At 41.7% G+C, this 72,089-nt stretch overlaps 1 protein-coding gene and 1 pseudogene across 1 annotated transcript; one reads left to right on the top strand and one right to left on the bottom strand.

Annotated features, from left to right (window-relative positions):
- Positions 1 to 28,747: 28,747 nt before the first annotated feature.
- On the bottom strand, positions 28,748 to 63,740 carry LOC122699352 (adhesion G protein-coupled receptor E2-like). Its single transcript, XM_043911183.1, has 18 exons — positions 63,637 to 63,740; positions 60,490 to 60,543; positions 59,837 to 59,956; positions 56,790 to 56,927; positions 55,321 to 55,374; positions 54,897 to 55,031; positions 52,448 to 52,494; positions 52,280 to 52,357; positions 51,686 to 51,863; positions 46,238 to 46,345; positions 45,830 to 46,050; positions 45,465 to 45,644; positions 39,653 to 39,850; positions 39,149 to 39,384; positions 30,607 to 30,673; positions 30,153 to 30,244; positions 28,983 to 29,151; positions 28,748 to 28,897 (listed from the first exon to the last, which is right to left on the bottom strand). Exons 1-18 carry the CDS (start codon positions 63,701 to 63,703, stop codon positions 28,748 to 28,750), a joined length of 2,292 nt encoding a protein of 763 aa, XP_043767118.1. The 5' UTR covers positions 63,704 to 63,740.
- LOC122699356 lies at positions 47,721 to 48,734 on the top strand (annotated as a pseudogene).
- Positions 63,741 to 72,089: the final 8,349 nt, after the last annotated feature.

Raw genomic sequence — 72,089 nt, 5'->3', positions numbered from 1 at the left:
TGTCACAGGGCTAAGTCTTCAGGTGACAGGCTTTGCTCCAAAGCCACAGGTTGCTCTCTCAGTCAACCAGCTTGAGGTCCGCTAGGGGCCCGTCCCACCTCAGTCTTGTTCATCCATGTCTCAGTAGGGGTTGACAACAGTGGGTGGGGGACACTCACAGTCCAGAAACATGGAGTAGAATCCATGACCACCATGCGCAATTATGCAGGTTGTTCACTGCACAAGGGTGTCCAGCCAAGGCGTCAAATGAGGAAAACCAGCTCAATCTCCATTTCCCAAACACGCAGTGTTTATCTGGAGATGAGGGACCTTTATCTAATTCACATGAAGGCTTTGAATTCTGCCCAGGTCACATGTTTAGCACAACATCCACCCACAGGGGACCCTGTGAACCAGCAGAGCCTTCACACAGATGCAGGTCCCCTCATTTTTCCCACCAGGGAGGCTATGCCAGCCTCCATCTGCAGGGAGGTTGGGAAGGGGCTGAGACCAAGGTTGTGGGCTCTTCTCTCTGCAGCAGGTGGTGTCAAGGGACCCTTTTCAGAGTCCTCTGGACCCTGGGCTTAGCCACTTCCTCATCTCCCACCTTCACTCTCCTCCCCTCCCTATCCTCAGTGTTCAAGTCTAACCCTCTTCATGGACAGCTCTTGGAGTCCTGTTTGCCCCATTGCTGGCCTCCTCTTCCCCTTCCCTGCCTGTTCCCCATGGAAAGGGGGAAAAGCATGCTGTTATGTGGAGGCTAGGCTCCTCCTGTGTCTGTGGTGAGGGGCTGGGCAAACACAGCTGCTCTTGAACACCCACACTGGACACAACCCCCAAGGGCGACCATCCAGGAGAGGGTGTGTTAGATCATCATTGCCATAATTTAAAAATCCCAGTAGCCATCACTGTTTTTTGCTTTGTGATCTCATATACCTTCACAGCAATTCTATGCAGTAAGCACCATGGTTATGCATCCCCATTTTATAGCTAGGTAAGCTGGGGCACAGAGAGGTGAAGTAATTTGTCCAAGATCACACAGTTAACCAAAGGAAAAGTTACATTTGTTTTTATCTGTAATAGATAGGGACTTTTAAAAAAGAAAACATTAAGTCACAATAATATTATCACATCTCAAAAGTTAAGAAAGATGTCTGAATCAGTATCCTGGCCAGTGTCAAACTCACAGCTATCAGGTAGCAAAGCCAAGATTTGGGTCCCTGGCTCATTATGCCACCCTGCCTCTCTGTGCAGGTGAGAAAGGAACAGTAGTTACACTTGTCCCAACTCAGATCTGAGTGCTGTACCTGTAACCAGGCCCTGCCCGCTGGATGCTGCAGGAATGACTCAGCATTTGGTTGATCCCAACCCTCATGGATGGAGAGGTGGAGGACACAGGGTCATTCTTACCTCGACATGTGTTCCCACTCTCATTCCTGAACGTTGTTGCCCCAGAAATAAGCTCATATCCTAGGATGAACATGTAGTAGAAGCCCCTGCCATGTTCCAGCAGTCCGTTAATTTCCCTCAGGACACTGTGAAGGGTCCACATTCATTGTGTTATGCCCGATGTCCGAATCCCCGAGCGGGAAGAGAGAAGGCTTCCAAGACAATGCAACTCGCAGGAAGGGAAGTTTATTACTGACTCGAGCCAGGACTCTCCGCCCCCAACCAACGCAGTGGTGCGGGTCAGAGAGCCCCAAGCCCAAGCTGTTACACAAATTTATAGGGTGAGAAGCGGATTGGTTACACGTTTGCAAAGCAATTTCATTGGTCAATACTTTCGCGCGCGCAGGACTTTCCTGGGGGTTTCCGCCCTGTTCCTAATTTCCTAATTGGCAAACAGCAGTCAGTATTAAGTGAAAGCTAATTGGTCCTAATTGGCAAACAGTGGTACCAAGTAGGAAGGTCTACTCCTAATCTAAGCTGCGTTACTTCTGCTCGCCTCACAATCCCCCCTGTCTGTTGTTCAAGTAGAGGAATCTTCCTCTTTTCCATCTTGGGCCACTGACACTATAAGTGGACCCAGGAGGGTGGAAATTAAGGTAGTCAGCCAGGGGGAGTGTTGAAAACAAGACTCAAACCATCTCTGCTGGGCTTCCCGTTCTCTCTTTCTAATCAAGACCACCTCAGACAAGGAAGTCAAAGACTTCTCTAAATGACTGATTGATTCTCTTACCACTCTTGTATGGCCTGCATAGAAAGCTCGCAGACCCTACCCTGTTGGAGAAAAATCAAGTCATCTACAGCAGCTCGTAGGGAGGAAAGCCCTTGGCCTTGCAAAGATAGTAAAGCTTGGTTCACCTATATCTAAGGTACTTGGCCCTGCGGGTTGCACCACACTCGGGGCTACCAAATCCTATGTCCCATTCCTGGGGCCCATCACAAGAGGTTACACAGCTTCAGCTCCTGCCATAATCAGCAGGAGAATTAGGAGACCTCCCGGTGGACGAGTTTCAGTTTCAAAGGATTTGATGGGTGAGGACTCGCCTTCCATTCTGCTCGCGCTTTTTCCTGTTCTTCCGGTGTGGCTTGCCACAAGTGATTGCAGTGAACCCAGGGTCCAATCCCGTCGACCTTGACAGCAGTAGGAGTGGTAAGGAGAACAACATAAGGGCCTTTCCATCTAGGTTCTAATACACACAGGAGGGGGTCTTCCATACAGAATCTCAAAAGGGGTAAGAAGGGGTGTTACGTGCCCGAAAGAGTGCAAAGGGAAGGAGGGTCACCCAGTCCCCACCAGTCTCTATTGCCAACTTCGTCAAAGTTTCTTTTAGGGTCCGATTCATTCTCTCAACCTGTCCTGAGCTCTGGGGATTATATAACTTCCATTTTGTCCCCAGAGCTTGGGCCAGCCCTTCTACAATCTGGCTCACAAAGGCAGGTCCGTTATCAGAGCCCATAGTCACTGGCAGCCCATACCTAGGCACTATCTCCTCTAAGATCTTTTTAGCAACCACTATTGCTGTCTCTCCCTTAGTGGGGAAGGCTTCCACCCACCCTGAGAAGGTTTCTACCAGAACTAACAGATAGCGATACCTGTACTTGCCTGGCCTTAACTCAGTGAAATCTATCTCCCAGTGTTGCCCTGGCTTTTCCCCTCAGTACCTCGTTCCCGTGTGCTGCTTCTTCTCTGCCCTCATTAGCTGGCACGATTTGCAAGCCTGGATTATCTCTTGTCCAGTTGCATTTTCTACTGAGTGTACCCAAGCTTCTTCTTCAGAGACTCTGGCATCTCAGGGGGAGGAGGGCCAGGGAGCCTGAAGTAGACCTTCACAGAATCATAGATAAACCACTGTAGTGCAGTCAGAGTGCCGATCATGATGATACAGGCAAAGAGTCGCTTCCATACACCTCTAAATCCAAGTCTCTTGAGGACCTGAGAGGCACTGCTACCCTTCAACACAGACACCACGGAATCGGCAACAGTACATTCAAAGCAGGCAAACTTCATCATGGTGTATGGTATCTGTCTAGCAGCTTCCATAGGAGCCAGAGCAATGTCAGCAAAGAATTCAGCACTGGCAGAGGCAGCCAAATACAGTGATGTGTGCCACAGATAGGCATTCTCCTCTCCAAGCATGTACTTCATAAAAGCCAAACTTGCAGAGCTCTTGCAGGGAGTGAGGGTCGGGGCCCATCCTTTGGCCAAACCACGGAACTGAAAATCCATTAAGAATGCCCTTGTACTTCTGTGGGTCCACCTGCATATGGCATTTCACTAAATCCAGAGGAACAACAGCAGTGTGTGTCAGACCACAACTTAAGACCCCACCAAAGCCACATAGTGCATAAAACTTCGCGGAGCCATATTCACAACTGTACTCTTCTACCGCGGCAGCTCCAGCTTTCCTTTGCCCATCTTTTACATAGCTGCTCCCATTGGTGAACCATACTAGCTCACTGTTGTCTAGGGGTACATCAGTTAAGTCTTTTCATGCCGCGAGGGCCTCCGCCAGTATCTCGCTGCAATCATGGAGCTACAAACAGCTGGAATGGCTTATTTGGATTAGGCAGGCAAGGGCTGGGGCTTCTAGTAGGGCCTGTCTGAGTGTCTGGAAAGCCTGTTTCATTGGCTCAGTCCAAGTCCAGTTTGGGGTCTCTTTACTTCCCTCATACAAGGGCCGGGCCTTCTCAGCAAACCCCATGATCCACAGTCTGCAATATCCAACAGTCCCCAGAAACTCTCTCACCTGGCGGGGGGTCTTGGGCCTTCATGGCCGGGGTTAGCCACCTTTGCCCCTGCCTGATCTTATACCCCAAACAGGTGATCTCTTGCCGGGCTATTAATAAGGACCTCTGGGTGGCAAGTCCGATATTCGTAGAGGTCCTCACTCAGAGCCTCTTGAACCTCTGTGGGATTACCGGTTGGCCTTCCCCCTCGGTCCACTCAAAGGCAAATATCTCCTGGCTCTGGGCCACCAGGGGTAGGCTGAAAAAGGCATCTTTCAAGTCCAACACAGTGTACCAAGTGTACTCAGGCAGCAAACTGCTCAGGAAGGTATACGGGTTAGGGACAGTGGGATGTATATCACTCACCTGTTTGTTGACTTCTCGAATCTGTCCCCCCTGACTTCTTCACCGGCAGTAAGGGTGTATTCCAAGGGGATTGGCACCGCTTGAGAATTCGGGCATCCATGAGATGTCAAATGTGGGGAGTCATCCCCCGCCGAGCTTCCTGGCTCATGGGGTACTGTCTCACCCTCGCAGGAGTTGCCCCGGCCTTTAGCTCAATGACGACCGGATGTCTCTGTTTAGCCAGTCCCATCCCTGCCGTTTCAGCCCAGGCCAACGGCTATTTATTCATCCCTTAAGGCTAGGGATAAGACATGTATCCATGACTGTCATTCTCCAAGCTCTGTAGGAAAACCCAATGGCCTCTCCTTTCTTCCACAGAATCTTCCCACCACTTATCAGCAAGGTAAAGTGCCACAGTTTTGAGTGAGTCCTCAGGTGCAAAAAGAGCAAGAACTTTCTGGGTCTGATCTCCACCATAGAGAGGTACAAAGCCTACATTTGACAGGTTAATACGAAAACATTCCAGATTTTCAGGGTCCCAATACCTCAGATCTAACATGTAATCTTCAGCAGAATTTTCCAGTTCCTCATGACTGCAATTATCCAACATATCCACAGGGAATGCCATCAGCCACAACAAGTCTCTTCCAAGTAGAGGAGCTGGGCATTCTGGTATCACCAAAAATGAATGGGACACCTGGTGGGTCCCCAGATCTACTTTTCATTAATCAGGACTTGGGGAGGGGTGCCGAGTATTGACTCCCCTAGTCACTGTCTTCCCCCGCATATAGAACTCGAGTTCCAGGGGAGATTCTCTCTCTCTGGGTCATACCTCTCCTCAGGTCCCTCTTAGGGCACTCGTTTTTCCAGTGCCCCTGTTCTCTGCAGTAGGCGCACTGATCTTTCTTTAGGGCCTGCCTTTTTGGTTTCTGTTTTTCTCCCATCCAGGGGTCTCGAGGTTCCCTCAATTTTGTTCCGGCTTTTATCCCCACAAAAAGAATCTGGGCTAGCTCCCTCTGGTTCTTCTGGTTTTCCCTCGTTCTATATTCTCTATCTTCCTTCCTGATCTTCTCAGCTAATTCCCTTTCCTCCCATCGAATTCGTTCTTCCCTTTCTTCTGGGGTCTCCCTATTATTAAATACCTTTTCAGCTACTTTCAATAAATCCTGTGTCGTCTGTTCTCCCTATCCCTCTATCTTTTGTAATTTCTTCCTTAATATCTGGGGCTGCCTGATTTACAAACGCTAACAGGGCTGCAGCACGTGACTCCTCAGCCTGGGGGTCCATAGGTGTATATTGCCTGAAAGCTTCCATCAGCCTCTCTAGGAAGGCTGCCGGGCTCTCAGTGGGCTCTTGCCTTACTAAATTTACCTTTGCCAAATTTGTCGGCTTTCTTTCTGTGGCCCGCAGGCCAGCCATCAGAGTCTGGCGGTACACTCGGAGATGCTCCCTACCTTCTGCTCGCTTTCCACGCTTCTGCCAGAATTCGCTTCTGCAACAGCTGATGACAATCATAGTGAAAGGAGAGTTTCACCTGGTTGGGCTCCAGTTACTGAGGCTCACTTATTGTAGGGCCTTCAGAGTCTGCCAGAGTGTAGCCCTGGCCGGGACTCATCAATTGCCCCCACAACCGCTCGCCTGTTCACTGAAACTCCTGAAAAGAGTAGACCAGAGACAATGCCGGCATACACACAAATATGGACAAACACGGAGAGCCAAAGACAAACACACGGACAGACAAACGTCGGCCGACAACACAGCACTGGGTTTTCAGGCCCCCTGACCAGACTCTGGATCAGGAGAGGAACTCTCCTTCCCACAGAGCCGGCTGCCTTCCAGCGCGCTCGCTGGCCTCGGCCTTACGCCGGCTGGAGAAAGCTTTCTCCTGTGCCAGATACCTTCCTGCTTCACAGCAGGGCCCCGGAATTACTCTGGACATCCTGTGCCAGATACCTTCCTGCTTTACAGCAGGGCCCTGGAACTACTCTGGACTTCCTGTGCCAGATACCTTCCTACTTTACAGCAGGGCCCCGGAATTACTCTGGACTTCCTGTCCTGCCTGAGACAATGCCGGCACACACACAAACACAGAAAGCCAAAGACAAACACACGGACAGCTGACAACACAGCACTGGGTTTTTAGGCCCCCTGAGTTTTCCTGAGCACCAGTGCTATTATCTATCCTTCCCCTCTGTCCTGGAAGTGTTCTCCTCCCCCGGTAAAGGGATCCCGGACGAGCCCCCAAATGTTATGCCCGATGTCTGAATCCCCGAGCGGGAAGAGAGAAGACTTCCAAGACAATGCAACTCGCAGGAAGGGAAGTTTATTACTGACTCGAGCCAGGACTCTCCGCCCCCAACCAACGCAGTGGTGCGGGTCAGAGAGCCCCAAGCCCAAGCTGTTACACAAATTTATAGGGTGAGAAGCGGATTGGTTACACGTTTGCAAAGCAATTTCATTGGTCAATACTTTCGCGCGCGCGGGACTTTCCTGGGGGTTTCCGCCCTGTTCCTAATTTCCTAATTGGCAAACAGCAGTCAGTATTAAGTGAAAGCTAATTGGTCCTAATTGGCAAACAGTGGTACCAAGTAGGAAGGTCTACTCATAATCTAAGCTGCGTTACTTCTGCTTGCCTCACAATTGATGTCTGAACACAGCAAGAAAAATGGTCACTTCCCTAAAGTCTGTGATCCCTCAAGGCTGAGATCCCCACCCAGTACCTGACTCCCCAGCTCTGGGCCTGATGCTTACTTCATGTCATTTTGGAAAGAATTAGACTCTTGGGCAATACTGCTGAGTCTAGGCTGCAGCAGGAGCAAACTGTTCCTGAAGCTTGTGCAGTTCAGCTCTGCTTTTCTTGGTCCTCTGACTGGAACCTCAGATGGGACACAATGGGAAGGACTGATGTGGGGAGTGGGTGGAAGCTCTGTATCCCCCTCCTCATTCCTGAAAGGATAAACTGAGGCACAAACTCCAGACTCCTGGAGACACTCTCCTCCCCAGGAAGCCAAGTTTACTCACTTCTTATCTCCCCACCTTCACATATTTTCTTTTCTCTTTTTTCAGTCTTTGACGACAGTTCTGAGGAGGAAGGCTGGGGCCCCCAACCAACACTCATCTCCTCCACAAGCACTGGAATATAACCCACAATCTCTGCATGTCCCTCCACCACCCCAAGCCTCTGTACCATCACAACTCTCCAAGGGGTTGGTGAAGATCTCCCCAGAAGAAGAACTGAATCCTGGAGCACAGTGGCAGGCGGTGTCATTGGTGCATGAGGAGTGCGGAGGGCACCATGGAGCACAGGCTGTGCGGATGGAGATTTTTGTCAGAGATCCAAAGAATGAAGGAAACCAGGTATCAGCTAGTGGCCCAAGGGCTGAAGGAGGGAGGGAAGGATGACTGGGGGGAAGGAAGGGAGAGGGGAGGGAGGGAAGAAGGGAGAGACATGACGCCATCAAAAGAGAAAGAGCTCAGAACACTCTGGGCAGGATAAAACAACTCCTCTTATTCCCAGAGAACCATTGCTGAACTTCATTTGAAAAATATGCCTCCTTCTCTCCTTTGTTGGTGAGAGAACCCAGACCCTGGCATGTACTCTCTGTCTTCCTCATGATCACCTCTAATATTTGGAGTTGCAGGTACCATTGGCAACAACAGTAGCACCAAGAGTCCTGGGGTAGGAAGACAGAGAGGAGAAAGATAGGAAAATGGAGCTTCAACTTCAACCCCTTTCCTCATGAATTCCACAATCTCATGAAGCAGCTCCTTAAATAAAGTTCTTTCTCTCTTCTATAAATTCATCCTATTGGTTTTGTTTCTCTTGAGAACCTGGACTAACACAGGTGGTAAAATGAAAAATCTCTGTTAGGTCCCCACACTTCCCTAGGAATAAGTTTCACCAACTTTCTTCTTTGAGAACTTAATATAATTGAGTTAATACCCTTCTTAAAATTCCTTCCCTTCTCTCACTTATATAAATAGTGGGAAAGCTAGAAATAAAGCAAAAGCTGGATGCAAAGCAAAACAGAGAGGACATTTTGAAATTGGATAAATAGTCCCAGACAGCTTTAGTTGTCTATCTCCACTGTTATGGTTCTACTTGCTAGCCTTTGAGTGTCCTTCAGTCGTGTCCATCTCTTTGTGATCCTATGGACTGTAGCCAGCTAGTCTCCTCTGTCCATGGGATTCTCCAGGCAAGAATACTGGTATGGGTTGCTGTACAGTCCTTCAGGGGATCTTCCCAACCCAGGGATCAAACCCACGTCTCTTATGTCTTCTGCATTGGCAGGCAGGTTCTTTACCACCAGTGCCACCTGGAGAGCCCCTATTGCTACTTACCTGGCAGCATACTTAGATATCCATTTCTCAAGCTGTGGAGACCAGCAAGCCCAGCCACAGAGGACCTTTTATCTTGGTCTGTGTGTCTTGGAAAGACGTCTAATTTTCAGTGTGACTTGTGCTTTACATGACCTGACAGGAAACTGCAGGTCTGGATGATTTTTTCTCCTGATTACATCTCTGAAATTTCAGAGTATTTGTATTGCATTACTACTATTTGCACTGTAAGCCTCCAAAAGAGCAATTGCTATATCTTTTTGATATAGGATGATCTATGACATGAAGAATCATTATATTGGTCTTTGCTCCTATAAGGACTTTTGTTCAGAGTGAATAGAAATATCTGTTTATTACTTATTAACACATTTTTTTTTATTTTTAAATTTTATTTTGAAATGTAGATTCAGAGGAAGTTGCAAAACACTACCAAAGATCTTGTGTAATCTTCACTCATTTTCCCACAACGGTTGTGTTTTTATGTAATGATAGTCCAATATCCAGGTTTCCTAGGTGGCTCAGTGGTAAAGAATCCATCTGCAATGGAGGAGACATGGGTTTGATCCCTGGGTTGGGGATATACCCTGGAGAAGGAAATGGCAACCCACTCCAGTATTTTTGCCTGGAAAATCCCATGGATATAGGAGCCTAGCAGGCTATAGTCCATCAGGTTGCAAAGAGTTGGACACAGACTGAGTGACTCGAGAACAACAAGAGATCCAGTATCAAAATCAAGAAATTGACACTGGTACAACATGTGTATAATTCCATGTCATTTTATCATGAGTAGATTCCTGTAACTGTCACTGAAATCAAGACACAGCAATATTACATCACCAGAAAGATCTCCCTCATGTCACTGCAGCATCCCTAAACCATGGCAAGTCTAAAACTAAGGATTTTATTCTTCAACAAGACCCAACATAGTCTGAGACTCATATTTGTTGATGAAAGAAAATCTTCCTGATATGCTTTGAAAGATGAGAAAAGCATACCCCTCAAATTTTCCAGTAGTCTATGTTATGGAATTATGATAATTTTCTTTGTTTTCAGTTTTTAACTTTGTTATTTTCTATGTGGCCATGTTTATTAGGTCTGCTAGAGCTGCCACAATAAAATATAGGCTGAGTGGCTTAAACAGCAGAAATTTATTTTCTCACAGCTCTGGGGCTGGCTGGATGTCCAAGATCAAGTGCTGGTAAGGGTGGTTTCTGGTGAAAGCTCTCTCTGGGCTTGTACCTGGTCACATTCTCACTGTGTCCTCATGTGACCCTTCCCCTCTATGTGGAAAGGCAGTGATCACTGGTGTCTTCTAGTTTTAAAGCTTGAGCTCTTCACCCTACATCTCTTAGACATGACAACACCGGTGTCCTATTCCCTTCACTCTTCCCTTGGCCTCCATTCCCCTGATGAAGTGTTTCTGTGCTGCTCCTTAGTGCCTCTGACACCCCAAATCTCCATACTGTTGTCCATCGTGGCTGTACCAGTTTACATTCCCACCAACATGTAGGAGGGTCCCTTTTCTCTGCATCTTCTACAGCACTTGTTGTTTGTAGAATTTTTGGTGATGGACATCCTGACCAGTGTGAGGTGATACTTCTTTATAGTTTTGACTTGCATGTCTCTAATAATTAGTGATCTTGAGCATCATTCATGTCCTTTGTGGCCATCTCTATGTGTCCCCATAGGCTTCCCAGGTGGCCCAATGGGTAAAGAATATGCCTGCAATGCAGGAGATGCAGGACTGATACCTGGGTTGGGAAGATCCCCTGAAGGAGGGCATGGAAACCCACTCCAGTATTCTTTTTTTTAAAAAATTAATTTATTTCTTATTGAAGGATAATTGATTTACAGAATTTTGCTGTTTTCTGTGAAACCTCAACATGAATCAGGCATAGTTCTCCAGTATTCTTGCCTGGAGAATTCCATGGATAGAGGAGCCTGGTAGGCTACAGTTCATGGGGTTACAAAGAGTCAAACATGACTCACGCACCTACAAATGTCTTCTTTGGGGAAATGTCTATATAGATCTTCTGCCCACTTTTGCGTTTATTTTATTTTAATATTAAGCTGCATGAACTGTTTGAATATTTTTGAGATTAATGCCTTGTTTGTTGCTGCTTCAGAAAATATTTTCTCCCATTCTGAGTGTTGTCATTTAGAAAGAAATTTTATGTATTTGTTTATTTGGCTACGTCAGATCTTGTTAATAGTTGTGGAATGTGGGATCTTCATTGCATCATGTGGGATATTTCATTGCAGTGTGGGCTCAGTAGTTGCATGTGGGCTCAGCTGCCCAAAGCATGTGTAATCATCGTCCCCTGACCAGGGACCAGACTCACATCTCCAGCATTGCAAGGTGGATTCTTACTCACTGGGCCACAAGGGATTAAAAAGATATTGCTACGATGTCAAGGAGTGTTCTGCCTATGTTTTCCTTTAAGACTTTTAGAGTATTTGGCCTTACATTTGGGTGTTTAAACCATTTTGAGTTTATTTTTCTGTGTGGTGTTATGAAGTATTTTATTTATTTATTTTTTTGCATGTAGCTTTCCAGTTTTCTCAGCACCATTTATTGAAGAGACTATCTCTTCTCCACTGTATATTTTTGCCTTCTTTGTCAGAGTACATAACTACAGGCATGTGGGTTTATCTCTGAACTTTCTGTCCTGTTCCCTTGGTGTAGATTTCAATTTTTGTGCCAGTACCATACTGTTTTAATAGTTGCAGAGTTTTAGTACAGTCTGATTTCAGGCACCTGATTCCTCTAGTTCTATTTATCTTTCTCAAAATTGCTTTTGCTATTCCATATAAATTGAACTTTTTTTTTTAAGTTTTGTGAAAAAGGACATATAAAACCAACCCAGAGTTAGCATCATACTCAACAGTGGATAGCTGAAAGCATTTTCCTTAATCAAAAAATTTAGACAAATTCCTCAACCATTTCTGTAATAGTCACATCATTTTGTGTCTGTGTGCACTGCATATGTCAACCAGTGTTCCTGATGGTATCTCTGTGGATGATTTTTTCTTAGAGTTTAGGTTACTTTGTATATCAGCTCTCTCTGCGTCCAAAGACATATGACTTTGTAGTTTCTAGGACTATTTCTCATTACTAGTTTGGTATTACCTTTTTCCATTTTCTATTTCTTAGCCAGATGTGTGAATACCCTCTATTTTCTTCAATATTTTAAAATTTTTGCTTTATTTTTAAGTTTTACACTTTAAATCATCAACATAGTGTCAAACAAGTTCATATATTTATAGCAATTTACAAAGTTAGTTTTGTATAAAAAAAGACATATTTTGTAAACCTGAAAAGTTATGAGTATGTATGTTTTTAAGGAATTGATAACTGATTATACATTTATTTACTTTTATGATAGATTTCAGTGTAATTTTAAACATAGAATCTGGTGCAATGACATACTAAAATCTTATATAGACTACACCCTGAGACCACAATTATTAACACAGTACCACATTATAAAATCTTTCATAATGTTTATACACGTATGTTTATTTTGCTGTTAATACTTGACTTTCAGTGGAGACATTATAAAACTTTATTCTTTACAATGTCTTCATCAAATATTGAAGAATTTATAGAATAAGATCTGCATAATTATAATACTAGTATTTCAGCGAAGAAAATAATTTGAAAGTAACTTTAAATATCTGATGCATATTCAAATTACCCCAGTTGTCTCCCAGATATTTTTGTAATATATATCCAAACCAGAAGCCTACTAAAATTGACATGAAACTTGACTGTCATGTCACTTTTGTCACTTTGATCTAAGATAGCCTTATGCACCTTTTATAAGGATACTGACATTAGAAGAGTCTGCATTTGCCTAATTGTTTCCTCATGATGTCATTTAACTTGTGTGCCTTTCTCCTGTATTTCATGTGTACTGAAAGTCTGGTCATGAATAACAGGTTCCTATAAGCTTTTTCTAGAATTGGCTGGAAGGTAAGTATTTTCGGCTTTGTGATCTTGCATTCTCTCTTTTTTTTGGATTTTAATTAATTAATTAATTTCATTTATTCTTATTAGTTGGAGGCTAATTACTTTACAATATTGTAGTGGTTTTTGCCATACATTGACAAGAATCAGCCATGGATTTACATGTGTTCCCCATCCTGATCCCCTCTCCCACATCCCTCCCCATCCCTCTTTTTCACAAGCACTCAACTTGAAATTGTAGCTTGAAAGCAGCTATGGCATCAGTCCTTCCAGTCGATATTCAGGACTGATTTCCTTTACAATTGGCTGGTTTGATCTCCTTGCTGTCCAAGGGACCCTCAAGAGTCTTCTCCAACACCTAAAGCCTGGATTGGATTTAGGTTAGACTGATTTGTCACAATCCTTTATTTCATAAGTGAGATGTTGTAGAGTCATGTTTTATCAGGAAATATAAAATGTCAGACATACTTTTGATGTTGAGATTGGTTATTAATTCATCTGGTGGTTGTCTAATCTAACAGTGTAAAATAACACTTTGTTCCTCATAATTAATCAGTTATCTCTTAGGAAATTCTGTGGGATAGACTTGTCTTTCAACAAGATTTTCCCTTGTACTTTTAGTGGTGATTTACTAAATACTGTAGAGTTATCATGATCTATTTCTGTCATATCTTCCATATTTATTGGCTGATACTTTTCTTATCACTATCCTCAAGTGAGGCTTCAGCATTACATGAACCGGCAACTTCCAGATGTTCAAGCTGGGTGTAGAAAATGCAGAGTAAACGAGATAAAATTATCAACATTCACTGGATCATAGAGAAAGCAAGGTAATTCCCCCCAAAACTTTTGCCTCTGTTTCATTGACTATTCTAAAGTCTTTGACTGTGTGAATCATAACAAATTGGGAAAACTTAAAGAGTTGTGGATATCAGACCATCTTAACTGTCTCCTGAGAATCCTGTAAGAAGGTCAAGAGGAGAGGGAAAATGCCAGCTTAAAACTCAATATTAAAAAACTAAGATCGTGGCATCTGGTCCCATTCAGTTCAGTTCAGTAGCTCAGTCGTGTCTGACTCTTTGTGACCCCATGAATCACAGCATGCTAGGACTCCTTGTCCATCACCAACTCCGAGAGTTTACTCAAACTCATGTCCATCGAGTCGGTGATGCCATCCAGGAATCTCATCCTCTGTCATCCCCTTCTCCTCCTGCCCCCAATCTCTCCCAGCATCAGGGTCTTTTCCGATGAGTCAACTCTTCACATGAGGTGGCCAGGCCAAAGTATTGGAGTTTCAGCTTCAGCATTAGTCCTTCCAATGAACACCCAGGACTGATCTCCTTTAGGATGGACTGGTTGGATCTCCTTGTGGTCCAAGGGACTCTCAAGAGTCTTTTCCAACACCACAGTTCAAAAGCATCAATTTTTCGGTGCTCAGCTTTCTGGTCCCATTACATCAAGTCAAATAAAAGGGGAAAAGGTGGAAGCAGGGACATATTTCCTCTTCCTGGGCTCTAAAATCATTGCAGATAGTGACTACAGCCATGAAACTAGAAGACAATTGTTTCTTGGCAAGAAAGCTATGACAAACCTAGACAGTGTATTAAAAAGCAAAGACATCACTTTGCTGACAAAGGTCTGTATAGTCAAGGTTATGGTCTTTTCAGTAGTCATCTAAGGATGTGAGCCTGGACAATAAAGAAGTCAGAGCATTGAAGAATTGATGCTTTTGAACTGTGGTGCTGGAGAAGACTCTTGGGAGTCCCTTGGAAAGCAAGGTGATGAAACCAGTCAATCTTAAATGAAATCAACCCTGAATACTCTTTGGAAGGACAGATGCTGAAGATGAAACTCCAATACTTGGCCACCTGATACAAATAGCTGACTCATTGGAAAAGACCCTGATGTTGTGAAAAACTGAAGGCAGAAGCAGAAGAGGAAGACAGGATGAGATGGTTGGATGGCATCATTGACTCAGTGGACAAGAAGTTGGGCTAACTCTGGGAGATGATGAGGGACAGGGAAGCCTGGTCTGCTGCAGTCCATGGGGTTGCAGAGTCGGACATGGCTTACTGATTGAAGAACAGCAGTACCCAGGTGGCTCAGTGGAAAAGAATCCACCTGCCAATGCAGGAGATGTGGGTTTGACCCCTGGGATGGGAAGATCCCCTGGAGAAGGAAATGGCAATCCACTCCGGTATTCTTGCCTGGGAAATCCCATGGACAGAGGAACCTGGTGGGCTACATTCCATAGGGTTTCAAAAGGGTCAGACATAACTCAGTGACTAAACAACAACAACTCATGGACATTTTAAATTTTATATATTATGATAACTTACAGTCATTTTCCATTTTGTTTAAAGTGATACAAAGAGATTATTGGGTTTTGCAGGACATTTATTGTAGATGTAATCCTCTGGTTTAGCTCTTGCATAGGTCACATTCTGAGAAAGAAATAATTTGTTATATATGTAAACAAAACAAAACTGTGCAGTAACAATATACATCTTTTTTTCGCCCAACTCAGTTTACTAGATACACAAATTAAGAGATTTTATTCACAGGGTTCTGATTTTACTCTGATCAAGCACTTTATTTATCATGTAAGTGAAATTAGAAACTGAAAATCTCTTAATTTAGTGGAGCATATGGTGAGTACAAATATATATTTTTCTAATGAACAAGTTAGCAATTTTAGAAGTGGAGCGTGAAGAAGTTGAAGCATGTATGTATGGAGACCATCTGTCCTAGGTTGCCTGTAACTCAAATGCTTTTTTAGGACATAATCCAGAAAAATCTTGGGAAACCATATTAGTTGTTTACCCTCTATGTAGGGTTTGACCTTATTCCCTCTCTTACTGTATTTTAAGTTTGACTTCTGAAGCTCATTTCCCTTGCCATATATCTTCAATTAGAGGAACTTTGTAGAAAAAAAGGTTGAAGCAGGTGATTTAATCCAAGGCAACTGGGGAATTGGGTCATAGCTCCTTGATTATGCTGTGAGTGAAGTAAGCATCCCATATGGAACAGAAAACCCAAATTCTCCAGCAATCTGAATATAAGACGTTCCCTCTATGCTTTCTTTCACAATGGTTCCATGAAGAATTACTGGTAACAAACACGAAAAAGTGTGTTTTTTTCTTTTCCCCTCACAGAGATGACAGTTCAGAATTTTCCTCATTGTCCAGGATACCAGATCATCTGATTTACTGACTGATTCATTTATCCTGAGAAGAAAAGGGTGAAAAATAATACTTTGTTAGAAAGTGCTAGACTTTTACATCAAAAACTATAAAACATAGTCAAAAGAAGTCAAAGAAGACTCAAAGAAATAAATAAACTTTCCATGATCATGGATCAGAAGGCAATATAGTTAACATGGCAGCATTCCCCCAAATTGATCTATAGACTCAACACAATCCTTCTCAACATCTCAGCTGTCTTTTCTCAGAAACTGACAAGCATCTCTTACAATTTACATGGGACTATGGGGTTACAAATAGTTAAAAAAAATCTTGAGAAAAACTTACTGATAGAGCCAATTCTCCAAAGTGAAATTTACTACAAAATACTGGAATCAAGATATATGAATGAAAGAACCTAGAGTACAGACATGAGCACTTATATTTAGGGTAACTTATTTTGACAAGGTTTTTAGTACAGTTCACTGGGAGAAAGAATACCGTTTTAAGAAATGATGCTGGGACAACTGCATATCTACATGCTAAAGAATGTGGACCTCACAAAAAAATATAAAACTCATACCATTAAAATGTTAATTACAAATTCATATACCTATGAAAGTGAGAGTGTTAGTTGCTCAATCATGTCCAATTCTTTGTGATTCCATTGTCTGTAGGTCGTCAGGCTCCACTGTCCATGGTATTCCACAGGCAAGAATTCTGGAGTTGGTTGCCATTTCCTCCTCTGGGGGATCGTCTTGACCCAGGGATTGAACCTGGGTCTCCTGCATTGCAGGTAGATTGTTTACCACTAGCGCCACCTGGGAAACAGTTACTATATGTAAAACTATATTACTATAAGCAATGCTTACATACAATTACTATAGACAATACCTATACGCATATTTCTAAAAGTACTGAAGTCTTGGAAAAAACATGCATCAAAATTTTTGTGACCTTGTGGTAGGCCATTGTTTTAAGATCAGACTTTCAAAGGACAAGTGAACAAAAAATAGAGAAATTGGATTTCTTCAAAAATAAAAACTTCTGGGGGATGGTCCCAAGATGGTGGAGGAATAGGACGGGGAGACCACTTTCTCCTCCACAAATTCATCTAAAGATCATTTGAATGCTGAGCAACTTCCACAAAACAACTTCTGAATGCTGGTGGAGGACATCAGGCACCCAGAAATGCAGTCCATTCTCTTCGAAAGGAGGTAGGACAAAATATAAAAGACAAAAAGAGAGACAAAAGAGTTAGGGGCAGAGACCCATCATGGGGGGTGGGGAGAGTCGTTAAGGAGAAGTTTCTAAACAGTAGGAAGCCCTCTCACAGGCAGGTCTGTGGGGAGATTTGGAATCTCAGAGGGCAACATAACTGGGTGGAAAAAAAAAAAAAAAAAAGAAAACCCATAGAGTAGGCACTTAACCACAACTGCCAGTGGAGAAGTAGCCCAGAAGCTCAGATCCACCAATCTGGTTGTGCACAGGCCACCGTGCTGGAGGCAGAGAGGTAGGCATATGACAGGCAGAGGTGGAAGGCAAGGGGTCGCTGCAATCTCAGCATCCTTCACCAAACTGTGAGCAGGCTCCCGGTTGCTAACCACATCTTCCTGGGATCCTGGATGGTTGACATCTGCCAGGAAGCTTGCAGCCTGACATCAGCTCCCCAGAGGAGACACACAGCACACATGAGGCTGTGCTCTCATGCTGCACCTGGGAAACCAAGCTGGGACTGGGAGGTGATTAAGACGCATGGAACATCTGGGGCAGTGCGCTTGCAAAGCACCTGGTTGCCTGAGCTGCTTGGACCTGGGAAGGGCACAAAATGCATGCCCAATCGAGTCTGTGCCCTTGTGGAGTACCTGAGAACCTGAACCTGAGCAGTTTAGACCTGGGAAGTACACGAAACGCAGGGCCCACTTTGGACAGTGCCCTGCAGAGCACCCGGGAGCCTGAGCAGTGTAGACCGGGAAAGCACATGCTGCTGTGACCTGGGACAAACCCAGTGTGGTCCATACACTGTGAGCACTCCCCACACATATTTGTTTGTGGTGTTTCTCCCTCCCCACAACACAACTGAACAAGTGAGCCTAAATAAGTGACCACCTTCACCCCCTTGTGTCAGGGCAGAAATTAGACACCAAAGAGACTTGCAAACAGAGGAAGCCAAAATGAACAAAGAAGAGGGAACCACTCCGGAAGTGACAGGTGCAACAGATTAAAACCCTGTAGTTAACACTGACTAAGCATTGGAGGGGGCCTTTAGAACTTGAGAACAAGTACAAGCTGGAACAATGAACTATCTGAAACTGAACTGACTCCACACTACTCACAACAGCTCCAGAGAAATTCCTAGATATACTTTTGCTATCATCACTTTTTAGTTTTTTTAAAATTTATGCTCTTTATTACTCCTTTAGTTTTCATTTTTACAACCTACTGTTACCTTGCAACAAAAGACCCTCACTTAGGGTTGTTGATTACTGGCTTGATTGCTCTCTCCCCTTTGAACTCTCCCTTTCATCTCCAGGTCACCTCTATCTCCTCCCTCTCCCTTCTCTTCTCTACTTAACTTTGTGAATCTCTCTGGATGTTCTGGGCTGTGGAGAACACTTAGGAAACTGATAACTTGCTAGATTTGTCTCTCCTCTTTTGACTCCTCCCTCTTCTCCTGGTCACCTCTATCTTCCTCATCTCTCTTATCTTCTCTATATAACTCTGAATCTCTCTGGGTGTTCCAGACTGTGGAGAGCACATATGGATTTGATTACTGGCTAGATTGCTGTCTCCCATTTTGACTCTCCCTGTTCTCCTCCTGGTCACTTCTATCTCCCTCCTCCCTCTTCTCTTCTCCGTGTAACTCTGTGAACTTCTCTGGGTGTCCCTCACTGGGGAGAATTGTTTCACCATTAACCTAGAAGTTTTATCACTTGTGCTGTGGATGGAGAAGTCTTGAGGTTACTGTTAGAATAAGACTGAAAGCCAGAGGTAGGAGACTTAACTCCCAAACTTGAGAACATCAGAGAACTCCTGATTCCAGGGAACATTAATACACAAGAGCTCATCCAAAAGCCTCCATACCTACACTGAAACCAAGCTCCACCCAAGAGCCAACAAGTTCCAGAACAAGACATACCATGCTAACTCTCCGGCAAAGCAGGGACACAGACCTGTGAATTAAAAGACAGGCTGTTCAAAGCCATACCAAGCCCTCAGACACCCCCAAAACTCACCACTGGACACTTCATTGCACTCCAGAGAGAAGAGATCCAGCTCCACCCACCAAACACAGATGCAAGCTCCCCTAACCAGGAAACCTTGACAAGCCACTAGTCCACAGGGAGCAGGATCCACAATAGAGAGGAACCACAAACTTCCAGCATACAGAAAGGCCACCCCAAACAGAGCAAGCTAAACAAAATGGAAAGGCAGAGAAATATTCAGCAGGTAAAGGAACATGATACATGCCCACCAGACCAAACAAAAGAGGAGGAGATAGGGAGTCTACCTGAAAAAGAATTCGGAATAATGATAGTAAAGATGATCCAAAATCTTGAAAAAAAAAATGGAGTTACAGATAAATAAATTTTAGACAAGGATTGAGAAGATGGAAGAAATGTTTAACAAGGATCTAGAAGAAATAAAGAAGAGACAATAAATTATGAATAATGCAATAGCTGAGATCAAAAGCACTCTGGAGGGAACCAACAGTAGAATAACTGAGGCAGAAGATAGCATAAGTGAGGTGGAAGATAGAACGGTGGAAATAAATGAAACAGAGAAGAAAAAAAGAAAAAAATAATTAGAAGAAATAAGGACAACTTCAGAGACCTCCAGGATGATGTTAAATACCCCAACATTCGAATCATAGGAGTTCCAGAAGAAGAAGACAAAAAGAAAAGGCATGAGAAAATACCTGAGGAGAGAATAGTTGAAAACTTCCCCAAAACGGGGAAGGAGATATCCATCCAAGCCCGAGAAATCCAGAGAGTACCAAACAGGATAAACCCAAGGCAAGACACCCCAAGACACATGCTAATCAAACTAATGAAGATCAAACACAAAAAGCAAATATTGAAAGCAGCAAGAGAAAAGCAACAAATAACACACAGGGGAATCCCATAAGGATAACAGCTGATCTTTCAATAGAAAGTCTTCAGGCCAGAAGAGAATGGCAGGACATACTTAAAGTGATGAAACAGAAAAATCCTACAACCCAGATTACTATACCCTACAAGGATCTCATTCAAATATGAAGGAGAAATCAAAAGCTTTACAGACAAGCAAAAGCTGAGATAACTCAGTACCACCAAACCAGCTCTTCAATAAGTGCTAAATGATCTTCTCTAGACAGAAAACACAGAAAAGTTGTATAAACCCGAACCCCAAACAACAAAGTAAATGGTAGGAGGATCATACTTATCAATAATTACTTTAAATATAAATAGGTTGAATGCTGAAACCAAAAGGCAAAGACTGGATACAAAAACAAGCCCCCTATATATGCTGTCTCCACCAGACCCACCTCAAACCAAGGGACACATACAGACTGAAAGTGAAGGGCTGGAAAAAAATATTTCACACAAATGGAGACCAAAAGAAAGCAGGAGTAGTAATACTCATATCAGATAAAATTGACTTTGAAATAAAGGCCATGAAAAGAGGCAAAGAAGGACTCTACATAATGATCAAAGGATCAATCCAAGAAGAAGATATTACAATTATAAATATATATACACTCAACATAGGAGCACCTCAATATGTAAAGCAAATGCTAAGAAGTATGAAAGGGGAAATTAACAGTAACACAATAATAATGGGAGATTTTAATACCCCACTCACATGTATGGATAGATAAACCAAGCAGAAAATTAGCAAGGAAATACAAACTTTAAATGATACAATGGACCAGTTAGACCTAATTGATATCTATAGGACATTTCACCCCAAAACAATGAATTTCACCTTTTTCTCAAGTGCACACGGAACATTCTCCAGGATTTATCACATTCTGGGCCATAGGTCTAGCATTAGGAAATTCAAAAAATTAAAATCATTTCAAGCCTCTTTCTGATTCTAATGCGGTAAGATTAGATATCAACTACAGGAAAAAACTATTAAAAATAGAAGCATATGGAGACTAAACAACATGATTTGACTAACCAACAAATCATGGAAGATATAAAAAGGGAAATAAAAATATGCAGAGAAACAAAGGAAAATGAAAACATGACAACCCAAAACCTATGGGATTCAGTAAAAGCAATGCTGAGAGGAAGGTCCATAACATTCCAAGCTTACTTCAAGAAACAAGAGAAAAATGAAATAAATAACCTAACTTTACACCTAAAGCAATTAGAAAAAGAAGAAATGAAGAACCCCAGAGTTAGTAGAAGGAAAGAAATCATAAAAATTAAGGCAGAAATAAATGAAAAAGAAACAAAGGTGACTATAGCAAAAATCAACAAAACTAAAAGCTGTTTTTTTTTTTTTGTTGTTGTTGTTCTATTCAGTTTTATTTTTTTCCCAATTATTTTTATTAGTTGGAGGCTACTTACTTTACAATATTGTAGTGGTTTTTGCCATACATTGACATGAATCAGCCATGGATTTACATGTCTTCCCCACCCTGAACTCCCCTCCCACCTCCCTCCCCATCCCATCCCTCTGGGTCATCCCAGTGCAACAGCCCCAAGCACTTGTCTCATGCATCCAACCTGGACTAGCGATCTGTTTCACACTTGATAATATACCTGTTTCAGTGCTGTTCTCTCAGATCATCCCACACTCGCCTTCTCCCACAGAGTCCAAAAGTCTGTTCTATACATCTGTGTCTCTTTTTCTGTTTTGCATATAGGGTTATCATTACCATCTTTCTAAATTCCATATATATGCATTAGTATACTGTATTGGTCTTTATCTTTCTGGCATACTTCACTCTATAATGGGCTCCAGTTTTGTCCATCTCATTAGAACTGATTCAAATGATTTCTTTTTAATGGCTGAGTAATATTCCATAGTGCATATGTACCACAGCTTCCTTATCCATTTGTCTGCTGATGGGCATCTAGGTTGCTTCCATGTCCTGGCTATTATAAACAGTGCTGCAATGAACATTGGCGTACATGTGTCTCTTTCAGATCTGGTTTCCTCGGTGTGTATGCCCAGGAGTGGGATTGCTGGGTCATATGGCAGTTCTATTTCCAGTTTTTTTTTTTTTTTTTGATGGAGCAAAGGTGTTTTGATCAACATGGCATGGGCATATATACTGTAACACGATCCCTATCAAAGAGAGAGTTGCAAACAATCACCTTTTACCGTATGGTTCATAAGAAGGAAGAGGAACAATCACCTTTTACCGTATGGTTCATAAGAAGGAAGAGGGTACTTATTACTGTAATGAGAAATGCCTGGATTCCTCAGGGAAAGGCGTGCCTCTCCTCTTTTTTTTTTTTTTTTTTAAATTTTTTTATTAGTTGGAGGCTAATTACTTCACAACATTTCAGTGGGTTTTGTCATACATTGATATGAATCAGCCATAGATTTACACTTATTCCCCATCCCGATCCCCCCTCCCACCTCCCTCTCCACCCGATTCCTCTGGGTCTTCCCAGTGCACCAGGCCGGAGCACTTGTCTCATGCATCCCACCTGGGCTGGTGATCTGTTTCACCATAAATAGTATACATGCTGTTCTTTTGAAACATCCCACCCTCACCTTCTCCCACAGAGTTCAAAAGTCTGTTCTGTATTTCTGTGTCTCTTTTTCTGTTTTGCATATAGGGTTATCGTTACCATCTTTCTAAATTCCATATATATGTGTTAGTATGCTGTAATGTTCTTTATCTTTCTGGCTTACTTCACTCTGTATAAGGGGCTCCAGTTTCATCCATCTCATTAGGACTGGTTCAAATGAATTCCTTTTGACGGCTGAGTAAAATTCCATGGTGTATATGTACCACAGCTTCCTTATCCATTCATCTGCTGATGGGCATCTAGGTTGCTTCCATGTCCAGTGCTGCGATGAACATTGGGGTGCATGTGTCTCTTTCAGATCTGGTTTCCTCAGTGTGTATGCCCAGAAGTGGTATTGCTGGGTCATATGGCAGTTCTATTTCCAGTTTTTTAAGGAATCTCCACACTGTTCTCCATAGTGGCTGTACTAGTTTGCATTCCCACCAACAGTGTAAGAGAGTTCCCTTTTCTCCACACTGAAAGCTAGTTCTTGAGAAGATAAATAAGACAGACAAACCATTAGCCAGCCTCATCAAGAAAAAAAGGGAGAAGAATGAAATCAACAAAATTAGAAATGAAAATGGAGAAATCACAACAGACAACACAGAAATACAAAGGATCATAAGAGACTACTATCAGCAGCTATATGCCAATAAAATGGAGCTTGGAAGAAATGGATGAATTCTTAGAAAAGTATAACCTTCCAAACCTGAACCAGGAAGAAATAGAAAGCCTTAACAGACCTATCAAAGGATGGAAATCGAAACTGTAATAAAAAATCTTCCAACAAATAAAAGCCCAGGACCACATGGCTTCACAGGTGAATTCTATGAAAAATTTAGAGAAGAGCTAAAACCCATCCTACTCAAAATCTTCCAGGAAATGACAGAGGAAGGTAAACTCCCAAACTCATTCTATTATGCCACCATCACCCTAATAACAAAACCAGACAAAGATGCCATAAAAAGAAAACGACAGGCCAATGTTACTGATGAACATAGATGCAAAAATCCTCAACAGAATTTTAGCAGACAGAATCCAGCAACATGCTAAAAAGATCATACATCATGAGGAAGTGGGTTTTATCCCAGGGATGCAAGGATTCTTCAATACTCACAAATCAATCAGTGTGATACACCATATGATAAAATTGAAGGAGGAAAACCATATAATTATCTCAATAAATGCAGAGAAAGCCTTTAACAAAATTCAGCATCCATTTATGATAAATGGAAAGCAGGAACAGTAGGAACATACCTCAACATAATAAAAGCCATATATGATAAAACCACAGCAAACATTATCCTCAATGGCAAAACATCAAAAGGATTTTCCCTAAAGTCAGAAACAAGACAAGGGTGACCACTCTCACCACTACTATTCAACATAGTTTTGGAATTCTTAGCCACAACAATCAGAGCAGAAAAAGAAATAAAAGGAATCCAGATTGGAAAAGAGGAAGTAAAACTCTCACTGTTTGCAGATGACATGATCCTTCATATAGAAAACCCTAAAGACACCACTAGAAAATAACTAGAGCTAATCAATGAATATAGAAAAGTTGCAGGACATAGAATTAATACACAGAAATCCCTTGCATTCTTATACACTAACAATGAGAAAACAGAAGGAGAAATTAAGGAAATAATTCCATTCACCATTGTGATGAAATGAAGGAAATACTTAGGAATAAATCTACCTAAAGAAACAAAAGGCCTATATAAAGAAAAGTATAAAACACTGATGAATGAAATCTAAAATGACACAAATAGATGGAGAAATCTACTATGTTCATGGATCAAAAGAATCAATATAGTGAAAATGAGTATACTACACAGAGCAATCTATAGATTCAATGCAATTCCTATCAAGCTATCAATGGTATTTTTCACAGAACTAGAACGAATAATTTCACAATTTGTATGGAAATACAAAATCCTCAAATAGCCAGAGCTATCTTGAGAAAGAAGAATGGAACTTAAGGAATCAACCTGCCTGACTTCAGACAAAGCTGCAGTCATCAAGACAGTATGGTACTGGCACAAAATCTGAAATATAGATTAATGGAACAAATAGAAAGCCTAGAGATAAATCCATGCACTTATGGACATCTCATCTTTGACAAATGAGGCAAAGGTATACAGTGGAGAAAAGACAATATCTTTAACAAGTGGTGCTGGGAAAACTGGTCATCCACCAGTAAAAGAATGAAACTAGAACACTTTCTAACACCATACACAAAAATAAACTCAAAATGGATTAAAGATCTGAGACCAGAAACTATAAAACTCCTAGAGGAAAACTTAAGCAAAACACTCTCTGATATAAATCACAGCAAGGCCCTCTATGACCCACTTCCCAGAGTAATGGAAATAAAAGCAAAAATAAATGGGACCTGATTAAACTTCAAAGCTTTTGCACAACGAAGGAAACTATAAGCAAGGTGAAAAGGCAGCCTTAAGAATGGGAGAAAATAATAGCTAATGAAGCAATTGACAAAGAATTAATCTCAGAAATATGCAGCTCAATTCCAAAAAATAAACAACCCAATCAAAAAATGGGCCAAAGAACTAAACAGACATTTCTCCATAAAGACATATAGATGGCTAACAAACACTTGAAAAGATGCTCAAATCACTCATTATCAGAGAAATTCAAATCAAAACCACAATGAGGTAGCATCTCACACCAGTCAGAATGGCTGCTATCAAAAAGTCTACAAACAGTAAATGCTGGAGAGGTTGCGCAGAAAAGGGACCCCTCTTACACTGTTGTTTGGAATGCAAACTAGTACCGCCACTATGGAGAACAGTGTTGAGATTCCCTAAAAAGCTGGAAGTAGAACGGCCATACAACCCAGTAATCCCACTGCTGGGCATATACAGCAAGGAAACCAGAATTCAAAGTGACACGTGTACCCCAGTGTTCATCGCACCACTGTTTACAATAGCTAGGACATGGAAGCAACCTAGATGTCCATCATCAGCTGAATTGATAAGAAAGCTGTGTACATATACACAGTGGAATATTACTCAGCTATTGAAAAGAATGCATTGAATCAGTTCTAGTGAGGTGGATGAAACTGGAGCCTGTCATTCATAGTGAAGTAGATCAGAAAGAAAAACACCAATGCAGTATATTAATGTATATATATGGAATTAAGAAAGATGGTAATGATGATCCTTTATGTTACATAGCAAAACAAACACAGATGTATTAGAATTTTTTTCCATTTATTTTTATTAGTTGGAGGCTAATTATTTTATAGTATTGTAGTGGTTTTTGTCATACATTGACATGAATTAGCCATGGATTTACATGTATTCCCCATCCCGAACCCCCCTCCCACCTCTGTCTCCACCCGATTCCTCTGGGTCTTCCCAGTGCACAAGGCCAGAGTACTTGTCTCATGCATCCAGCCTGGGCTGGTGATCTGAAAAACACAGATGTAAAAACAGACTTTTGGACTCTGTGGGAGAAGGCGAGGATGGGATGATTTGAGAGAATAGCATTGAAACATGTATATTACCATATGTGAAACAGATCACCTGTCCGAGTTTGATGCATGAAACAGGGCAGTCAAAGATGCTGCACTGGGACAACCCAGAGGGATGGGATGGGGAGGAATGTGGGAGGGGACTTGAGAGGGTGGATACATGTACACCTGTGGCTGATTCATGTCAATGTACAGCAAAAACCACCACAATATTGTAAAGTAATTAGCCCCCAATTAAAATAGATAGATCAATTAAAAATTGAAACTTCTGTGCATCAATTGACACTATGAGAGAGTGAAAACATTGAGAGAAAGGGTGGGCTGAAGTCCTTGTGCAATTCATATAGACCCCATGGGTCTCAGTGCTTTGAATGGAAACATGGTAATATGGTGATGTGAAGAATATATGAACAGAAAACATGAGAACTGTTTTTGTGAACTCAAAAATATAAATTCTTGGTAAGATTCACACTGCCAGGATCTCTCTATGACTCCTGTGATTCTCTGATGTTTTGCATTATTTGTGTGTGCTGCAAATCCCAGGAATGATTACATACTTTTAAGGAAATTCTCCAATCTAATGTAATCCTTATTTCACTTTACTTTTATGACTACACAAACCATGTATTTACTGTTTTCTATATACAGGGGTGGCCTCCCAGGTGGCACTATTGGTAAAGAACCCATCTGCCAATGCAGAAAGATTCGGGAGACAAGAATTCAACACTTGGGTTGGGAAGATCCCCTGGAGAAGGGCATAGCAACCCACACCAGTATTCTTGCCTGGAGAATCCCATGGACAGAGACGCCTGGTAGGTTATGGTCCATAGGATCACAAGAGTCAAACGTGACTGAAGCATTTTGGCACACACATGCATATAGAGGGGTCCTGGGGTTGACATGAGATAAATGATGGTCCTGTGACTCTGGTTAGCTTGTGCATCTCTGCTTCAGATCCAGAGTTTTCTTATTGAGCTTAACACAGGACTATTCTTTTCCTTAAGTGTTTGAGCATGAAAAAGTCCATGCTGCATGGACAAAGTGGGTGCTCAACCCAGGTGGAGAGTAAGAAGATAGTTACGTAGGAGAGTCAAGATGAGCATAGAAATGCAATGAGCAAACATAGGCAAAACACTCTCCGACATAAATCACAGCAAGATCCTCTATGACCCACATCCCAGAATATTAGAAACAAAAGCAAAAATAAACAAATGGGACCTAATGAAACTTAAAAGCTTTTGCACAACAAAGGAAACTATAAGCAAGGTGAAAAGACAGCCCTCAGATTGGGAGAAAATAATAGCAAACGAAGCAACAGACAAAGGATTAATCTCAAAAATATACAAGCAACTCCTGCAGCTCAACTCCAGAAAAATAAATGACCCAATCAAAAAATGGGCCAAAGAACTAAACAGACATTTCTCCAAAGAGGACAGACAGATGGCTAACAAACACATGAAAAGATGCTCAACATCACTCATTATCTAAGAAATGCAAATCAAAACCACAATGAGGTACCATTACATGCCAGTCAGGATGGCTGCTATCCAAAAGTCTGCAAGCAATAAATGCTGGAGAGGGTGTGGAGAAAAGGGAACCCTCTTACACTGTTGGTGGGAATGCAAACTAGTACAGCCGCTATGGAAAACAGTGTGGAGATTTCTTGAAAAACTGGAAATAGAACTGCCATGTGACCCAGCAATCCCACTTCTGGGCATACACACCGAGGAAACCAGATCTGAAAGAGACACGTGCACCCCAATGTTCATCGCAGCACTGTTTATAATAGCCAGGACATGGAAGCAACCTAGATGCCCATCAGCAGACGAATGGATAAGGAAACTGTGGTACATATACACCATGGAATATTACTCAGCCATTAAAAAGAATTCATTTGAATCAGTTCTAATGAGATGGATGAAACTGGAGCCCATTATACAGAGTGAAGTAAGCCAGAAAGGTAAAAACCATTACAGTATACTAACACTTATATATGGAATTTAGAAAGATGGTAATGATAACCCTATATGAAAAACAGAAAAAGAGACACAGATGTACAGAACAGACTTTTGGACTCTGTGGGAGAAGGTGAGGGTGGGATGTTTCAAGAGAACAGCATCAAAACATGTATATTATCTAGGGTGAAACAGATCACCAGCCCAGGTTGGATGCATGAGGAAGTGCTCAGGGCTGGTACACTGGGAAGACCCAGAGGAATCGGGTGGAGAGGGAGGTGGGAGGGGGGATCGGGATGGGGAATACATGTAAACCCATAGCTAATTCATGTCAATGTATGACAAAAGCAACTACAATATTGTAAAGTAATTAGCCTCCAACTAATAAAAATAAATGAAAAAAAATTAAAAAAAAAAAAGAAATGCAATGAGCAGAAGTCAAAGGAAGACATTCTTTCATGACAGAGGAATGTCCTGAGTGAGTTTAGATGTAAACCAGTGTGAGTTATCGTAAGTTATCACCTGCTTTATACCCAATTGTCCAGTATGATAGGCATGTACTGCTCAATGAATCAATCAGTGAAGTGCTCTGAGGCAATGCATGATCTTACCTCACTGTGTTTAGAGGGTTCCGACATGGCCCTGCTGGAGAGTGTGTACTCCTCAGACTCAGTTTTCTTTTTCTTGATCCCTTTGAACCATATCTTGTATTGCTCTTGCACCTATAGAGACAAAGCATGCTCTGCATCAGCTCACAGAGACAAATGAGGATGAGAAGAGTCCTGAGCAGGAGTTAGACAGTGGTACCTGCTGGCTGAGGAGGCAGTACACCAGGAAGATGAAGAAACCCTGCAGGCTGTTGATGATGGTGAAGAGGTAGGCCATGACTTGTGGAGCTGGTCCCACCTGCAGGATTCCCAGACACCATGTACATCCCAAGATAAAGAGCTGAGCTGTGGCTTTGAATGTTAGCATCCTGAGTAGGAGGACAAAAAAGGTTCACAATGCACCGTGATCAACACAGTCAAGTCCATCTCTTTTCAACTCAAAGAATGCCTGTGACTAAGTTGTGGCCGTTCTGACCTTTACTGTGAATGATTATCTAAAAGAATTTTTCTTTTTTTTTTTTTTGGTTCTGGAATGGCATATTATCTTAGACTGAAGTTGGTAGTGAAACTTTACAATGTGGCTTTCAGTAATAGGATGAATATTCCCAGTTTCAATCAACTAATATTACTGTGGATGCTCTGTGCACATGGCTTTGTGCTGGTCCTGTGCATTAAAAATAACAAAGGCAAGATTTCTGATTTCACAAACCTTACCACCTAGTGGGAAGAGAAATACAAACGGTCAATTATACTTGTGAAATTGAAGGTCCCTCTGCCCTGGTCCCTCCAATGATGCCCCTATCTTTTCCATCTCCATGAATTGACCCAGAGCAAGGTTTGTCAGATGATTCATTCTGTGTAAGTAAAAAGAAAGCAAAGGATATCCTTGGCTTCTTAGAAGATATGATATGTGGATGATCAACCTGACTTCACCAGGAAGAGCAGGGCAGATGAGGGTAGTGGGACAAACATGAGTAAAGACATGGGCATGAAAGGGCATGCTGGGGCCTGTGTCAGGTATGTAAGGGATTTATAAGGATATACATATTCTCAAGACTTTTCTCACAGGGTCATGGTGGTAATCCCTGTTTATTAGAACAAAATCAATTTCCTCAGTAGCTAAGATAGTTCCATTCTTGGGTTAAAGATGAATGGAATATTTTTGACTTGGCTATCAGCAACAAAACAGTATTCGAGCTTCCAAGAAGGGTGGCTGAACTCCTCCTCTCAAGTCCCCCTGAAATCCTGTGAACGGACATCAGGAGCTTGGAACTCTATGTCCTTGCTCCTGGACCATGCTTTTTAATGGTGCAGGGTTGAGGGGTTGTGGTCGGATAGGGTGGCGATGTGTACCTCTGATGTATCTCACCTAGTCTTCCGGAGAGTAGACACATCACTGTTGAGTGAGGAGAGCTTCTTTTTCACAATCCAGAATGTTATCAGGAAGAAAACTAAATTAATCTGCAGAAACATTACAAGTGGTATTAAGTGCATCCACATCTGCTAATCCTTCCTTGTGGCTCATCCAACATCTAAATCAGCAGGTAGGAAGGGTTTGTATTTCGTAACAGTCATAGAAAACCAGACCGAACTCCCAGTAACTCAGTTTGCATGGAGATTTACATGTTTAAACACTGAGAGTGCCATGTCTAAGGAAATGCTTCTTCCTGGTTTTAAAATGGAAATTTCTGCATCCTGGGACCCTCCCACTCCTGAGCTAACTAGAATAATCGGTCACCCTGTCCGTAGCCTTCTTTTTGCTTGTGCTTTTAATTTACCCTCAGCCAGGGAGGAAAGATCCTCTGATGTCATCCATTACTCACAGAGAAGATGGTGCAGACAGGGCCAAGAAATGTCCATACAAATCCTTTTTCTGTGCTGAGCCAGCATCTAAGAGAGGTGGTTGAGAATCAAGAGTATATTAGCCTTTGTGGATAAAGAATTGATAGATGAACATATCTCTCATTCCTCAAAGTCTTTCCTGACTCCTTTATTATTATTATTAATCATAGTTATTATTGTTTATTTTTTTGGTCAGAATATTTCACATAAGATCACCCTTGGCACATTTCAATACACAACACAATATTAGCTATAGGCACTATGCTCTATAGGAGACTTCCTGAACTTATTATTTTGCATAACTGAAAGCTTATGTATGTCCTTGCTATTAGTAAAGGCCATGGGTGTATACTTATTCCCAATTTGTCAGGTTATACATATTAATCATGTGCAGCTTTCCCCATGTAAATCACAATGTAAAAAAGTGGTTTTAAATAAATATAAATTTATTTTAAAAAGCCCTTTTAAATCTTGGCCCTCATATGCTGGCAGATAAAAAATGTACATGTTTTAAAGAAAAAATCAATAAAAATTAACTTATGGTTTATGAGACAAATATAGAGTCTCCCTTTCTCTATCAGGGTCAGTACTTGGCTCTGAAGATCGAGTTATGATTAAAAGAGTGATCTCTTTCTTCAAGGAGTTTCTAGCTCTGTAGGCTTGTTGATAGTTAGACAATAGAAACAATTAAAGTGAATGAAACTTACGATCAAATATGAGGAGTTTTAGGAACATGTAGGTGGATCTATAACCTAGTTAGACCTGTAGGAGGTTTTGATACTGGGAAGGGTTCCCTGAGAGAATTCTGTTGTGTTTATGATGAGAGGTGAAGGATGAGTAGGTGTAGATAGGATGAAAAAAGTTGGGGACAGACAAGAAGAGAGAGAGGGAGAGAGGGTGATTGACAGAGAGAGAGAACAACAGTAAACCTGACACTGCTATGGCTGGACTCATGTGCATTATACAATTTATTCCTCATGACAACATAGGTAATCAAATGATTACAGATCAGGCATCTGAGGCACAAGGATACAGAGTCAGTAACTGAAGTTCACATTGGTAGAAATGATAGAATTGGTACTTGATCCCAGTTAAGAATTGTGTGAGATTTGGGAGGTGTTAGGATCATGTTAGATGGATCCACCAGGAAGAACCAAAGAGAGAGCTACACAGACAGGGGTTGGTTTACTGCAGCCTGTGGTCCACACTGGGCTGCTGTCTGATTTTGGAAATGTGTTTTACCGGGTCAGAGTTGCAGTCATTTTCTTATGTCTTTTCTGTGGCTGCTTTTGAACTAGAAGGACAGAGATGAAAAACTGCAACTGAGACTGTTTGACCCACAAAACCAAAATATCTACTATCTTGCATTTTATAGGGAAAGTTTTCTGACTTTTTTGCTAAACTATCTAGAAAGGCCAGTGATCCAGAAACCATCTGATGCAGGTCGACATCAATTTTTACCAGCATAATTTGTTGTGAGTTGTTCAGTTGCTAAGTCATGTCGAACTATTTGTGACCCCATGAACTGCAGCGTGCCAAGGTTCCCAGTCCTTCACTATCTCCCTGAATTTGCTCAAACTCATGTCACCTAGTTGGTGATGCTATCCAACCATTTTGCCCTTGTCACCCACTTCTCCTGCCCTCAATCTTTCCCAGAAACAGTCTTTTCCAAGGAGTCAGCTCTTCGCACCAGGTGGCCAAACTATTGGAGCTTCAGCTTCAGCATCATTCTCCCAGTGAATGTTCAGGGTTGGTTTCCTTTAAGATTGACTGGTTTGATCTCCTTGCTATCCAAGGCAGTCTCAAGAGTCTTCTACAGCACCACAATTCGAAAGCGTCAATTTTTGGCATTCAGATTTCTTTATGGTCCAGCATAGGAATTTATTGCGAGTACCAGTGTGCATTTGATCACATCTCTGCCACCAACAGCCTAATTTAAAAATGGCACAGGACTAAAGAGACATTTTCTAGAGAAGTCATAGGGATGATCAGCAGGCACATGAAAAATGTTCAGTATCACTAATGTTAGGGAAATGTAAATCAAAACCACAGCGAGACATTCCAGCACACTTGTTAGAATGGCTCTTATCAAACACACATGTAATAATCACTGTCAGTGAGAATGTGGAGAAAAAGGAACTCTTATACACTGTTGCTAGGAATGTAAACTGATGCAATCACTATGGAAGACAGTATTGAGACCTTCAGAAACATTAAGAATAGAGCTACTATGTGATCCAGCTATCCCGTGCCTGGGTAATTATAAAGACTACAAAAACACTAACTCAAAATGATGTGCAGACTTTTATGTTCACTGCAGCATTATTTGCAATGGCAAAGATATGGAGGCATACTAAGTGCCTATCAAAGGATAAAGAAGATGTGATACACACACATACACACCAGCCATGCAGTACTACCTAGCCATAAAAATGAGGAAATCTTCCTATTTGTTACAACATGAATGGATGCTGGGTTTATTATGCTAAGTGAAAGAAGTCAGATGGAGAAAGACAAATACAGTCTGATTTCATTCGCATGTGGAATTTAACAAACCAATAAACAAACAAAATAAATGAACTACCTAAATCAAACAAATGCCCTCTCCCCATAGATGAAGATAATGGAGTACTGACAGAGGAGAAAAGATGAGCTTGGGGAGAGGTGAAATGGGCAAAGTGGTTCGACCGTATGGTGATGGATGGAAATCCAATTATCAGTGGTAAACAGATTGTAGAGTATAAAACATAGAAATGTGTCATACACGTAAAACATATAGAGTGTTGCAGAACAATATTGACACAATAAAAATAATATATCAATGGAGAAAAGACAATCTTTTCAGTAAGTGGTTCTGGGAAAACTAGACAGCTACTTGTAAAGGAATGATATTAAACACTCCCTAACATCATATACAAAAATAAACTCAAAATGTATTAAAGACCTAAATGTAAGGCCAGACATTATAAAACTCTTAGAGGAAAACATAAGTAGAACTCTCACATAAATTACAGCAAGATCTTTTTATCCTGTTCTTCTCCTAGAGTAATGAAAATAAAATTAAAATAAAAAGTGGGACCTAATTAAACTTAAAAGCTTTTGCATAGCAAAGGAAACCATAAACAAGATGAAAAGACAACCCTCATAATGGGAGAAAATATTTGCAAATGATGCAAATGAAACAACTGACAAAGGACTAATCTCCAAAGTGTACAGAGTTCATGTACACAGCTCTCTCTCTCTTTCTTTCTCTCTCTATATATGTAAACCAGTAACAAATGGGAGAAAGACCTAACCAGACATTTCTTTAAAAAATACATACATAGTGAAAAAACACATGAAAAGATGCTCAACGTCACTAATTATTAGAGAAATGGATATCAAAACCACAATGAGGTACCACCTCACACCAGTCAGAATGGCCATCATCAAAAAGTCTGCAGAAAATAAATGCTGGAGAGGGAGTGGAGAAAAGGTAATCCTGCCACACTAATCCTGGGAAGGTACATTGGTACAGTCACTATGGAGAACAATATGGACATTCCTTAAAAATAGAGCTACCATATAATCTAGGAATCCCACTCTGGCATATATCTGGAGAAACACATGGCTTACAAAGATAATTGCACCCCAATGTTCTTTGCAGTACTATTTGTAATAGCCAGAACATGGGAGCAATCTAAATGTCCATCAATAGAGGAATGGATAAAGAAGTGGTACATATATACAATGGAATGCTATTCAGCTATAGAAAAGAGTGAATCAGTGCCATTTGTGAAAACATGGATGGATCTAGAGATTGTCATGCTGAGTGAAGTAAGGCAGACAGAGAAAGACAGATATCATAATATATTTCATTCCAATCCCAAAGAAGGGAAATGCCAAAGAGTGTTCAAACTACTGTACAATTGTGCTCATTTCACAAGCTAGCAATGTTATGCTCAAAATCCTTCAAGCTAGGCTTCAGCAGTATGTGAACCAAGAAGTTCCAGATGTACAAACTGGGTTTCAAAGAAGCAGAGGAACCAGAGATCAAATTGCCAACACCCACTGGATCATGGGAAAGCAAGGGAATTCCAGAATAACATCTACTCCTGCTTCATTGACTACACTTAAAGTCTTTGTCTGTGTACATCACAACATATTGTGGAAAATTCTTAATGAGATGGGGGTACCAGGCCACCATACCTGTACCATACCTGTCTCCTGAGACACGTGTATGTAGGTAAGAAGCAACAGAACTGGACATGGAACAACTGAATGGTTCAAAATTGGGGAATGACTACATTAAGGCTGAGAATACATCATGCAAGATACCAGGCTGGATGAATCACAAGCTGGAATCAAGCCTGCAGGGAGAAATATTAACAACCTCAGATATGCAGATGACACCACTCTAATGGCAGAAAGTGAAGAGAAACTAAAGAGTCTCTTGATGAGAGTGAAAGAGGAGAGTGAAAAAGCTGGCTTGAAACGCAACATTAAAAAATACTAACCCCATGGCATCCTGTCCCATCACGTGGTGGCAAATAGAAGCAGAAAGAGATTTTCAGTGACAGATTTTCTTGGGCTCCCAAATCACTGTGGATGGCGACTACAACCATGAAATTAAAAGGCGCTTGCTCCTTGGAAGGAAAGCTGTGGCAAACCTAGACAGCATACTGAAAAACAGAAACAGCATTTTGCTGTCAAAGGTTCATATAGTTAAAGCTATAGTTTTTTCAGCAGTCATGTATGGGTATGAGAGTTGGATCATAAAGAAGGCTGAGTGCCAAAGAATTGATACTTTCAAACTGTGGTGCAGGAGAAGACTCTTGAGAGTCCCTTGAATTGCAAGGAGATCAAACTAGTCAATCCTAAGGGAAATCAACCCTGAATATTAACTGGAAGGACTAAGGCTGAAGCTCCATTACCTTGACTACCTGATGTGAAGAGCTGACTCATTGGAAAATATCCTGATGCTGGGAAAGATTGAAGGCAAAAGGAGGAGGGAGTGGCAGAGGATGAAATGGTTAGATAGCATCACTGATGCAACTGATATAAACTTAAGCAAACTCTGGGAGATAGAGGAATCTCAGGGGGCAACATAACAACAACAACAACAACAACAAATCACCACAGAATACATGCTGAGCCTCAGTTACTAGTGGAGAAGCAGCTCAGATGCTCAAGTCCACTGGCAGCTAGTGGGGGCTGGGTACAGAGGTTTGGGCTGCATGGCTGATTCTTAGGGTAAAGACTGGGTTTGAATGCCCTGTGGACAATCAGAGGGGACTAATGTAACACAGTAACCCAAACCATGTGAACACCAGACAGACAAAGAAGGCCAAAGGACCTTTCCTGCAGGTAGGCTCAAGGCTCCATGGTGACACCTAGTGAGCTCACAGAACAAATATTGTGCCCTAGTGAAAACCAAAGGAGACTAAGCTGCTGCCATTTATGACCCTCCTTCCCTGGAGGCAGAGAGGTAATGGTGTGACAGCCAGAGCTGGAATGCAAGGGGTTGCTGCAATCTTGGCCCCAAGACTGCATTTCCACCAAACTGTGAGCAGGCCGTCAGTCGATAACCACATCTTCCTTGGATCCTGGACAGTTCACATTGGCCAGGAGTGTCACAGCCTGAGACCAGCTCCCCAAAGGAGACACACAGCACACCTGGCATAGATGTGCAACAGATAAATTGAGCAGCTTGGACTGGAGAGGTGCATAAGATGCATGGCCCACCTAGGACAGTGCACTCGCCAAGCATCTGGTCGCCTGAGTTGCTTGGATCTGGGAAGAGTACAAAATGCACAGCACACCTGGCTCAGAACCTTATGGAGACCACCATCATCCTGATACCAAAACCAGACAAAAACCACAAAAAAGAAAACTAGAGGCCAATATCATGGATGAACATAGATGTAAAAATACTCAACAAAATTCTAACAAACAGAATCCAACAGCATATTAAAGAGATCATAGATCATGATCAAGTGGATTTTATTCTAGGGATGCAAGATATTCTCAAATCAAACAATGTGATACACCATCCTAACAAATTGAAAGATAAAAATGGTATGATTATCTCAATAGATGCAGATAATGTCTTTGACAAAATTCAACAACAATTTATGATAAAAACTCGAGAAAGTAGGTGTAGAAGGAATATACCCCAACATAACAAAAACTATATATGACAAATTCACAGCAAACATTGTTCTCAATGGCAAAAAATGGAAAACATTTCCTCTAAATCAGGAATAAGGCAAGGGTGCTCACTCTTACCACTACTATTCAACATAGTTTTGGAAGTCCTAGCCACAGCAATCAGAGAAGAAAAAGAAATAAAAGGAATCCAGATTGGAAAAGAAGTAAAACTGTCACTGTTTGCAGATGACATGATACTCTACATAGAAAACCGTAAAGATGCCACAAGAAAATTACTAGAGTTAATCAATGAATATAGAAAAGTTGCAGGATATAAAATTAATACAGAGAAATCCCTTGCATTCCTATTAACAAACAGTGAAAATTCAGAAAGAGAAATCAAGGAAACAATCCTATACACTATTGCAACATTAAGAACAAAATACTTAGGAAAAAATTTACCTAAAGAAACAGAAGACCTGTATATAGAAAACTATAAAACACTTATGAAAGAAATCAAAGATGACACAAATAGATGGAGAAATATATCATGTTCATGGATTGGAAGAATCAATATAGTGAAAATGAGTATACTACCCAAAGCAATCTATAGATTCAGTGCAATCCCTATGAAACTCCAATGCTATTTTTCACAGAACTAGAACAAATAATTTCACAGTTTGCACGGAAACACAAAAAACCTCAAATAGCCAAAGGAATCTTGAGAAAGAAGAATGGAACTGGAGGAAACAACCTTCCTGACTTCAGACTATACTACAAAGCTACAGTCATCAAGACAGTATGGTACTGGAACATAAATATAGATCACTGGAACAAAATTGAAAATCTGGAGATAAATCCGTGCACATATAGACACCTTATCTTTGACAAAGGAAGCAGATATATACAATGAAGAAAAGATAGTCTCTTCGACAAGTGATGCTGGGAAAACTGGTCTGCCACCTGTAAAAAAAAATGAAACTAGAACACTCTCTAACACCATACACAAAAATAAACTCAAAATGGATTAACGACCTAAATGTTAAGATCAGAAACTATAAAACTATTAGAGGAAATCATAGGCACAACAGTCTCTGACATAAATCATAGCAAGATCCTCTAAGACCCACCTCCCAGCATAATGGAGATAAAGCAGAAATAAACCAATGTCACCTAATTAAACTTAAAATCTTGTGCCCTATGAAGGAAGCTATAAGCAAGGTGAAAAGACAGCTTTCAGAATGGGAGAAAATAATAGCAAATAAAGCAACTTACAAAGAATTAATCTCCAAAATATATAAGCAGTTCATGCAGCTCAGTACCAGAAAAATGAACAACTCAATCAAAAAGTAGGCCAAAGAACTAAACAGACATTTCTCCATAGAAGACATACAGATGGCTAACAAACACATGAAAAGATGCTCAACATCTCATTATTAGAGAAATGCAAATCAAACCACTATGAGGTATGATTTCACCCTGGTCAGAATGGCCATTATCAAAAAGTCTGCAAACAATAAATGCTGGAGAGTGTGTAGAGAAAAGTGAACACTTTTACACTGTTGGTGGGAATGCAAACTGGTACAACCATTAAGGAGAACAGTGTGGAGGTTCCTTTAAAACTGGGAATAGACCTGTCATATGACCCAGCAATCCCACTGTTGGGTATACTCCCCAAGGGAACCAGAATTGAAAGAGACTCATATACCCCAATGTTCACTGCAGCATTATTTACAATTGCCCAGACATGGAAGCAACTTAGATGTCCACCAGCAGATGAATAGATAAGGAAGGTGTGGTACATATACAGAGTGGAATATCACTCAGCTGTAAAAAGAAACTCATTTGAGTCAATTCTAGTGAGGTGGATGAAACTGGAGCCTATTATACAGAGTGAAGTAAGTCAGAAAGAGAAAGACAAATACTGTGTATTAATGCCTAAATATGAAATTTAGAAAGATGGTAATGAAGATCTTATATGCAGGGCAGCAAAAGAGACAGAGGTGTAAAGAATAGATTTTTTTGGACCCTGCAGGAGAAGGGGACAGTGGGATGACTTGAAAGAATAGCATTGAAATGTGTATATTACTACATGTAAAATAGATGACCAGTGCAAGTTTGATGCAAACAGCAAGGCACACAAAGCCGATGCTCTGGTACAACCCAGAGGGATAGGGTGGGGAGGGATGAAGCAGGGGTGTTAAGGATGGGGGTACACATGTATATCTGTGGCTGATTCAGGTTGATGTATGGCAAAGCCACCACAATATTGTAAAGTAATTATCCTTAAATTAAAATGAATAAATTAAGAAAGATAAAATGAAAGTGCTATGTTGGTTCTATGATAGCCATAGTCATGCATGAGAAGTTAGGATGGTGGGAATTTGCTTTCACCGTTTGGGTGTTCCATAAAGATGAGGCCTGGATGCAGAAGAAATGGCCACAATCACAGCCGGGACTCCGTAGCCCACTGGAAACGTGAACTTCTTCATGAACCTGTTGACACTGGAGTAGTTGACCACCGTCAGGTTGCGGGCAGTGAGGAAGAGCTGCAGACCCTCCAGCAGCATCCAGGTGAAGGAGGCCAGGTAGAGATAGTGTAAGGCACCCGCGATGATGGTACACAGCACCTGGAGGAAGAGGAAGATGTCACCAGGATGGTTTGTCAGGATGGAGCATGGCCCCAGGGCTTCTATGACTTGCCACTGGGGATAACTCTGATGTAAATGAATGAATTATCAATTGAATGTTTGCTTTCTAATTATGTCAGTCCATGTGAATTGGCTACTTATCCATCTAACATTACCTGGAATCCCATATTATTAAGGAGTCCAATGCAGTATGGCCCCGTGAACTCAGCATCCCTGGGGCAGGGGTATTCTGGGACAGTATATGTACCTTGCTCTCAGTTCTGTCGATGGCTGTCAGGAAGAGCAGGTGGGCCAGGAAGAGGCAGAGTGAGAGTTGCAAGTGGAGCGAGGTGCTGGTGTTCTGGATGGCTTTGCACAGCAGGAAGGTGAGGGCCGCCAGGAGGAGGCACAGCAGAGAAAGGCTCAGTCCCACGTAGGTGATCACAGTCAGTGTGGGATCCTCCTCCTGGGACCCAGAAGAGAGAAGATCAATCATGCTTTCCTACTGTGGGGTAATGACCCTTCCGCCAATTTTATTTTTAGACATAGAGAAATCAGGAATGGAGGTGCTGAGTAGATTATGTTATGGATATGTTTATGGATATGTTATGTTTATTTTATGTTTATGCATAACTTTCTCCCGGTTCAGAAATTTAGAAATTCATGGGATCTGAATGATAAAATCTGTGCATGGAAGGACTGAGGAATAAGAGAGTCCTAATGAAGACCATTAGGAGTTACCCCAACTCCGAGACCAGGGGCGGCAGCCGAGAGGAGCACCCCCACGTCCAAGGAGCAGTGGCTGCATGGGCGCAGGAGGGCCGAGAGGAGCTACTGCACATTCAAGGTCAGGAGGGGCGGCCGTGAGGAGATACCCCTCGTCCAAGGTAAGAGAAACCCAAATAAGACAGTAGGTGTTGTGAGAGGGCATCTGAGGGAAGACACACTGAAACCATAATCACAGAAAACTAGCCAATCTGATCACACGGGCCACAGCTTGTCTAACTCAATGAAACTAAGCCATGCCGTGTGGGGCCACCCAAGATGGGCGGGTCATGGTGAAGAGGTCTGACAGAACGTGGTCCACTGGTGAAGGGAATGGCAAACCACTTCAGTATTCTTGCCTTGAGAACCCCATGAACAGTATGAGAAGGCAAAAAGATAGGACACTGAAAGATGAACACACCAGATCGGTATGTGCCCAATATGCTACTGGAGACCAGTGGAGAAATAACTCCAGAAAGAATGAAGGGATGAAGACAAAGCAAAAACAATACCCAGTTGTGGATGTGACTGGTGACAGAAGCAAGGTCCGATGCTGTAAAGAGTAATATTGCATAGGAACCTGGAATGTTAGGTCCAAGAATCAAGGCAAATTAGAAGTGGTCAAACAGGAGATGGCAAGAGTGAACGTTGCATTCTAGGAATCAGTGAACTAAGAAGGACTGGAACAGGTGAATTTAAAGCAGATGACCATTATATCTACTACTGTGGGCAGGAATCCCTTAGAAGAAATGGAGTAGCCATCATGGTCAACAAAAGAGTCCAAAATGCAGCACTTGGAGGTAATCTCAAAAATGACAGAATGATCTCTGTTCGTTTCCAAGGCAAACCATTCAATATCACGGTAATCCAAGTTTACGCCCCAACCAGTAATGCTGAAGAAGCTGAAGATGAAAGGTTCTATGAAGACCTACAAGACCTTTTAGAACTAACACTCAAAAAAGATGTCCTTTTCATTATAGAGGACTGGAATGTAAAACTAGGAAGTCAGGAAACACCTGGAGTAACAGGAAAATTTGGTCTTGAAGTACAGAATGAAGCAGGGCAAAGGCTAATAGAGTTTTCCCAAGAGAACACACTGGTCATAGCAAACACCCTCTTCCAACAACACAAGAGAAGACTCTACACATGGGCATCACCTGATGGTCAACACTGAAATCAGATTGATTATATTCTTTGCAGCCAAAGATAGAGAAGCTCTATACAGTCAGCAAAAACAAGACTGGGAGCTGACTGTGGCTCAGATCATGAACTCCTTATTGCAAAATTCAGACTTAAATTGAAGAAAGTAGGGAAAACCACTAGACCATTCATGTATGGCCTATATTCAATCCGTTATGATTATACATAGATGAGGAGACAGTAGAAACAGTGGCAGACTTTATTTTTTGGGGGCTCCAAAGTCACTGAAGATGGTGACTGAAGCCATGAAATTAAAAGACTCTTACTCCTTGGAAGGAAAGTTATGACCAACCTAGATAGCATATTTAAAAGCAGAGACATTACTTTGCCAACAAAGGTCCGTCTAGTCAAGGCTTTGGATTTTCCAGTAGTCATGTATGGATGTGAGAGTTGGATTGTGAAGAAAGCTGAGTGCCAAAAAATTGATGCTTTTGAACTGTGGTGTTGGAGAAGACTCTTGAGAGTCCCTTGGACTGCAAGGAGATCCAACCAGTCCATTCTAAAGGAGATCAGTCCTGGGTGTTCATTGGAAGGACGGATGCTGAAGCTGAAATTCCAATACTTTGGCCACTTCATGTGAAGAGTTGACTCATTGGAAAAGACCCTGATGCTGGGAGGGATTGGGGGCAGGAGGAGAAAGGGATGACAGAGGATGAGATGGCTGGATGGCATCACTGACTCGATGGACATGAGTTTGAGTAAACTCTGGGAGTTGGTGATGGACAGGGAGGCCTGGTGTGCTGCGATTCATGGGGTCGCAGAGTCGGACACGACTGAGTGATTCAAGTGAACTGAACTGAACTGATGATTATACAGTGGAAGTGAGAAATAGATTTAAGGGACTAGATCTGATAGACAGAGTGCTTGATGAACTATGGACAGAGGTTTGTGACATTGTACAGGAAACAGGGATTAAGACTATCCCCATGGAAAAGAAATGCAAAAAAGCAAAATGGCTGTCTGAAGAGGTCTTACAAATTGCTGTGAAAAGAAGAGAAGTGAAAAGCAAAGGAGATTTGAATGCAGAGTTCCAAAGAATAACAAGGAGAGATTTAAAAAAAACAAAAAACAAAACAAACCTTCCTCAGTGATTAATGCAAAGAAATATAGGAAAACAACAGAATGGGAAAGACTAGAGATCTCTTCAAGAAAATTACAGACCCCAAGGCAACATTTCATGCAAAGATGGGCGCAATAAAGGACGGAAATGATATGGACCTAAGAGAAGCAGAAGATCTTAAGAAGAGGTGGCAAGAATACACAGAAGAACTGTACAAAAAAGATCTTCACAACCCAGATAATCACAATGGTATAATCACTCACCTGAGCCAAACATCCTGCAATGTGAAGTCAAGTGGGCCTTAGAAACATCACTACGAAAAATGCTAGTGAAGGTTATGGAATTCCAGTGGAGCTATTTCAAATCCTGAAAGATGATGCTGTGAAAGTATTGCACTTAATATGCCAGCAAATTTGGAAAACTCTGCAGTGGCCACAGGACTGGAAAATGTCAGTTTTCAATCCAACCCCAAAGAAAGGCAATCCCAAAGAATGCTCAAACTACCACACAATTGCACTCATCTCACAAGCTAGTGTGAGATTCTCCAAGCCAGGCTTCAGCTGTTCAAGCTGATTTTAGATGTTCAAGGTGGTTTTAGAAAAGGCAGAGGAACCAGAGATCAAATTGCCAACATCCACTGGATCATTGAAAAAGCAAGAGATTTCCAGAAAAACATCTATTTCTGCTTTATTGACTATGCCAAAACCTTTGACTGTGTGGATCACAATAAAGTGTGGAATAATTTTTAAAGATGGGAATTCCAGACTATCTGACCTGTCTCTTGAGAAACCTGTATGCACGTCAGGAAGCAACAGTTAGAACTGGACATGGAACAACTTACTGGTTCCAAATAGGAAAAGGAGTACATTAAGGCTGTATACTGTCACCCTGCTTATTTACTTATATGAGGAGTACATCAAGAGAAATGTTGGGCTGGAGTACATCAAGAGAAAGAAGCAGAAGCTGGATTCAAGATTGTTGGGAGAAATATCGATAACCTCAGATATGCAGATGTCACCACCCTTATGGTAGAAGGTGAAGAGGAACTAAAAAGCCTCTTGATGAAAGTGAAAGAGGAGAGTGAAAAAGTTGGCTTAAAGCCCAGCATTCAGAAAACTAAGATCATGGCATCTGGTCCCATCACTTCATGGCTAATAGACGGGGAAACAGTGGAAACAGTGTCAGACTTTATTTTTCTGGGCTCCAAAATCACTGCAGATGGTGATTTCAGCCATAAAATTAAAAGACACTTACTCCTTGGAAGGAAAGTTATGACCAACCTGGATAGCATATTAAAAAGCAGAGACATTACTTTTCCAACAAAGGTCTGTCTAGTCAAGGCTATGGTTTTTCCAGTAGTCATGTATGGATGTGAGACTTGGACTGTGAAGAATGCTGAGCGCCGAAGAATTGATGCTTTTGAACTGTGGTGTTGGAGAAGACTCTTGAGAGTCCCTTGGACTGCAAGAAGATCCAACCAGTCCATCCTAAAGGAGATCAGTCCTGTGTGTTCATTGGAAGGACTGATGTTGAAGCTGAAACTCCAATACTTTGGCCACCTCATGTGAAGAGTTGACTCACTGGAAAAGACCCTGATGCTGGGAAGGTTTGGGGGCAGGAGGAGAAGGGGACGACAGAGAATGAGATGGCTGGATGGCATCACCGACTCATTGGACATGGTTTTCGGTGGACTCCGAGAGTTAGCAATGGACAGAGAGGCCTGGCGTGCTGTGGTTCATGGGGTCTGAAGGAGTCGGACACGACTGAGCAACTGAACTGAACTGAACTGGTGAATACCAAGCCCTGATTCTCACAAGGGTTTATTTCCCGCTAGACTTTTGAGCATGACTAAGCTTCCCAGTTACCACAATAGGTCCACAGAGGTGAGAAGCTACATTTTGAGCACCATCGTCCATCCCCATAATGTAGTGATGTATGACAAAGTCTCTACCCATTGTCATGATGTCCAGGTATCAACTCCCAACTCTGAATTCTGCACAGTTTATCCCTGTACTATTTCTTCATGATGGCCACTAATCCTTACAGATTTAGAACTAAATTCTTGGGTAAAAGAGAAACACTGCTATACTTGGATGTTGGCTGTAGCTTAAAATTGATAATGTCTGCCTCTTTTTTGGTGTGCATGTGTTCTCAGTCACTCAGGTGTGTCTGACTCTTTGTGACCTCAAGGACTGTAACCCGTGAAGCACCTCTGTCCCTGGAATTTTCCAGGCAAAAATAGAGGACTGGGTTGCTATTTCCTTCTCCAGGGGGTCTTCCCAACCCAGGCATTGAACCTTAGTCTCCTGCCTCTTCTGAATTGGCAAGTGGATTCTTTACTACCGAGCCACCTGGGAAGCTCGCCTCTTTTTGGAAATCATCCTAAATACCTGAGGACAAGGAAAAAATATCTGCCAATTTCCTTTTAGTATAAGTCTGGGTGAAGAGAGAGAGGGAATAAGAAAGAGGGAGGTGCACAAAGGATGAAGAAAATAAATGTTAAAACATGCAAATTAGGTGCTTCTTGATAAAAAGCAATTGAGTATGATAGCACTAAATTTATTTTTGCAGCATGTTTCTACATATGATTTTGTTTAGGAATGAAATGTTTAAAAATAAATAACCAGCCCTCCAGATGATTCTGACACACTTTAACTTTTGAGACTATTTGGCTTATTGCATAAAACTAATTTTTGTACTGTATTAAAGTTCCCAAGAGAGGTCCACATGGGAAGAAATGCAGGTAGCCCCTAAGAGCTAAACATGGACACCTGCTGACAGATGGGAAGTCAAGGAGACCTCAGTCCTACTATCACAAGGAACTGATTGTGGCAAAAATTAGAGGGTTAGAGGAGGACAGCAAACCTCAGATCAGAATGCAGTCTAGGCTGACAGAATGACTCAGCCTTGGAAGAACCTGAGCAGACATCCCCGCTATACCATGCCAGATCACTGACCTGCGATAACTGGGAGACAGTACTTTTTTCAGGTTTTACATGTGTGAGGATTTGTTCCACATCAAGATATTGAATGTAGCCCCTCTGAGGGGTGTCACCTGCTCATTGTAGTAGGCCATGAGGACAGCAAAGCTGCTGAAGTGGGTGCATTGGCAGGTGGTGCTGTCGTCTCGGCTGTCCATCGTCCTGCAGCCTCTGGTTGCCCAGTGGCCACTTCCATTCTGGCCCTGCTCCCAGAAGACACAGTGCACCTTCCCCTTTGTTTCAGGGGTCCTTGACTGTAGAAACAGGAAGTAGGTTTGAGCTGGTGGTTCTGTTGCTTAGAAATGCTGACCCAAATCTAGCTCATGATGGACTTTCCTTGGGATATGATGCACCCGTGATGGACATCCCTGAAGCACAAAGGCTGTGCCCAGGACTAAGGTCTTTCTCACAACCACAGCTTCATCCCCCCAGGACTCACATGTTTGAAGACAAATTTGACTGGAGAACTGAGGTTCTGTGTGTTACTGTTGCTGATGAAAACGGATATGACATCTGACAGCAGGATAGGGGGCGTTTCTTGCAGCAATTCCCTGTGTGTCTCGTGTGGAACTGCCTGTTCCTCAGTATCCACGATCAGGGAGACTTTATCCAGCAACTTTTCAATCCCAGGCATGGAGACAAGGCCCACCACCATGGGACCTGCAGGACAAGGGCAAGGTTGATATCTTGGGGTATCCAACGTGACTCATCCTTTAATGAACTATGTCCCTGTGGCCCCACCATTACCCATAGTTTCCTTTAAAGTATACATTTCTGTTTATTGCACCTTTGATTATCGCATCTCACTTTGAATCCCTAGGGACCTGTACCCTGCCATAACCATTACCTGAGTCATTAGATTCATGCACTGTATCCCAGATCAGTATCATCTTTATGTTATTCTGAATCAAGGTGACATTCTTATCTTCTTTATCCAGTGCCTCCAGTGACATTTCTAAGAGTTGTGAGGGTTATAGAAGGGAGTTAGATTAGTAATTGTGCCTATCATGGTACACATACTACCATTATTTGCATGCATAAAAATAAATATTTTAATATATTATGTGCTGTGTGCTGCCCTTATTTGGTCAATCATGTCCAAATCTTTGCAATTCCAGGGGTTGCAAGCTCCTCTGTCCATGGGGATTCTCCAGACAGAATACTGGAGTGGGATACCATGCCCTCCTCTAGGAGATCTTCCCAACCCAGGGATTGAGCCCAGGTATCCTGCATTGTAAACTTTGGATTAATATTGGAACCTTTACTGTTGATCCACCAGGGAAACTCAATAATACTAGTCTTGGTAGCCCAACCCTTCTCCAAAGGATCTTCCTGATGCAGGAATCAAACCAGGGTCTCCTGTATTGCAGGAAGATTCTTTACCAGCTGAGCTAGCAGAGAAGCCCCTTAATATATCACATAAATATGTACTTTATATATATTACATAATGTATATTATATGGTTTTCCATGGTAGATCAGAAAATAATGATATATTTTTATCATTGATTTACATGCTATCTAAATATGCTGTCAAAATATCTAAATCATATGACATATCATATGGTTTATATGTATAATCATTTATGTGATTATGCAATCATATGTGCAATATTTATGTGATTGCATAATCACATAAATGATCATATATCATTTTATCAATGATATATAAATAACAATTTTATAATAATGTATATTATAAATAATGATATTATTATTATAAGCAATATCATTTGGTACACATAATAGTGGTATATGCATATATCATTTAAATTTACAGAGGATTGTAAGAGAATATAAGAGCAATTATTCAACAACATGAAGTGCAACCTAAATAAAATGGAGAAATTCCTAGAGACACAAAATACAAAAAGTTGACTTAAGAAAATGGAATATCAGAGCAATCCATTAACAGATAAGTAGATTGAATCAGTATCCAAAACTTTCCAAAATGAAAAGACCAGAACAGATGGCTTCTACAGTGAATGCTCCCAGGCATTCTGGAAGAATTAACACTAATCCCTTGTAAACTTTTCTATAGAATAGAAGAGAAATAGCTCTACCTAAATAGTTCTATGAGACCATCATTATCCCAAGAACAAAACAAGATAATGCAGCATAGCAATCCCAATAAACCAATGTCAATTTGAACATAGATACACAAATAGTCAACAAGATACAAGGAAAAATTTTATCCAAGGAAACTCAAGACTTGTATATTGAACACTGCAAAAGACTGTTGAAAGAAATTAGAAACTCTAAATAAATCATAAGACATCCTGTGTCGGGTGCTCTAGGTGCCGCGCCGAGACCCTCTGCACCCGTGCGAACATGGCACTGCAAGCGGTGCGGAGCGTGCGGGCCGCGGTCGGCAGCCTGTGCGCCATCTCGGCACCCAGCGCGCCCTGCTCGCCGGGGCCATGGGGACTGCGGGCAGGTGCCGTCCGGGCACTGCGCACCGGCCCTGCTCTGCTGTCGGTGCGGAAATTCACAGAAAGACACGAATGGGTAACAACAGAAAACGGTGTTGGAACAGTGGGAATCAGCAATTTTGCACAGGAAGCTTTGGGAGATGTTGTTTACTGTAGTCTGCCTGAAGTTGGGACAAAGTTGAACAAACAATAGGAATTTGGTGCTTTGGAAAGTGTGAAAGCTGCTAGTGAACTCTATTCCCCTCTATCAGGAGAAGTAACTGAAATTAATACAGCTCTAGCAGAAAATCCAGGACTTGTCAACAAGTCTTGTTATGAAGATGGTTGGCTGATCAAGATGACATTCAGTAACCCTTCAGAACTAGGTGAACTAATGAGTGAAGAAGTATATGAAAAATACATAAAATCTATTGAGAAATGAAAATGGAACCCCTAAATAAACTACTTTGAAACAACTTAATCTAGCATAGTTGTCTTAAATTAGTGGTGGATAGATATTTAAAAAGCAACTTTTAGCAAAAGAAACTACTTGTAACAATGTTTCCTGAAGTAAATACCCCTTAACTTTCTAATGCCTTCAGATAAACACTGTGTATCTTTTCCACAGCATCCTGTGATTTTTAGGCTAGGCTCCAGTTATAACATTCAGAATTCCTGAAATTATCTCTGATAAAACTAATTATAAAAATTATGTAATTCAAGGATAACATGGTTATCTTATACCTTATATGACATTGTAACTTGCTTACAGCTATCCTTGGATTTGGGTCAAAATGATCTTCCCACTAGAAATAACTGCCAGTGGAGAAGAGTTTGTTAGTTGTATAGTGTCCAGTGAAGAATATTACTGTCTTAATTTTGCAATATACTGTGTTTGCTGGTGCTATTTTTATACAGTGAAGCAACAGCCTTGCAGGAGAATAAACAATTAAAAAAAAAAAAAAAAGACATCCTGTGTCCATGGATAAGAACCATCCTATTAAGATCTCTATAGTCCCCAAAATGATCTATGGATTCAATGCAATCTGTATCAAAATTCTGACATCATCAAATTAATTTTCAGCAGAAATGGAAAGCTCATCCTAAAATCCATAATGGATTGCAAGTGGCCTGGATAAACAAAGCAGTCTTAAAGGTGAAAAACAAATTTGGAGGCATTACAATTTCTGATTTCAAAACTTACTGCCAACCTACAGTATTCAAAATGGTGCCAAAAGATTATATGGACTTCATCAAAATGGAAATATCTATTCATTAAAGTGAAAAGACAACAAAAATGTGAAAAGGTAATTTACAGAATGGGAGAATATATTTGAAAAGACATATCTCATAGGATCTAAATTAAGATCTATGAAGACCTCTTACAGCTTAACAACCAAATGTAAAAAATTGAAATTGAAAAGAAAGAAAAATACTCAAGTAGATGTTTCTCCAATAAAATATCGCCAAATTCAACAATGACATGAACAGATGTTCAACATCTTAGTCACTAGGGAAATGCAGATAGAACCATGATGAGATATCACTGGACACACACTAGAATGGCTACAAGAAAAAGAAAGCAAAATGGAAGTACTGTGTTGCTGAGGATGAGGAAATTGGAACCCTCACACATTGCTGTTGATAATGTAAAATGAAGATATAGCCACTTTGGAAAACTAGTTTGGTGGTTCCTCAAAAAGTTGAAAATAGAACTACCACATCACCAAGCAATTTTACACCCTATTATGTGCCCAAACGAACTTTATTCAACAGTTATTCAAACCAAAACTTGTGCTACAGGGACTTCGCGGGGGGTACAGTGCTTCCAAAACTCCGTGCTTCCAATGCAAGAGACACAGTTTTGGTCTCTGGTCAAGGAATTAAGATCCTACTTCCCATATGCTGTGAGGTGCAGGCAGAAACGAAACACCACATTCATAGTAGCATTGTTCACAAGAGTCAAAAGGTGGCAGCCAGCCAAATGTCCATCAATGGATGAATGGATAAACAAAAGGAGGTACATCCATGTACAATACATTATTATTCAGCCATAAAAGAATGAAATACTGATACATGCTACAACATGGATAAACCTTGGAAACATTATGCTAGGTGAGAGAAGCTAGACATTCAGGTCATATACTTTTAATTCTATTTATACAAAATTTCCAGCAGGGCAAATTCATAGAGACAGAAAACAAATCAGTGGTTGCCAGGGACCAGGGGAACAGAGGATTGAGGACTGTTTGTTCAGTGGCTACAGTTTTTACTTTTGGAGAGGTGAAGTTATTTTATTATTTTTTTTAATTTATTTTATTTTATTTTTTTTGAAGTTATTTTATAAATAGAGGTGATGATCACAACCTTATGATGAACTGAATGCTACTAGATTTTACACTTTGATTAAAATTGTGAACCTTAGTGTCGGTCAGTGGAGGAATGGGATGAAAAGATGTGGTGATTAAGTAGAATAGAATATTAATCTACCACAGCAAAGAATGAAATTCTGCCATTTGCAACATTGTAGATGGACCTAGAGAGTATTATGCTGAGTGAAATAAGCCAGATAGAGAAAGACAAACACTGTATATAATTTCTATGTGAAATATAAAAATAATATAAACCAAGATATGCAAAACAGAAACAGATTCATTGATATTGAAAAGAAACTAGTGGTTACCAAAAGGAAGATGGTAGGGTGGAAGGGCAAGTTAGAGTTATGGGATTAATAAATGCAAACCGCTATGTTTAAAATAAATAGATAAGCAACAGGGATATATTGTTTAGAATAAGGAATATAGCCATTGTCCTGTAAGAACTTGTAATGGAGTGTATTCTGTAAAAATACCAAATTACTATGCTATACTCCTGAAACTACTATAAATAAAAATAAAAATTTAAAAATAAATAAATAATTGTGCTAAGCAAAACAAATACTCAATTGAAACAGATCATACCTACATGACAGATAACATGAGAAAATTATGTTATTCCAAATTAAAACATTTCCCTTTTGTAACCATTTGTATTTTGTCTTAAACTTTTCATTAGCATTATTTTTATGCTCATAATTTATTTACAATGAAAGTGTATATTATATATAATTTTATTCATTTATGTTTTTCTTATTGAGGTATAATTGACAGTATAGTGACTCCATACTTGAATATATTGCAAAATGATCACCACAAAAGCTAGCTAAAATCTGTCATCATACCGAGTTCCAAATTTTTCTGTGGTAAGTCCTTTTAAGATGTACTATCATAGCAATTTAAAATACACAGTACAGTACTATTAACTATAGTTACCATGTTGTACATTCCCATTATTTACTTTTAACTGGAAGCTTATACCTTTTGACTTCTTTGCACCATTTTCTGTACTGCTATCCTCGTCTCTGGCAATCACCAATCTGTTCTCTATGTTGATGACCTTGGTGTTTGTATTGTTTTTTGAAAGTGTTAGTGGCTCAGTCATGTCTGACTCTGCAACCCATGGACTGTAGACTGTGAGGCTCCTCCATCCATGGGATTCTCCAGACGACAGTACTGGAGTGGATTGCCATTCCCTTCTCCAGGGGATCTTCCTGACTCAGTGATTGAGCCCAGGTCTCCTGCATTGCAGGCTGACTCTACCATCTGAACCACTGCCTACATTGCCTACCATTGCCTACTCTACAACCTGAACCTGAAGCCAGGGTATTTGTCTTCCTCTGTCTTATTGTTTTGCTTAGCACAATAATTTATTTATTTTTTAAAATTTGTTTTTATTTATGAGATCAACATGAAATACAACCCTGGTCACTGGGCTCTAGTGAGGTTGGAAAAGGAATGAACCAGGAATGAGCAGAGCAGGAGCCTGAAGGCTGTTCCACGTAATTACCTGTGCCTGAAGGTGAACTGAAGTGCAGTGACTCATTGTCCAGGGACCTGCTCAGTCCTCTCAAGACAGTTTCCAGGCCAGTGAGCAGGTTAGAGGCCACAAGGTGCTGCTCTGAGCTGGGCAGGGTTTCCAGGTCCCGGGGGGCCTCCAGCATTTCATCCACCCCCTGTATGAGGTTCTGCAGAGATAAGGACACAGAGCCAGTAGCTCACACACCTGAGAGGTTGTATGGAGACATTACCCACTCACTCACAGAGAACAGAGCTTGGAAACTGTTTGAGTGATAAAGGCAGGGCCAGGTGGGATCCTTTGGGTGGTCTTTGCCCCTGGAATCCAGCCATTCAGAGGTCAAACGTGTACATGAATGCCAAGGATGACATAAACCCAATATTCAGGGGCTGCAAGATTAAAGGTTTTTAGAAGGTGCACGTGGGAGTCTAACAGTGACTACACATGTCCACACTTCCCACCCACCCTGGGAGAGGCAGGGCCTAAGAGCAGTGCACCCTTATGTTGAGGTATCTCCTCCCAGACCAGATTTTCCCACAGCACCTGTGGGAAGCCTCCACCTGCCTCCCTGGGTCCTATCCTTACCTGGATAGTGTCCTGGACAGGGACTGATTCCATGTTTTCACGAAGATTCTGGACTCTGTCGAAGAAGCAGGAGAGCGTCTGGGAGGAGGAATATGAGGAAGTTAGAACTTGGGGGAGATAGGTGGGCTATATGGAGGGTTTTCACGTGTTGTCTGCTGGGCCACTCACCGAGCTGTTGATACTTGAGGGTGCAGTCCAGGTGTGGATGGAGATCTCTGCAGGGAACAGTACAATGGATCATTAGGGGTGAGAGCATTTGTGTGTGTGTATGTGTTGTGAGTAGGATCTGGGGTCAGGTCAGGCCAGGTACCATCCCAGACATTAATCCTTGGATATTTGGTTACTCAGAGTAACCGTTTGAGAAGAACCATGAACATAAGAATGAATCAAAAAGAAGGAACAGAATGCTTGATCCTGTATATTCCAAGTAGGGAACCAAAGACTTTATGGCTTCAGAGGACTCATGACATCATGATGAGTCAGGGCAGCCATCTAGTCCCTCCAGATAAGGGTCCTCATCTCTGGACCTAAGGGTTTCCTTTCTAAGGCCTCAGACCCAGGTGGAGGGTCTGTAGTAAGACAGAATAAGATGTAGGAGGGATGCACAACTGAGGGATTCAAGTTCAACCTCTAACTGGGCATTGAGACATCTTCCTGCCTTCTTAGACAGTGGCAGTCACTGGAGACCTGTCTTAAAGGTTGATGAGATGAGATGGAATTGAGTGCAGGATAGTGGAAATGGGGTGTGAGGAGGGGAGGATATGAGGGTTGGGAATTCCTCAACCTGACAAGTGTGCTCCTAGGAAGGAGCTGGGACTAGAAGCCTGATCTCTTCCCCATGTTCAGCAGTTTACAAATCTTCATGAGACACACATACAAATGCATGAAGGAAACTCTGGGAATACGTCTAGAGTGACAGAAAGACTAAATGTCAGTCAAAGACCTTCCTTGATGACAAAATCTGATAAAATCTACTTTTATAAACAATATTAAGTAACCCATGGATACTTGGAAAACAAGATAATTTAAAACATGAAAAACAAGAAGAAAGAAAGAAAAAAACTCATATGGCCATTACACAGATCCCTGGAAATTTCTTCAAATTTTTTTTCTCATCATATTGCACATATTAGGGATACTTTTCTTTAGTAGCAATAAATGTCCATCAAAAACTTTTATCAGTAGACAAGGACTATTTCTTGTAAAAACCATATAATTCTCCCCTACTTTTTAGTATTGTGGTAAAATTCATAAAACATAAAATTTACCATCTTATTAACTTTTTAAGCAATGTAACTTCCCTCAAGATCTTATATTGTTGAAAATAAGCTCTAAGTTTTAGATCTGAATCTTGGTTCTATGACCCTACTAAATGTGTGACTTTGGATACATAACTTAAGCTCTTTGGGCCCAAATATGATTATTGAAAAATAGATTCTGCCCTGAAAAAGTAAAACTCCGAGAATAAAATATGATAGTTGGGCAAACTGGGAGAAGGTGGGGAAAAAAAATCTAAGTGTGCTAGCATCCTGGGTCTGCTGTGAGGATTGATGTGGGAAACCACAATGGTCAATGAGGAGGAGTTCCTGGTGAGCTTGAGATAGTGAGAGAGCCTGAGCTTCCTCCTGGGAGTTTCTTTCCTTCTGTTGGTTCATTCATTTCCTGCCTTTCTTTTTGCCATAAAAATAACAATAGTGTAACATTATGAATGACGATAATAGGTCTCACATGTTGACAATTTTCTCTGCACTAAGGTCCGTCTAGTCAAGGTTATGGTTTTTCCAGTAGTCATGTATTGATGTGAGAGTTGGACTATAAAGAAAGTTGAGTGCAGAATTGATGCTTTTGAACTGTGGTGTTGGAGAAGACTCTTGAGTCCCTTGGACTGTGAGGAGATCCAACCAGTCCATCCTAAAGGAGATCAGTCCTGGGTGTTCATTGGAAGGACTGATGTTGAAGCTGAAACTCCAATACTTTGGCCACCTGATGTGAAGAACTGACTCATTGGAAAAGACCCTGATTCTGGGAAAGACTGAGGGTAGGAAGAGAAGGGGATGACAGAGGATGAGGTGGTTGGATGGCATCACTGACTCAGTGGACATGGGTTTGGGTGGACTTTGGGAGTTGGTGATGGACAGGGAGGCCTGGTGTGCTGCGGTTCATGGGGTCACAAAGAGTTGGACACAACTGAGTGACTGAACGGAACTGAACTGAAACTTTAGCTTTTCTTCACTAAGGTAAATATTAAATCTAAGTTCATTCATATGGGATAGGTATGATGACTACTTCTGGTTTACAGACAAGCAAATAATGCACAGAGAGGAAAAACAACTTCCTAAGTGTCAAAGAGCCTGTGTCCGAGCTACACTTTGCACCAGGTAGCCCAGCTCTGCTATGTCGGCTCTCAGCCCTCTCCCAACTAATCATGAAAACAAGATTACCCACTCCCCTCATACTTTCCTGTGCTGTCACTTCTATGTTATGCTTGTTAAAATACTTCTGTGCTGCTTGCATGGCTGAGGGCTCTGGAGATCCCATTGTGTCCTCCCACAATCTCTATATACCATCCCCCAGCATATGCCACCCGCAAGTTAATGCCACCCCCAAGCCTCTGTACCATCACAAGTCTCTGAGTGGCTGGTGATGATTTCCCCAGTTGAAGACGTGAATCCTGGAATGCAGCGACAGGTGTTGGCATCAATACATTTGGAGTTTGGAGGGCACCACTGAGCACAACGTGTTGTGATAGAGGCTGTGCGGATGAAGATCATGGTCAGAAGACCCAAGAAACCGAGAAACTCAGCTGCATGCTAGAGACCCGATAAGTAGAGGAGGGGAGGAAAATGTTGAATGGCTGCCATCTGAAGTGAAAGGCCTCAGAAAACTCTGGACATAGTGGGGAAGAGTGACAGCTGTTAGTATCCTTAGAGGATACTTTTGCAGAATAAACCTCCTTTCCCCATTTTATTGGTGAGAGGACCCAGACCATGGCAAACACTCTCCAGCTTATGTCACCAATGGAGCTGGGGGCAGAGACTCACTTTTAAGCTTCTGGGCTGTAGTGTTCATTGTCTCCAGCAGTAGTAGTTCGAGTTCTGCGGCAGAAAGACAGAGATGACAAAGAGGGGAGAGTTGAGCTCTAATTGCAACCACTATCCCCATGGCCTTTGCCTTCTTATTGGATGGCTCTGGCTCTATAGCCCATCACTCTCAGCAACATTCCTGAGGCTCCTGTACTTTACTTGGAATCAAGAAATCAACACATTCTCTCCATTTCTCAGGCCTCTCGAGGGATCAGTCACTGATAGACACAGCCCCTGTGGAACCTCATGTACTATACGTTTGTAGAAAGAATAGTGCTCTCCCATCCATGTTAGCTCATACTCTAGCTCCATGAAGCTGGTCCAAGACCCATCCCTGAGTCAGGACCCACAATAAGCTTTCAGGAAGGGGTGAGGAGTATAAAGATGATGCCAGACAGGCCAGAGGCTCCTGGACATTGGGGACCAGACTGGGGGTACAACGGGGGTCTACTTCCAGCCATGCAGGCTTGGTGCTGTGAGGATCCATTTCCTGTACCCCTGCAAGGCATTTTCCAAACTGAAATGAAATGATAAGACTCATCATCTGAGTGAGGCCAGCTTTGTGTGAGGGCTGGGTGGCTGAAGAAGGAAGCAGGTGGTGATGGATGAGGAGTTGCTGGTGTTTCTGTCTTCTTGGCCCTGGGCATCCAATGAAGGATGCAAACTTGTGGGCTCCTTCTGCACAAGGCTCAAGTGGTCTGAGTCAATGTGGGGCCTTTGTCGACCTCCTAAGTAGAGAGTCGGGCTAGGACAATGAAGCCCAGTGACACTCTCCCTTTCCATCTGTGCCAGACGGGAGCCACTTTGAGTATATGTGGTGTGGTTCATGTCACCCACCCATTCTGACATAACATCCTCCCAGGTCCCAGGCATTTGAGTTTCCCATAGGCTCGTTAATCGAAATTATTGGTTAGGGGCATGGTGGATACTTGCATAGTGAAACAGACAAAGGCTGAGTAGCCAAGGAACTGGGTAAGGTTATCCAGGGGCAGGGCTGGCTGGGGAAGACGGGACCACGCTTGAATATACCCCTTCCAACATTTCTAGACAGAGTTCTCAGGTCCATCATTTCAGGAGAGTCTGAAAGGACCCCTAGCTTGCCCAAACCTGTATGGGATCCAGGTGAGAAAGGTCTCATCTTGGCAATTAATGATGGAGAATACAGATAGTGCCCTGGGACTCCTTGCACTGGATGTCAACTCCTGAAATGTCTTGAATACCACTCCTCTCTTTACTTTAATAAGATAAGATGCCAAGTGTCAAGGGGGCATCAAGTATTGCAGAAATGACACTCTGTGTGAGGTTCTGACCCTTGGGGTTTGGAGAGAGAGGGGATACCAGTAGGTGCTAAGAACAGACCTCTGTGGCCTGGAATAAGTGGCCAAACTTAATGAATGAGGAAATGAAAGAAATGGGTTCCTTCTTACCAGACATTTTCTTAGTACACTCATTCTCAAATTCTTTTTGAGGAAGAGTTCTGATTCCTCTGCATCGGAGTGTGCTGTTCTCACAGTCTACGTATATTTCATAGGACATGTTCCATGATGATCCACACTTGTTGATGTCTGGAACACAACAGGACAAAAGGTCACCTCTCAAAGTTATGAATTCCATTGTGAATTCACATGGCCCTCAGCTCCGTCCTAATCTTGACACAAGGACTGAACTGACTCAGCTCCTCATTAGCTCTTGTAGGGTTAGGCTGAACGAGCACCAGTTGCTCCCGAAAGCTGGCTTAGTGTTCTGCTCATCCCTGCTCTCTGACTGGATCTGCACGTACCTTGATTAAAACACTCTGCTGTGTCATATGGGGACTGGAAGGAGGTCTGCATCCCCACTGCAGGCCTTTTGGGGTGGACAGAAAAAATGACTTGGTTCCAGACCATTCTCTTTGTTGCTGTTTGCATCATCAGAGACATGCATGTGAGCTCCAGTCATTCCCAACTGTGAGTGACAGTGATACTGAAGGCTTCCCACGATGCTGAGGAAATGGAGGCAGTCATGGCTGGAGGATTGTCCAGAGTGATATCCATCATTTACAGCGGAGGTTAGGGCTAGGTGATCAGGCTCCTACCCATTGATCCCCTCCACCTCCACTTTAGTCATAGCAGCCCTAGTACACCCCACAATCTTTATCAGGCACTCCCCCAGCTCTCAATGTTAAGACTTCTCGAGATGCCCCAGGATGTCTCTAGGGGAGATTTGCTCTCTCCACTTCTGTAGAAATCCCATTTTATCAGAGCCTGTTATGCATGGGAAAGAGGAAGCAGCTCACAGCTGAGTCACTGCAGGTGTTCTCTGGCATCTTACCTCTCCCTGTCCCTAAATTTAGGAGGGAAGTTGCCCATGAGCCAGGTCCCCTTGGAATAGGTCAGGGAACCATAGAGCAAGTTCTGGACACCAATGCTAAGAACAACAGCAACTTAGTAAAAATGCAGGAATAGAATGTTTGGCCCTTGCACGTGTATGAGATCCTTCCAGTCAGGGGCCAAAGATGTTTAGGGCCTGGAAGGACTCACAGGGTTATGATCAGTCAGGGTAGACAAATGGTCTTTCCCAGGTCAGAGTTTCTCATCTAGACTATTGACGTTCCCTTCTAAGGCCCCAGGTCCAGGCTGTGGGTAGTATTAACATAAGGATATGAATGGAAGGGGGAGGGAAGCACAGCTGAAGAATTCTTGTTCAGCCCCTATCTGATCACTGAGATTTCCTCCTCTCAGATGACGGCAATAGCTGGAGACCCATATTAAAGGCTGAGGGATAGGAAAGTGTGGAGTGGGTGCATGTGGGAATGAGTCCTGGAAGGGGAAGACATGAGGATGGGAGATTCCTCAACCTGACTAGTGTGGTCCAAGGAAGGAGCTGAAATCCAGTTACAACAACAGCCAGATTTCTTTTCCACATTTAAGAGTCTGCATATCTCCCTGAGACAGAATATGCAAGTGCACAAAGGAATCTTTTGTATATTTCCAGGGTCAAGCAAGGGCTGTGCAGTAATCACAGCATCTTTTCCTTTCTTTGATAAAATTTACTTTCTCCCAAATTTTAAATAATACATGGATACATAGAAAACAGAGAAAAAGTAAAAAAAAAAAAGGAGGGGGGATTACCCAGAAGTCTAATATCCTAGAATATTGTAGGGTTTTTAAAATTTTTACTCCTTGTTTCAAATATGCTAGGAATAATTTATTTTATTACCAATAACTCAGACTATTTTGAGTAGATGAAGAGTATTTCTTGATGAAAAATCATATAATTTTCTTTCCTCTCATTTTAAAAAAATTGCAGCAAAATGCCCATAACAAAAGTTTTCATCTTAACTTTATGTTTAATAATTTCCTTTTGTGGTTCTATTTTGTTGAAGACTAAAAACTCCTTGACTTTAGATATGGTCTGTTTCTACTACTTTATATAACTTTGGACATCACTCAATCTCTTTGAGCCTGAATTTGCTAATTACAAAAATCAGGCTACCTTGAAATCATAAAATTCATAGAAAAAACCATAATGTATAAGCTCCTTGACATTGGTCTTGGCAGTAACTTTTTTTTTTTTTTTGGATTTGACAGCAAAAACAAAGCAACAAAAGCAGACTAGAGAGGTGGGACTCCATCAAACTACACAGCTCTGTACAGCAAAATGAGGTGAAATCACTCAGTCGTGTCCCACCCCATGGACTATACAACCCATGGAAATCTCCAGGCCAGAATACTGGAGTGGGTAGCTGTTCCCCACCCAAGGATCGAATCCAGGTCTCCCACATTGCAGGCAGATTCTTTACCAGCTGAGTCACAAGGGAAGCCCGATAATTTTGGAGTGGGTAGCCTATCCCTTCTCCAGAGGATCTTCCCAACCCAGGAATTGAACCAGGGCCTCTTGATTTGCAGGCAGATTCTTTACCAACTGAGCTAACAGGGAAGACTGTATAGCAAAGGAATCTATCAAAAAAAATGAAAAGAAAATCTACAACCTCAGATAATATTTACAAATCATACATAAATAAGGGGTTAATATCCAAAATATATAAAGAACTCATATGACTCAATAGCAAAAAAAGAACCAAAGTGATTAAGTAAAAAATGGGTAGATGACCTGAGTAGACATTTTTCCAAAGAAGACTACCAAATGGCCCACAGGTACATGAAAAGGTGTTCAGCATCACCAATCATCAATGAAAAGGAAATCAAAACCAGAATCAGATATCACCTCACACTTGTTAGAATAACTTTATCAAAAAGACAAGAAAGAACAAGAGTTAGTGATGATGTAGAGGAAAGGACTTTTTTCCATTTTTGTGTCAATTAAATTTGCAGCCCCTCTGGGACTGCCCACTTCCTTCATGCTTTCTTGAAGTGTCTCCTTTCTTATTCTCAACAAAGTGCTTCTGAGCTGCCTTCAGAGCTGAATGCTATAGATGTACCACAACCTCTCCCCAAATCTGTCTGAGCATTTCCACCACCCCAAGGCTCTGTACCATGGCAACTCTTCAAGGGGCTGGTGAAGCTGTCCTCAGATGCAGAACTGAATCCGGGAATGCAGGGGCAGGCATCGGTGTTGACGCATGGAGGGTTTGGAGGGCACCACCAAGCACAGGCTGTGAGGGAAGAAGCAGTGGGGATGGAGACTCAGTCAGAAGGTCAAGGAGGAACAAAGCCCGCTTCAAACTGATGGTCTAGTAGGAGAGGAAGGGAAGGAACGGATGGGATGGCTTCCATTGGAAGTTATTGTTGTTTAGTCACTAAGTCGTGTCTGATGATTTGTGACCCCATGGACTTTAGCCCACCAGGCTCCAGGGGATTCTCCAGGCAAGAATGCTGGAGTGAGTTGCCATTTTCCTCCTCCAGGGGATCTTCATGATCCAGGAACTAAACCTGTGTCTCTTGCATTGGCAGGCACATTCTTTACCACTGAGTCACCTGGAAAGCCCTCTCTTGGAATAGGAAGAGACAAAAACTTCTGAGCATGTTGGAGTGGGGAGGAATAGCTTCTCTTACATTCAGAAAACTGTGTCTGAACCTTACATTCAGGGTAAGCCTACTTTCTTCTTCCTTTGTTGGTAAGAGGACACAGACCCCAGCAGGTGCTCCACAGCTTATGTCACTAATGGGGCTGGCTGAGCAGACTTACGTTTCATGTTCAAGGATGTGGATTCCGATGGCAAAAACAGCAGAATCAAGAATCCTGGGGCAGAGAAACAGAAAGATGACTGAGTAGAGTCACACTCAATTTCACCCCCTGTCCCCATAGCCTTTGCTTCCTGTGGATGTGCTTCTGGGCCCTGTATCCTTCAGCTTTCCAGTGGCTTCTCATATTCTCTGCTACTGTACTCAGAATTGAGACCTCAGCCTTTCACCTCCAAGTCTTGGATCTCCCTGAGGAGTCAGTCAGCAATGGACACAGTCCTCATGGAGAATCAGGTGCTACAGGTAAAGGACAGGCAATACATATACTGACAGCTGATGTCAGCAACACATCTTTGAAACTCCAACCTCTTCCAGTGGAAGTGTTAAATTGTGGAGGAGAAAATTCTTTAGATTGGTGCACCTAGGTTCTTTGTTCTCTGACAATGGCAGAAATCTGCTCTGAAGATTTCTCTTTCAGGATCTCTCTTCACATTTAACATACCTGACACAGATGAGTTTGGGTAGTAGAAGTGAAACAGCCCTGAGTTGGCACCCTAGCTCACAATTACATCAGAAGGGCATGGAGCCCTGGAATCAGGAGACAGGGAGTTTAGAGCATGTGAGAAGTAAGAACTAAGGCAACTTCTAAGGTAGAAGAACTAAGGTAGACTCACTATCACCTCATTAAATGGCCTCTCCACATATAGCACCAATAAATTCTATGAAACTGAAAGAGTTAGTGGCTCAGTCATGTCTGACTCTTTGTTATCCCAAGGACTTTAGCCCACCAGGTGACTCTTCTGTCCATGGAATTCTCCAGGCAAGAATACTGGAGTAGGTAGCCATTCCTTTCTCCAGGGGATCTTCCCCACCCAGGGATCAAATCTGGGTCTCCTGCATTTCAGCAGATTCTTTACCATCTGAGCCACAAGAGAAGTCCAATGACTTCTATGGTTCCTTCCAAGTGAACTCCTGGTCCTGCTATAGTGTATCAAGAGCACAGCCTTTTTTCTTGATCTGCCAGTTTGGTCTGAGAAAATGAGTTACTGATCAAGTTTTCTGTTATGAAAAGAACCCTTATATGTGGAATCTAAACAGAAATAATACAAATTAACTTACTTGCAAAACAGAAAGAGTCTCATAGACATGGAGAATGAACTTATGGTTGCCAGGGGGGAAGAATGGAGGGAAGGGATAGTTAGGGAGCTGGGGATGGACCTGTACACACGGCTATATTTAAAATGTATAATTAACAAGGACTTACTGCACAGCACAGGGAACTCTGCTCAATGTTATGTGGCAATCTGCATGGGAGGGAGTTTGGGGGAGAATGGATACATGTGCATGCATGGCCGAGTCCCTTCAGTGTTCACCTGAAGCTATCACAACATTATGAACTGGACATGAGTGTGTGTTAATTGCTCAGTCATGTCTTACTCTTTGCAACCCCATGGACTGAAGCCTGCCAGGCTTCTTTGTCCATGAAATTCTCCAGACAAAGCTACAGGAGTGGGTTGCCATTCCCTTCTCTAGGGGATCTTCTTGACCCAGGGATCGAATCCACATCTCATTATGTCTCCTGCATTGGTAGGCAGGTTCTTTACCATCTGTGCTACCTGGGAAGCCCCTAATTGGTTACACTCCAATACAAAATAAAAGTTTAAAAAAAATGAATAAAAAAGAAAATAACTATGGGTGCAAAGATAAAATTTACTCTTATAGGCAATATATGGACCATGTATTAGAGTCTGTCATCTTATCCATGTGAGCCAGTGAACACTATGAATATTTTTTATGATCTGCACAGAATTTTCCCCAAATGTGCCCAGCATTAAGAAAGTCATGTTCCACATGTCAGAAGATAAGAACTATGGCCATTCTCATAAACACCAGGAAACAATTTATAAACAATGAGGACAACATATAAGGAACACTTGACTTACTAGGTAACAGGTATTATTCTAAACAGTGAAGACAATAAAGATTCATCAGAATTAAGCTGACCTTTCTGATACTGTTTTTTCACCAATTCACTATTGAAAGTGTTAGTTGCTCAGTTGTGTCTCATTCTTTGCCTCCCCACAGGCTGCAGCCCATTAGGCTCCTCTGTCCATGGAATTTTCCAGGCAAGAATACTGGAGTGGTTTCCTTCAAATCATTCCATCCCACATAAAGCCTATAGACTAAGTAATGGTGTTTTTCTTATGCCATTAGAACTTTCAAATAGGTTGGTTTTCTACTCTTCTGAAACAGAAAAAGAAAGTTTATCAGGCTTGTCTCAGCCATAGTACCCATATATTTTGTCAGACACTAGTCTAGATGCTGCTGTGGAGTTTTGTTTTGCTTTTTAAAAATGAGATTAACATTTAAATCAGGGCTTCCCAGGTCACTTAGTGGTAAAGAATCCGCCTGCCTAGCAGGAGATGCAGGCTCAATCCCTGGGCTGGGAAGATCCCCTGGAGAAGAAATTAGCAACTTGCTCCAGTATTTTTGTCTGGGAAATCCCATGTACAGAGAAGCCTGGTGGATTACAGCCCATCGGGTCCCAAAGAATCTGAGACGACTTTGCAACTAAACATGCATGCACACTCCCATTTAAATCAATAGACTTTGAGTAAAGCAGATTACTCTCCATTATATATGTGATCCTTTTTCATACAGTTGAAAACCTTAGAGTAGAAAGACTGACCTCACTGAGGAAGAGAGAATTCTTCCAGAATTGCATTTGGACTTGAGAAGCAGCGTTAGGTCTTCCCAGGGTTTCCAGCCTGCCTCCCTGTCCTGTAGATTCTGAACTTTCCAACCTCCACAGTCCCATGAACCAGTTCCTTCAATAAATCCCTTTCTCTTTCCTTCTCTATAAACAGTCCAGTGAATTCTGTTTCTCAGGAAAACCTGGACTAATACAGGTGGCAAAATGAGAAATCTTTAAGTCCTCAATTTGCCTCAAAGTAAGTTTCACCAGTTTTCTCCTTTGGAACTTAGTATCAATGTGCTAATATCCTTAAAATTTCTACTTGTCTATCCCTTATAGAGATAGTAGGAAAGAAGTTAAATATCAAGGATGAAAGAAAGAAGAGAATATTCACAGACTGGATAGAGTCCCCAAACAGCTTTATTTGTCTATACCCCATGTTATAATTCTACACACCTGGAAGCAACCTTAGATAGCCGTTTTTCATGATGTAGAGACCAGCAAGCCCAGCCACGGAAGACATCTGATCTTGGTCTGTGTGTGTTGAAAAGGCTTCTTGTTTTAAGTGTCACTTGCACTTTGAAGAAGCTGACTGAGGAAAATGCTGATCTGGATTCTTTCTTCCCTTTTAATCTGCCCTATGGTTAACTTTGGGGACTTCCCTGGTGGCTCAGAGGTTACAGCATCTGCCTGGAATGTGGGAGACCCCAGTTCGATCCATGAGTTGGGAAGATCCCCTGGAGAAGGAAATGGCAACCCACTTGAGTTAACTTCTTAGAAACTGAAGTTCTATTTTTAAACTATGTGCATGGTATTTATACTGAATTGGTATTTGGGCTTCCCTTGTGGTTCAGCGACTGAACTGAGCGACTGAACTGAACTGAACTGACTGTGGTTCAGCTGGTAAAGAATCTGCCTGCAATGTAGGAGACCCCGGTTCGATTCTTGGGTTGGGAATCCCACTGGAGAAGGGAAAGGCTACCTACTCCAGTTTTCTGGCCTGGAGAATTCCATGAACTGCATAGTCCATGGGGTCGCAAAGAGTGGGACACGACTGAGCAACTTTCACATAGTATTTGTACTGAAATACTCACTGAAGGTGGTTTTTGAAACTTTTTGGTATCAGTTCAGTTCAGTTCAGTCACTCAGTAGTGTCCGACTCTCTGCAACCTCATGAACTGCAGCACGTCAGGCCTCCCTGTCCATCACCAACTCCTGGAGTCCATGCAAACCCATGTCCAGCAAGTCGATGATGCCATCCAACCATCTCATCCTCTGTTGTCCCCTTCTCCTCTTGCCCTCAATCTTTCCCAGCATCAGGGTCTTTTCCAGTGAGTCAGCTCTTCGCATCAGGTGGCCAAAGTATTGGAGTTTCAGCTTCAAAATCAGTCCCTCCAAAAAACACCCAGGACTGATCTCCTTCAGGATGGACTGGTTGGATCTCCTTGCAGTCCAAGGGACTCTCAAGAGTCTTCTCCAACACCACAATTCAAAAGCATCAATTCTTCTGCCCTCAGCTTTTTTTACAGTCCAGCTCTCACATTCATACATGACCACTGGAAAAACCATAACCTTGACTAGACAGACCTTTGTTGGCAAAGGAATGTCTCTGCTTTTAAACATGCTGTCTAGGTTGGTCATAACTTTCCTTCCAAGGAGCAAGTGTCTTTTAATTTCATGGCTGCAATCACCATCTGCAGTGATTTTGGAGCCCAGAAAAATAAAGTCAACCACTGTTTCCACTGTTTCCCCATCTATGTGCCATGAAGTGATGGGACCGGATGCCATGATCTTAGTTTCCTGAATGCTGAGCTTTAAGCTAACTTTTTCACTCTCTGAAGGTGTGATACTATGTATAAGAAAACCTCCCCAACATGAATAATCATACTGGACTTTTTACCCCTATGAGGCCCTTAGGTCAGAGTAAGCAAAATTATGTATTTATTACTTATTAGTGGACATTTAAAAATTGTGTTATAATGGGCACACAACACGATATTAGTTTCAAATGTGAAACGGGATTATTTGATATTTGTATATATTGCCAAATGATTACCGAAATAAGTCATTAACATCCATCACCACACAGTTGCCAATTGTTTTTGCTTGTGATGGGAACTTTCAACTTTTTGGCCAATTTAATATTAACTCAACAAAAAAATTCAACTGGATTAGGCAAATTAACTCACATGCAGGTGTTCTTTGATGTCCCTCACATTTATTTTCTTAGTCCTCAAGGTCCATGAGCTCCAGTTATGAACAATGATGACCACCCCTCCCCCCATTTCTAAGGTACATTCTCTTTGACCATAAACAGCTATGGTGCCCCATCCCCAGTCAGAGATTGGTTTCAGAATGGATTGGTGACTCCATTCTTGCAATGAGGACCAAAAGCTGTGGGGCTTCTAGTAAGATTCCTCCTTCCTAAGAAAAAAACCCTGACATCCCTTTTCTTTTTGGGCATTGCAATTTCTGGATGCAATGCTGGAATGGCTCCATCCAGCAGCCTGAAAAGGGGCACCAGTCCAGTCAGAAAGGCAGAGCAGAAAAATGGACCTTGATGACATTGTTGATCAGCTGAATTGCCCAATGCTGAAGTTTGTTTGACCTCAGAACTTCCCAATATGTAATATAATAAATTTCCTGATTGCTTAATCTGGGGAGTATGGAGAGAGAGAAAGAGAGAGAGAGAGAGAGAGAGAGAGAGAGAGAGGGAGGGAGGAGAGAGGGAGAGAGAGAGCGCCTCTCACTGTGATTACTGTCAATGGATAAGACTGATTTAGAAGAATCATTAACTTCTGAGTGGAACATTGAAAAAAAAGGCTTACTTTGTTAGAAACTTTGCAATACAATATTGTTAGCTATTGTTGCTTTGTTGCACGTTATATCTACATGACTTATTTTATAACTGGATGCTTGTACCTTTTGATAACCTTCACCCACTTCCCCTCTCTGACCTCTGGTTGCACCACAATAAGTCCTGCTTCCTTACTGGTAAAAGTTCAATGGTTATTGAGTTATAAATTGCAGTTTAAGAAAAGGCATCAGATATTCTGTATGCATAAGGAATTTGGCAGAGCACACACAGAGTTGACGTATGTCATGCATTAGATGGTGCTTTTCAGTAGCTATATTCTTGCATTATTTAAATTGAAAAAAAATTTGATAACAAGGACAACATGAATAAATATTGGTTGAAAAAATAAACCCCAAACACAAGACATATATGATCGATTCCTACCCTGATCTCGTCTCCCTTTAATAGTTATTATCTACTATCACAAAATTATAGTTTTTTCCAGTATACAGAGAATCTGTATTTTAATCTTGACAGTTATATAGGATTCCCTAAATATTTAAATATTAATAAATATATACTTTTGGAATTGTGAAGCATTTACTGAAAATCACCCAAAAACTTGACCACTCTTTATAGCGTACAAGGAAATTTTTCCTTGTCAATACAGGTAGAAGTAATTCAGCCTTTGGGTCTGTGGAGCGGCATTCCTTAAAATTGAGATGACTTTTCATTTTGCTAGCTTATTAATGGTTCATTTGAGTAGCTTGTGTTCTTACAGTGCTGCAAGGAACCAATCTTCTCCTTGAACTCCCTACTTCAGAAACATTTAGAGCAGAGACTTCCTATTGCCTGATAGATAAAAAGGGATCTTTGCTAAGATTCACCTCTTTTCTGCTGATTGCCGGAAGTTGGTATTCTCGGAGATCTGGAAACCAGAAGTTTGTGACTAGAGTGGAAACCACATACCACGACTTCCTGTCAATGGAAACACGAGAATAAGGAAATTGAAACCTTGTATGTGCGGAAATCCAGGAGCACGACTCAAGAATCTAGGACTTGAACATTGGAGATGCTGAGAGTACATCTACTCTTGGTGGATGTGAAAATTGGACGACTGTAGAGCCTGAAAGCAAACTGAGTGTCACATAATGAAAGAGACTGTTGTGGGTCTAAATTGATCACCCAGATTGACAGTCTGTGGTTGAGGAGTCTTGATGAGAGAATATGAAAGATTGATCAAGCAAAGAGGATCATGTCCTGAAGGAGTTAGATAGGGAAATCTGGAGTGGCAGCAGAGACGATTCGGGGATGATAATGAGAGGGAATTGAACTGAGGAAGCTAAGATATATGATATGAAATAATTCAATGGGAAACACACAGCAAAGGGCTGGGACATTGCTTAAACTGTGTTCAGTACAGAATGAATTTCTCAGCTAGGAAAAGTTACAAGAGTGTGGGAGGAAGTGAATCTGGGATCACTCCTGGGAGACATTGTTTTGTAGGGTTTGTTTTGGAGGAGTGGATGAAGGCTTGTTTCCATGGGGTTTGCTTGTTGAGAAAAGTGCTTTGTACTGTCTGCTTCAGGAAGCAGCTAGAAATTTTCAAGCAGTGAGGTGAAGGTAGCATATTAGGGGTGACTGGGTTTGATTTACTCTTTCTCCTTATCCCACATCCAAAGAATGTATGTCCTGTGGAAAATAATGGATTCCAGGAACAGAGATTGCAAGCAGCAACTGGTATGGAAAATACAAATACACCAAGAGAAAAATTGTAAATTGCCACCATAGTCCAAAGAAGAAATACCATGTTAGTTAGATGTGAACACATTAAACTGAGAAGTGGAAAATTATTCATACATGTGTTTCTTTTACTTTGATAGCAATTATAATTTTTGTTGTATTACAATATATGAATATTCTCTTCAAAGAAGTTGTATATGTACTGATACAGCAAAATACAAAAAAATTTCCTTTACCCACAGCTGGCCTGTCCAAAACACAAGTGGACATGCATTTTCTTTCCCACTTATGAAGGCACTTAGGATTTAAACTTTGCAATAACCCATTAATCTTTCTAAATATTAATCTACTTGGATTTATGTATCTATATGTTTTAAAAAATTTGTTTCAAACCATATGTAGGATTATGTGACTAGCATTTTTTAACATAAAAATATTCCTTTTAAATATATATGCCGTCTGGTTTTATTCCTAGCACTATGTATTTTCTTATTATAATTGAACTCTGTTTTAACTCTGCCTTGTTAGTAAATATTTTAGTTTTAAAGGAGAATTGCACATTTGAAGTGGGTGAAGATTGATTATTTGATAGGTACGTGGACATGATAATTAAAGTGGAGGAGGGCAAAGACCCCATACCTGGTTGTGAATTCCTTGAGCCATTACCGAGATATGCAAAAAATAAGGACCATGATCAACTGTAGAACACAGGGCTTCAAGTACTGGGAGATGAAAAAAGTTGAATGGCTCAGCAGAGTATTCCTTTTAAGGAGCAGGGAAAGGGTGATCCTATGGACACTCTTACTGAAACTGAGCAGAACTCTATGGTCCTTGCCACACCCCACCTCCCCCAACCCCCACGTCCTCTGCTTTTCTTTTGCCTGTGGAAAACTTTAGTCAAAGAATAAGTTTAATCAGAGAAATGAGAAATGATAAAACAATGGAACACAGTCAAAGGAGACTAAATTATAATCATGTAGACATTAAGCATAGTCAAAGACCTTTAGTTCTTTCTCAAGGGTTATAGATAATATTCTGAGCCATATCCTGTGAGCTGTCTTATAGATACTAAAACCCTAGATGGAGAAGTTAGCTACACGATGATCAGACTGTACCCAAGACTTGAGCTGCCACAATTCTGAGAATTGACCACAAAGAAATAGGAACAATTGGACCCTGGAGCTGAAGATGAACTGTACCTAAAACATTCAAGATGATGCTGGCCAGACCACTGATAACCAATCAATCTGAAGATGACTGTTAGAGATGACTGCATGTAGCACCCCACCCCCACCACCTCCTGCTTGTCGAGGGAGGGGTGTCGGCCTTTGGACAGGTGTCTGCCACCCTCCCCCAACACAGTTGCCAGCATCTGAAATAAAGCAAATTTTCCTTTCTACCATCCTGGCCTGTTTATTGGCTTTTGAGTGGTGAGCAGGCAGACCCCACACCCTCCTTTTGGTAACATTATCTTATGGTTCCCCCTCCTCCCAGAGCATCATGACTCTCACACTTAGGTGAGGATTGTGGCTCCCCACAACCAGACAGATAAGACCTGGTTCCCCAGAGATGTCTGTGTTCCCAGTCTACTGCTTTTTCTTATAAATTTTAGTATTCTATTCTTCTTCTTCTTCTTCTTCATTTTTGCATTTTCTTTGCTCTTTCTTTCAAAACACCAGTAGTCACCGAGAACACTTGAGTTATTTATCCAAACCCTCAGAAGTTCTCTCTTATTCTTTATACTCTATTTATTGTGAAGCACACGAGCACTGGTGCTGCCTTGGTGGCTCAGACAGTAAGAAACCTGCCTGCAATTAAGAAGATGTGGGTTTGATTGCTGGGTTGGGAAGATCCCTGGAGAAGGGCATGGCTACACACTCCAGTATTCTTGCCTGGAGAATCCCTTGGACAGAGGAGCCTGGTGGGCTACATACATGAGGTCCCAAAGAATTGGATATGATGAGTGACTAACAGTTTCACTTCATACAGGCACTGAGTGCTTATGTTGTAATTTTAAATAACTTACTAGAATTGAGAAATTGTGTCAAATTGCTTCTTGAACACTGTTCCTATCCCAGTGCCCTCAGCAGAATTCTTATTTTTTATGGCTAGGATGTGTATTCTATCTTCTAAACTCAAGATGAAACTTGCTGTTGTCATTCAGTTGCTAAGTTGTGTCTGACTCTTTGCAACCCCATGGGCTGCCTCATGCCAGGCTTCCCTGTCCTTCACTCTCTCCTGGAGTTTGTTCAGATTCATGCCCACTGAGTCAGTGATGCTATCTAAGCACCTTACCCTCTGCTGCACTCTTCTCCATTTGCCTTCAACCTTTCCCAGTATCAGGGTCTTTTCCAGTAATTTGGCTCTTCGCATCAGGTGGCAAAAGTATCGAAGCCTCAGCTTCAGCATCAGATCTTCCAATGAATATTCAGGGTTGATTTCCTTTAGGATTGACTGGTTTGATCTTCTTGCAGTCCAAGGGACTCTGAAGAGTCTTCTCCAGCACCACAGTTTGAAAACATCAATTCTTTGGCACTCAGCCTTCTTTTTGGTCTAATTCTCACATCTCTACATGACTACTGGGAAACCCATAGCTTTGACTAGACAGACATTTGTTGGCAAAGTAATGTCTCTGCTTTTTAACACATAATCTGTTAATCACATTAGTAAAATATATCTTGCTAAAACATCTCAGACATTACAGAAGTTATCATGCCTCTAATCGCTGTCCCAAACTTAGGCTCTTTGCTTTGCACCTGTAAAAATAGAATATTTTACTCTTTATAAGAATTAACTCAATAATACTATGCCCATTGTATTTCAAGTTGCTTTTTTTACGCTCAACTATGTATATTTCATGCAAAGATGGGTTCAATAAAGGACAGAAATGATATGCACCTAACAGAAGCAGAAGATAGTAAGGAGAGGTGGCAAGAATACACAGAAGAACTGAATAAAATAGATCTTCATGACCCAGATAATCACGATGGTATAATCACTCACCTATAGTCAGACATCCTGGAATGTGAAATCAAGAGGGCCTCAGAAAGCATCACTGTGAACAAAGCTAGTGCAGGTGATGGAATTCCAGTTGAGCTATTTCAAATCCTGAAAGGTGATGCTGTGAAAGCGCGGCACTTAATATGCCAGCAAATTCGGAAAACTCAGCAGAGGCCACAGGACTGGAAAAGGTCAGTTTTCACTCCAATCCCAATGGAAGGCCATGCCAAAGAATGCTCAAACTACCGCACAATTGCACTCATCTCACACACTAGTAATGCTCAAAATTCTCCAAGTCAGGCTTCAGCAATACGTGAACCTTGAACTTCCAGATGTTCAAGCTGGTTTTAGAAAAGGCAGAGGAACCAGAGATCAAATTGCCAACATCTGATGGATCATCAAAAAAGCAAGAGAGCTCCAGAAAAACATCTATTTCTGCTATATTGACTACTCCAAAGCCTTTGACTGTGTGGATCACAATAAACTGTGGAATATTCTGAAAGAGATGGGAATACCAGACCACCTGACCTGCCTCTTGAGAAACCTGTATGCCAGTCAGGAAGCAACACGTCCAGATCTGGACATGGAAAAACAGACTGGCTCCAAATAGGAAAAGGAGTACGTCAAGGCTGTATATTGTCCCGCTGCTTATTTAACTTATATGCAGAGTACATCATGAGAAACGCTGGGCTGGAAGAAGCACAAGCTAGAATCAAGATTGCCGGGAGAAATATCAATAACCTCAGATATGCAGATGACACCACCCTTATGGCAGAAAGTGAAGAGGAACTAAAACGCCTCTTGATGAAAGTGAAGGAGGAGAGTGAAAAAGTTGGCTTAAAGCTCAACATTCAGAAAACTAAGATCATGGCATCTGGTCCCATCACTTCGTGGCAAATAGTTGGGGAAAAAGTGGAAACAGTGTCAGACTTAATTTTTTTCGGCTCCAAAATAACTTCAGATGGTGATTGCAGCCATGAAATTAAAAGATGCTTACTCCTTGGAAGGAAAGTTTTGACCAACCTAGATAGCATATTTAAAAGCAGAGACATTCCTTTGCCAACAAAGTTCCGTCTAGTCAAGGCTATGGTTTTTCCAGTGGTCATGTATGGATGTGCGAGTTGGACTGTGAAGAAAGTTGAGCGCTGAAGAATTGATGCTTTTGAACTGTGGTTATGAAGACTCTTGAGAGTCCCTTGGACTGCAAGGAGATCCAACCAGTCCATCCTAAAGGAGATCCGTCCTGGGTGTTTTTTGGAGGGACTGATGCTGAAGCTGAAACTCCAATACTTTGGCCACCTCATGCGAAGAGTTGACTCATTGGAAAAGACCCTGATGCTCGGAGAGATTGGGGGCAGGAGGAGAAGGG

Source organism: Cervus elaphus, chromosome 9, assembly GCF_910594005.1.
Source record: "Cervus elaphus chromosome 9, mCerEla1.1, whole genome shotgun sequence".
Lineage (NCBI taxonomy): Eukaryota > Metazoa > Chordata > Mammalia > Artiodactyla > Cervidae > Cervus > Cervus elaphus.
The sequence above is the reverse complement of the archived record's forward strand: the minus strand, read 5'-3'. Positions and strand labels throughout refer to the sequence as shown.

What these genes read in the sequence shown, in the direction of transcription:
- LOC122699352 (XM_043911183.1), bottom strand. Translation starts at nt 63,703, where the DNA reads ATGTCTTCCGTGGCTGGGCTTGCTGGTCTCTACATCATGAAAAACGGC. An exon ending in CTTTATGGAACACCCAAACG is followed by an intron (nt 30,674 to 39,148) that starts GTGAAAGCAAAT and finishes CACCTCTCTTAG; the next exon opens with ATGCTGGCTCAGCACAGAAA. An exon ending in TCTACTCTCCGGAAGACTAG is followed by an intron (nt 29,152 to 30,152) that starts GTGAGATACATC and finishes CCTCCTACTCAG; the next exon opens with GATGCTAACATTCAAAGCCA.